This window comes from Heptranchias perlo, chromosome 13 (assembly GCF_035084215.1).
Source record: "Heptranchias perlo isolate sHepPer1 chromosome 13, sHepPer1.hap1, whole genome shotgun sequence".
Taxonomy (NCBI): domain Eukaryota; kingdom Metazoa; phylum Chordata; class Chondrichthyes; order Hexanchiformes; family Hexanchidae; genus Heptranchias; species Heptranchias perlo.
In genome coordinates this window covers 71,206,932-71,278,502 of record NC_090337.1, presented here as the reverse complement: position 1 = coordinate 71,278,502, position 71,571 = coordinate 71,206,932, and positions in this window count along the sequence as shown.

Sequence of the window (71,571 nt, the reverse complement as noted above, 5' to 3'; positions counted from 1 at the left end):
CTAACTCAGTGTGTCGATTATGGGCATCACTAACTCAGTGTGTAGATTATGGGCATCACTAACTCAGTGTGCAGGTTATGGGCATCACTCATTGAGCTTGTAGATTATGGGCATCACAAACTCAGTGTGCAGTTGATGGGCACCAATAACTCAGTGTGCAGATTGTGGGCATCTCTAACTCAGTGTGCAGGTTATGGGCATCACTAACTCAGTGAGTAGGTTATGGGCATCACGAACCCAGCGTGTAGATTATGGGCATCACTAACTCAGTTCGTAGATTATGGGCATCACGAACTCAGTGTGTAGATTATGGGCATCAATAACTCAGTGTGTAGGTTATGAGCATCACTAACTCAGTGTATAGGTTATGGGCATCACTAATTCAGCATGTAGATTATGGGCATCACTAACTCAGTGTGTAGATTATGGGCATCACTAACTCATTGTGCAGGTTATGGGCATCACGAACGCAGTGCATCGGTTATGGGCATCACTAACTCAGTGTGTAGGTTATTGGCATCTCTAACTCAGCGTGTAGGTTATGGGCATCTCGAACTCATTGTGCAGGTTATGGGCATCACTAACACAGTGTGCAGTTGATGGGCATCACGAACGCAGTGCGTAGGTTATGGGCATCACTAACTCAATGTGTAGGTTATGGGGATCACGAACTCAGTGTGTCGGTTATGGGCATCTCGAACTCAGTGTGCAGGTTATGGGGATCACTAACTCAGTGTATAGTTTATGGGCATCACTAACTCAGCGTGCAGATTATGGGCATCACTAACTCAGTGTGTTGGTTATGGGCATCACTAACTCAGTGTATAGTTTATGGGCATCACAAACTCAGTGTGCAGATCATGGGCATCACTAACTCAGTGTGCAGTTTATGGGTATCACTAACTCAGTGTGTGCGTTATGGGCATCACTAACTCAGCGTGTGCGTTATGGGCATCACAACCTCAGTGTGTCGGTTATGGGCATCACTAACTCAGGGTTTGTGTTATGGGCATCACTTACTCAGTGTGTAGGTTATGGGCATCTCAAACTCAGTGTGTAGGTTATGGGCATCACTAACTCAGTGTGTAGATTATGGGCATCACTAACTCAGTGTGTCGGTTATGGGCATCACTAACTCGTATACAGGTTTTTGGCAGCACTAGCTCAGTGTTTCGGTTCTGGGCATCTCGAACTCAGTGTGTCGGTTATGGGGATCACTAACTCATTGTGCAGGTTATGGGCATCACAAACTCAGTGTGTAGATTATGGGCATCACTAACTCAGTGTGCAGGTTATGGGCATCACTAACTCAGTGTTTAACTCAGTCTGTCGGTTATGGGGATCACTAACTCATTGTGCAGGTTATGGGCATCACAAACTCAGTGTGTAGATTATGGGCATCACGAACTCAGTGTGCAGGTTATTGGCATCTCTAACTCAGTGTGTAGGTTATGGGCATCACTAACTCAGTGAGTAGGTTATGGGCATCACTAACTCAGTGTGTCGGTTATGGGCATCACTAACTCAGTGAGTAGGTTATGGGCATCACTAACTCAGTGTGTCGGTTATGGGCATTACTAACTCAGTGTGCAGGTTATGGGCATCACTAACTCAGTGTGCAGGTTATTGGCATCACTTACTCAGCGTGTAGGTTATGGACATCACTAACTCAGCGTGTAGGATATGGACATCACTCACTCAGTGTGTAGGTTATGGGCATCACTAACACAGTGTGCAGGTTACGGGCATCACTAACTCAGCGTGCAGATTATGGGCATCACTAACTCAGCGTGTAGGATATGGACATCACGAACTCAGTGTGTAGGTTATGGGCATCACTAACTCATTACGCAGTTTATGGGCATCACTAACTCAGGGTGTGGGTTATGGGCATCACTAACTCAGTGTGCAGGTTATGGGCATCGTTTACTCAGTGTCTAGGTTTTGGGCATCACCAACTCAGCGTGCAGATTATGGGCATCACGAACTCAGTGTGTAGATTATGGGCATCACTAATTCAGTGAGTAGGTTATGGGCATCACTAACTCAGCGTGTAAATTATGGGCATCACTAACGCAGTGTGCAGGTTATGGGCATCACTAACTCAGCATGTAGATTATGGGCATCACTAACTCAGCGTGCAAATTATGGGCATCACTAACTCTACGTGTAGATTATGGGCATCACGAACTCAGCGTGTAGATTATGGGCATCACTAACTCAGCGTGCAGATTATGGGCATCACGAACTCAGTGTGTAGATTGTGGGCATCACTAACTCAGTGTGTCGATTATGGGCATCACAAACTCAGTGTGTAGATTATGGGCATCACTAACTCAGTGTGTAGGTTATGGGCATCACTAATTCAGCATGTAGATTATGGGCATCACTAACTCATTGTGCAGGTTATGGGCATCACGAACGCAGTGCGTAGGTTATGGGCATCACTAACTCAGTGTGTAGGTTATTGGCATCTCTAACTCAGCGTGTAGGTTATGGGCATCACTAACTCAATGTGTAGGTTATGGGGATCACGAACTCAGTGTGTCGGTTATGGGCATCTCGAACTCAGTGTGCAGGTTTTGGGGATCACTAACTCAGCATGTCGATTATGAGCGTCACGAACTCAGAGTGTAGAATATGGGCATCTCTAACTCAGCGTGTCGGTTATGGGCATCACTAACTCAGTGTGTTGGTTATGGGCATCACTAACTCAGTGTATAGTTTATGGGCATCACTAACTCAGCGTGCAGATTATGGGCATCACTAACTCAGTGTGTTGGTTATGGGCATCACTAACTCAGTGTATAGTTTATGGGCATCACTAACTCAGTGTGCAGATCATGGGCATCACTAACTCAGTGTGCAGTTTATGGGTATCACTAACTCAGTGTGTGCGTTATGGGCATCACTAACTCAGCGTGTGCGTTATGGGCATCACAACCTCAGTGTGTCGGTTATGGGCATCACTAACTCAGGGTTTGTGTTATGGGCATCACTTACTCAGTGTGTAGGTTATGGGCATCTCAAACGCAGTGTGTAGGTTATGGGCATCACTAACTCAGTGTGTAGATTATGGGCATCACTAACTCAGTGTGTCGGTTATGGGCATCACTAACTCGTATACAGGTTTTTGGCAGCACTAGCTCAGTGTTTCGGTTCTGGGCATCACTAACTCAGTGTGTAGGTTATGGGAATCACAAACTCAGTGTGTAGGTTATCGGCATCACTAACTCAGTGTGTCGGTTATGGGCATCACTAACTCAGCGTGCAGTTTTATGCATCATTAACTCAGCGTGCAGGTTATGGACATCACTAACTCATTGTGCAGGTTATGGGCATCACTAACTCAGTGTGCAGTTTATGGGCATCACTAACGCAGTGCGTAGGTTATGGTCATCACTAACTCAGTGTGCAGGTTATGGGCATCACTAACTCAGTGTGTAGGTTATGGGCATCACAAACTCAGTGTGTAGGTTATGGGCATCACTAACTCAGTGTGTCGGTTATGGGCATCACTAATTCAGTGATTAGGTTGTGGGCATCACTAACTCAGTGTGTAGGTTATTTGCATCACCAGCTCAGTGAGTAGGTTATGGGCATCTCTAACTCAGTGTTTAGGTTATGGGCATCACTAACTCAGTGTGTAGATTATGGGCATCACTAACTCAGCTTGTTGATTATGGGCATCACAAATTCAGTGTGTAGATTATGGGCATCAATAACTCATTGTGCAGGTTATGGGCATCACTAACTCAGTGTGTCGGTTATGGGCATCACTAACTCAGTGATTAGGTTGTGGGCATCACTAACTCAGTGTGTAGGTTATTTGCATCACCAGCTCAGTGAGTAGGTTATGGGCATCACTAACACAGCATGTAGATTATGGGCATCACTAACTCAGCTTGTTGATTATGGGCATCACGAATTCAGTGTGTAGATTATGGGCATCAATAACTCATTGTGCAGGTTATGGGCATCACTAACTCAGTGTGTCGGTTATGGGCATCACTAACTCAGTGATTAGGTTGTGGGCATCACTAACTCAGTGTGTAGGTTATTTGCATCACCAGCTCAGTGAGTAGGTTATGGGCATCACTAACACAGCATGTAGATTATGGGCATCACTAACTCAGTGTGCAGGTTATGGGCATCACTAACTCAGTGTTTAGATTGTGGGCATCACTAACTCAGTGTGTAGATTATGGGCATCACCAACTCAGTGTGCAGGTTATGGGCATCACGAACTCAGTGTGCAGTTGATGGGCATCAATAACACAGTGTGCAGATTATGGGCGTCACTAACTCAGTGTGTAGGTTATGGGCATCATTAACTCAGTGTGTAGGTTATGGGCATCATTAACTCAGCGTGTACATCATGGGCATCACGAACTCAGTGTGTAGGTTATGGGCATCACTAACTCAGTGTGTAGGTTATGGGCATCATTAACTCAGTGTGTAGGTTATGGGCATCACAAACTCAGCGTGTAGATTATGTGTATCACTAACTCAGGGTGTGTGTTATGGGCATCACTAACTCAATGTGCAGTTTATGGGCATCGTTTACTCCGTGTGATGGTTATGGGCATCAATACCTCAGCGTGTGTGTTATGGGCATCACTAACTCAGCGTGTGTGTTATGGGCATCACTAACTCAGTGTGCAGGATATGGGCATTACAAACTCAGTGTGTCGGTTATGGGCATCACTAACTCAGTGTGCAGGTTATGGGCATCACTAACTTAGTGTGCAGGTTATGGGCATCACTAACTCAGTGTTTAGGTTATGGGCATCACTAACTCAGTGTGCAGGTTATGGGCATCACTAACTCAGTGTGTCGGTTATTGGCATCTCTAACTCAGTGTGCAGGTTATGGGCATCACTAACTCAGTGTGTCGGTTATGGGCATCACTAACTCAGTGAGTAGGTTATGGGCATTACTAACTCAGTGTGTCGGTTATGGGCATTACTAACTCAGTGTGCAGGTTATGGGCATCACTAACTCAGTGTGCAGGTTATTGGCATCACTTACTCAGCGTGTAGGTTATGGACATCACTCACTCAGTGTGTAGGTTATGGGCATCACTAACTCAGCGTGCAGTTTATGGGCATCTCTAACTCAGTGTGCAGGTTATGGGCATCACTAACTCAGTGTGCAGGTTATGGGCATCACTAACTCAGTATGCAGGTTATGGGCATCACTAACTCAGTGTGTCGGTTATGGGCATCACAAACTCAGTGAGTAGGTTCTGGACATCACTCACTCAGTGTGTAGGTTATGGACATCACTAACTCATTGTGCAGGTTATGGGCATCACTAACTCAGCGTGCAGTTTATGGGCATCTCTAACTCAGTGTGCAGGTTATGGGCATCACTAACTCAGTGTGCAGGTTATGGGCATCACTAACTCAGTGTGCAGGTTATGGGCATCACTAACTCAGTGTGTCGGTTATGGGCATCACTAACTCAGTGAGTCGGTTATGGGCATCACTAACTCAGTGTGCAGGTTATGGGCATCACTAACTCAGTGTGCAGGTTATGGGCATCACTAACTCAGTGTGTCGGTTATGGGCATCACAAACTCAGTGAGTAGGTTCTGGACATCACTCACTCAGTGTGTAGGTTATGGGCATCACTAACTCAGCGTGTAGGATATGGACATCACTAACACAGTGTGTAGGTTATGGGCATCACTATCTCAGTGTGTAGGTTATGGGCATCACCAACTCAGTGTGTAGGTTATTGGCATCACCAGCTCAGTGTGTCGGTTATTGTCATCTCTAACTCAGTGTGTAGGTTATGGGCATCTCGAACTCAGTGTGTAGGTTATGGGGATCACGAACTCATTGTGCAGGTTATGGGCATCACTAACACAGTGTGCAGGTTCTGGGCATCACTAACTCAGTGTGTCGGTTATTGGCATCTCTAACTCAGTGTGTAGGTTATGGGCATCACTAACTCAGTGAGTAGGTTATGGGCATCACTAACTCAGTGTGTCGGTTATGGGCATCACTAACTCAGTGAGTAGGTTATGGGCATCACTAACTCAGTGTGTCGGTTATGGGCATTACTAACTCAGTGTGCAGGTTATGGGCATCACTAACTCAGTATGCAGGTTATTGGCATCACTTACTCAGCGTGTAGGTTATGGACATCACTCACTCAGTGTGTAGGTTATGGGCATCACTAACTCAGTGTGTCGGTTATTGGCATCACCAGCTCAGTGTGTAGGTTATTGGCATCTCTAACTCAGCGTGTAGGTTATGGGCATCACGAACTCAGTGTGTCGGTTATGGGGATCACTAACTCAGTGTGTCGGTTATGGACATCATAAACTCAGTGTGTCGGTTGTGGGGATCACTAACTCAGTGTATAGGTTATGGGCATCATAAACTCAGTGTGTCGATTATGGGGATCACTAACTCAGCGTGCAGATTATGGGCATCACTAACTCTGTGTGCAGATCATGGGCATCACTAACTCAGTGTGCAGTTCATGGGTATCACTAACTCAGCGTGTGCGTTATGGGCATCACAACCTCAGTGTGTCGGTTATGGGCATCACTAACTCAGGGTTTGTGTTATGGGCATCACTTACTCAGTGTGTAGGTTATGGGCATCACTAACTCAGTGTGTAGATTATGGGCATCACTAACTCAGTGTGTCGGTTATGGGCATCACTAACTCCGTGTACAGGTTTTTGGCAGCACTAGCTCAGTGTTTCGGTTCTGGGCATCACAAACTCAATGTGTCGGTTATGGGCATCACAAACTCAGTGTGTAGGTTATGGGCATCACTAACTCAGTGTGTCGGTTATTGGCATCACTAACTCAGTGTGCAGGTTATGGGCATCTCTAACTCAGTGTGTCGGTTATGGGCATCACTAACTCAGCGTGCAGTTTTATGCATCATTAACTCAACGTGCAGGTTATGGACATCAGTAACTCATTGTGCAGTTTATGGGCATCACTAACGCAGTGCGTAGGTTATGGTCATCACTAACTCAGTGTGCAGGTTATGGGCATCACTCACTCATTGTGTAGGTTATGGGCATCACAAACTCAGTGTGTAGGTTATGGGCATCACTAACTCAGTGATTAGGTTGTGGGCATCACTAACTCAGTGTGTAGGTTATTTGCATCACCAGCTCAGTGAGTCGGTTATGGGCATCACGAACTCAGTGTGTCGGTTATGGGCATCACTAACTCAGCTTGTTGATTATGGGCATCACGAACTCAGTGTGCAGATTATGGGCATCACTAACTCATTGTATAGGTTATGGGCATCACTAACTGAGCGTGTAGATTATGGGCATCACTAACTCAGCGTGTGGGTTATGCGCATCACAAACTCAGTGTGTCGGTTCTGGCCATCACTAACTCAGGGTTTGTGTTGTGGGCATCACTAACTCAGTGTGTCGGTTATGGGCATGACTAACTCAGTGTGCAGGTTATGGGCATCACTAACTCAGTGTGTAGGTTATGGGCATCACTAACTCAGTGTGTCGATTATGGGCATCACTAACTTTGTGTGTCGGTTATGGGCATCACGAACTCAGTGAATAGGTTATGGGCATCACTAACTCAGTGTGCAGATTTTAGGCGTCAATAACTCAGTGTGTCGATTATGGGCATCACTAACTCAGTGTGCAGGTTATGGGCATCACTAACTCAGTGTGTAGGTTATTGGCATCACTCACTCAGCGTGTAGATTATGGTCATCACTAACTCAGTGTGCAGGTTATGGGCATCACTAACTCAGTGTGTCGGTTATTGGCATCACTCACTCAGCGTGTAGATTATGGGCATCACTAACTCGGTGTGTAAGTTATGGGCATCACTCACTCAGTGTGCAGTTTATGGGCATCACTACCTCAGCGTGTGGGTTATGGGCGTCACTAACTCAGTGTTAAGGTTATGGGCATCACTAACTCAGGGTGTGTGTTATGGGCATCACTAACTCAGCGTGTGGGTTATGAACATCACTAACTCAGTGTGCAGGTTGTGAGCATCGTTTACTCAGTGTGTAGGTTATGGGCATCACTAACTCAGCGTGTAGATTATGGGCATCACTAACTCAGTATGTAGATTATGGGCATCACTAACTCAGTGTGTAGGTTATGGGCATCACGAACTCAGTGTGCAGTTTATGGGCATCACTAACTCAGGGTGTGGGTTATGGGCATCACAAACTCAGTGTGTCGGTTCTGGGCATCACTAACTCAGTGTGCAGGTTATGGGCATCACTAACTCAGCATGTGGGTTATGGGCGTCACTAACTCAGTGTTAAGGTTATGGGCATCACTAACTCAGCGTGTGGGTTATGGGCATCAGAAACTCAGTGTGTCGGTTATGGGCATCACTAACTCAGTGTGTCGGTTATGGGCATCACTAACTCAGTGTTTCGGATATGGGCATCAGTAACTCAGTGTGTCAGTTATGGGCATCACTAACTCAGTGTGTGGGTTTTGGGCTTCACTAACTCAGTGTGTCGGTTTTGGGCATGACGAACTCAGTGTGTCGGTTATGGACATCTCTAACTCAGTGTGTGGGTTATGGGCATCACTAACTCAGTGTGTCGGTTATGGGCATCACTAACTCAGTGTTTCGGTTATGGGCATCACGAACTCAGTGTGTCAGTTATGGGCATCAGTAACTCAGTGTGTCAGTTATGGGCATCACTAACTCAGTGTGTCAGTTATGGGCATCACTAACTCAGTGTGTGGGTTTTGGGCTTCACTAACTCAGTGTGTCGGTTTTGGGCATGACGAACTCAGTGTGTCGGTTATGGACATCTCTAACTCAGTGTGTGGGTTATGGGCATCACTAACTCAGTGTGTCGGTTATGGGCATCACTAACTCAGTGTTTCGGTTATGGGCATCACTAACTCAGTGTGTCAGTTATGGGCATCACTAACTCAGTGTGTCAGTTATGGGCATCACTAACTCAGTGTGTGGGTTTTGGGCTTCACTAACTCAGTGTGTGGGTTATGGGCATCACTAACTCAGTGTGTGGGTTATGGGCATCACTAACTCAGTGTGTGGGCCATGGGCATCGCTAACTCAGTGTGTCATTTATGGGCATCACTAACTCAGTGTGTCAGTTATGGGCATCACTAACTCAGTGTGTGGGTTTTGGGCATCACTAACTCAGTGTGTGGGTTATGGGCATCACTAACTCAGTGTGTGGGTTATGGGCATCACTAACTCAGTGTGTGGGTTTTGGGCTTCACTAACTCAGTGTGTGGGTTATGGGCATCACTAACTCAGTGTGTCAGTTATGGGCATCACTAACTCAGTGTGTGGGTTTTGGGCTTCACTAACTCAGTGTGTGGGTTATGGGCATCACTTACTCAGTGCGTGGGTTATGGGCATCACTAACTCAGTGTGTGGGTTATGGGCATCACTAACTCAGTGTGTGGGTTATGGGCATTACTAACTCAGTGTGTGGGTTATGGGCATCACTTACTCAGTGCGTGGGTTATGGGCATCACTAACTCAGTGTGTGGGTTATGGGCATCACTTACTCAGTGCGTGGGTTATGGGCATCACTAACTCAGTGTGTGGGTTATGGGCATCACTAACTCAGAGTGTGGGTTATGGGCATCACTAACTCAGTGCAGTGTGTGGGTTATGGGCATCACTAACTCAGTGTGTGGGTTCTGGGCATCACTAACTCAGTGTGTGGGTTCTGGGCATCACTAACTCAGTGTGTGGGTTATGGGCATCACTAACTCAGTGTCTGGGTTCTGGGCATCACTAACTCAGTGTGTGGGTTCTGGGCATCACTAACTCAGTGTGTGGGTTCTGGGCATCACTAACTCAGTGTGTGGGTTCAGGGCATCACTAACTCATTGTGTAGGTTATGGGCATCACTAACTCAGTGTGTGGGTTCTGGGCATCACTAACTCAGTGTGTAGGTTATGGGCATCACTAACTCAGTGTGTGGGTTCTGGGCATCACTAACTCAGTGTGTAGGTTATGGGCATCACTAACTCAGTGTGTGGGTTCTGGGCATCACTAACTCAGTGTGTGGGTTCTGGGCATCACTCACTCAGTGTGTAGGTTATGGGCATCACTAACTCAGTGTGTGGGTTCTGGGCATCACTTACTCAGTGCGTGGGTTATGGGCATCACTAACTCAGTGTGTGGGTTATGGGCATCACTTACTCAGTGCATGGGTTATGGGCATCACTAACTCAGTGTGTGGGTTATGGGCATCAATAACTCAGTGTGTGGGTTATGGGCATCACTAACTCAGTGCAGTGTGTGGGTTATGGGCATCACTAACTCAGTGTGTGGGTTCTGGGCATCACTAACTCAGTGTGTGGGTTCTGGGCATCACTAACTCAGTGTGTGGGTTATGGGCATCACTAACTCAGTGTCTGGGTTATGGGCTTCACTAACTCAGTGTGTGGGTTCTGGGCATCACTAACTCAGTGTGTGGGTTCTGGGCATCACTAACACAGTGTGTGGGTTCTGGGCATCACTAACTCAGTGTGTAGGTTATGGGCATCACTAACTCAGTGTGTGGGTTCTGGGCATCACTAACTCAGTGTGTAGGTTATGGGCATCACTAACTCAGTGTGTGGGTTCTGGGCATCACTAACTCAGTGTGTGGGTTCTGGGCATCACTCACTCAGTGTGTAGGTTATGGGCATCACTAACTCAGTGTGTGGGTTCTGGGCATCACTAACTCAGTGTGTGGGTTCTGGGCATCACTAACTCAGTGTGTAGGTTGTGGGCATCACTAACTCAGTGTGTGGGTTCTGGGCATCACTAACTCAGTGTGTAGGTTATGGGCATCACTAACTCAGTGTGTGGGTTATGGGCATCACTAACTCAGTGTGTGGGTTATGGGCTTCACTAACTCAGTGTGTCGGTTTTGGGCATGACGAACTCAGTGTGTCGGTTATGGACATCTCTAACTCAGTGTGTGGGTTATGGGCATCACTAACTCAGTGTGTCGGTTATGGGCATCACTAACTCAGTGTTTCGGTTATGGGCATCACGAACTCAGTGTGTCAGTTATGGGCATCAGTAACTCAGTCTGTCAGTTATGGGCATCACTAACTCAGTGTGTCAGTTATGGGCATCACTAACTCAGTGTGTGGGTTTTGGGCTTCACTAACTCAGTGTGTCGGTTTTGGGCATGACGAACTCAGTGTGTCGGTTATGGACATCTCTAACTCAGTGTGTGGGTTATGGGCATCACTAACTCAGTGTGTCGGTTATGGGCATCACTAACTCAGTGTTTCGGTTATGGGCATCACTAACTCAGTGTGTCAGTTATGGGCATCACTAACTCAGTGTGTCAGTTATGGGCATCACTAACTCAGTGTGTGGGTTTTGGGCTTCACTAACTCAGTGTGTGGGTTATGGGCATCACTAACTCAGTGTGTGGGTTATGGGCATCACTAACTCAGTGTGTGGGTCATGGGCATCGCTAACTCAGTGTGTCATTTATGGGCATCACTAACTCAGTGTGTCAGTTATGGGCATCACTAACTCAGTGTGTGGGTTATGGGCATCACTAACTCAGTGTGTGGGTTATGGGCATCACTAACTCAGTGTGTGGGTTATGGGCATCACTAACTCAGTGTGTGGGTTATGGGCATCACTAACTCAGTGTGTCAGTTATGGGCATCACTAACTCAGTGTGTGGGTTTTGGGCTTCACTAACTCAGTGTGTGGGTTATGGGCATCACTTACTCAGTGCGTGGGTTATGGGCATCACTAACTCAGTGTGTGGGTTATGGGCATCACTAACTCAGTGTGTGGGTTATGGGCATCACTAACTCAGTGTGTGGGTTTTGGGCATCACTTACTCAGTGCGTGGGTTATGGGCATCACTAACTCAGTGTGTGGGTTATGGGCATCACTTACTCAGTGCGTGGGTTATGGGCATCACTCACTCAGTGTGTAGGTTATGGGCATCACTAACTCAGTGTGTGGGTTCTGGGCATCACTTACTCAGTGCGTGGGTTATGGGCATCACTAACTCAGTGTGTGGGTTATGGGCATCACTTACTCAGTGCATGGGTTATGGGCATCACTAACTCAGTGTGTAGGTTATGGGCATCACTAACTCAGTGTGTGGGTTATGGGCATCACTAACTCAGTGCAGTGTGTGGGTTATGGGCATCACTAACTCAGTGTGTGGGTTCTGGGCATCACTAACTCAGTGTGTGGGTTCTGGGCATCACTAACTCAGTGTGTGGGTTATGGGCATCACTAACTCAGTGTCTGGGTTATGGGCTTCACTAACTCAGTGTGTGGGTTCTGGGCATCACTAACTCAGTGTGTGGGTTCTGGGCATCACTAACTCAGTGTGTGGGTTCTGGGCATCACTAACACAGTGTGTGGGTTCTGGGCATCACTAACTCAGTGTGTAGGTTATGGGCATCACTAACTCAGTGTGTGGGTTCTGGGCATCACTAACTCAGTGTGTAGGTTATGGGCATCACTAACTCAGTGTGTGGGTTCTGGGCATCACTAACTCAGTGTGTGGGTTCTGGGCATCACTCACTCAGTGTGTAGGTTATGGGCATCACTAACTCAGTGTGTGGGTTCTGGGCATCACTAACTCAGTGTGTGGGTTCTGGGCATCACTAACTCAGTGTGTGGGTTATGGGCATCACTAACTCAGTGTGTGGGTTATGGGCATCACTAACTCAGTGTGTGGGTCATGGGCATCGCTAACTCAGTGTGTCATTTATGGGCATCACTAACTCAGTGTGTCAGTTATGGGCATCACTAACTCAGTGTGTGGGTTTTGGGCATCACTAACTCAGTGTGTGGGTTATGGGCATCACTAACTCAGTGTGTGGGTTATGGGCATCACTAACTCAGTGTGTGGGTTATGGGCTTCACTAACTCAGTGTGTGGGTTATGGGCATCACTAACTCAGTGTGTCAGTTATGGGCATCACTAACTCAGTGTGTGGGTTTTGGGCTTCACTAACTCAGTGTGTGGGTTATGGGCATCACTTACTCAGTGCGTGGGTTATGGGCATCACTAACTCAGTGTGTGGGTTATGGGCATCACTAACTCAGTGTGTGGGTTATGGGCATTACTAACTCAGTGTGTGGGTTATGGGCATCACTTACTCAGTGCGTGGGTTATGGGCATCACTAACTCAGTGTGTGGGTTATGGGCATCACTTACTCAGTGCGTGGGTTATGGGCATCACTAACTCAGTGTGTGGGTTATGGGCATCACTAACTCAGAGTGTGGGTTATGGGCATCACTAACTCAGTGCAGTGTGTGGGTTATGGGCATCACTAACTCAGTGTGTGGGTTCTGGGCATCACTAACTCAGTGTGTGGGTTCTGGGCATCACTAACTCAGTGTGTGGGTTTTGGGCTTCACTAACTCAGTGTGTGGGTTATGGGCATCACTTACTCAGTGCGTGGGTTATGGGCATCACTAACTCAGTGTGTGGGTTATGGGCATCACTAACTCAGTGTGTGGGTTATGGGCATCACTAACTCAGTGTGTGGGTTATGGGCATCACTAACTCAGTGTGTGGGTTATGGGCATCACTTACTCAGTGCGTGGGTTATGGGCATCACTAACTCAGTGTGTGGGTTCTGGGCATCACTAACTCAGTGTGTGGGTTCTGGGCATCACTAACTCAGTGTGTAGGTTATGGGCATCACTAACTCAGTGTGTGGGTTATGGGCATCACTTACTCAGTGCGTGGGTTCTGGGCATCACTAACTCAGTGTGTGGGTTCTGGGCATCACTAACTCAGTGTGTGGGTTCTGGGCATCACTAACTCAGTGTGTAGGTTATGGGCATCACTAACTCAGTGTGTAGGTTATGGGCATCACTAACTCAGTGTGTGGGTTATGGGCATCACTAACTCAGTGTGTGGGTTCTGGGCATCACTCACTCAGTGTGTAGGTTATGGGCATCACTAACTCAGTGTGTGGGTTCTGGGCATCACTTACTCAGTGCGTGGGTTATGGGCATCACTAACTCAGTGTGTGGGTTATGGGCATCACTTACTCAGTGCATGGGTTATGGGCATCACTAACTCAGTGTGTGGGTTATGGGCATCACTAACTCAGTGTGTGGGTTATGGGCATCACTAACTCAGTGCAGTGTGTGGGTTATGGGCATCACTAACTCAGTGTGTGGGTTCTGGGCATCACTAACTCAGTGTGTGGGTTCTGGGCATCACTAACTCAGTGTGTGGGTTATGGGCATCAGTAACTCAGTGTCTGGGTTATGGGCTTCACTAACTCAGTGTGTGGGTTCTGGGCATCACTAACTCAGTGTGTGGGTTCTGGGCATCACTAACTCAGTGTGTGGGTTCTGGGCATCACTAACACAGTGTGTGGGTTCTGGGCATCACTAACTCAGTGTGTAGGTTATGGGCATCACTAACTCAGTGTGTGGGTTCTGGGCATCACTAACTCAGTGTGTAGGTTATGGGCATCACTAACTCAGTGTGTGGGTTCTGGGCATCACTCACTCAGTGTGTAGGTTATGGGCATCACTAACTCAGTGTGTGGGTTCTGGGCATCACTAACTCAGTGTGTGGGTTCTGGGCATCACTAACTCAGTGTGTAGGTTATGGGCATCACTAACTCAGTGTGTGGGTTATGGGCATCACTAACTCAGTGTGTGGGTTATGGGCATCACTAACTCAGTGTGTGGGTTCTGGGCATCACTATCTCAGTGTGTGGGTTATGGGCATCACTAACTCAGTGTGTGGGTTCTGGGCATCACTAACTCAGTGTGTGGGTTCTGGGCATCACTAACTCATTGCGTGGGTTATGGGCATCACTTACTCAGTGCGTGGGTTATGGGCATCACTAACTCAGTGTGTGCGTTCTGGGCATCACTAACTCAGTGTGTGGGTTCTGGGCATCACTAACTCAGTGTGTGGGTTCTGGGCATCACTAACTCAGTGTGTGGGTTCTGGGCATCACTAACTCAGTGTGTGGGTTATGGGCATCACTAACTCAGTGTGTGGGTTCTGGGCATCACTAACTCAGTGTTTCGGTTATGGGCATCACTAACTCAGTGTGTGGGTTATGGGCATCACTAACTCAGTGTGTGGGTTATGGGCATCACTAACTCAGTGTGTGGGTTCTGGGCATCACTAACTCAGTGTGTGGGTTCTGGGCATAACTAACGCAGTGTGCAGGTTATGGGCATCACTAACTCAGTGTGTGGGTTATGGGCATCACTAACTCAGTGTGTGGGTTATGGGCATCACTAACTCAGTGCGTGGGTTATGGGCATCACTAACTCAGCGTGTGGGTTATGGGCATCACTAACTCAGTGCGTGGGTTATGGGCATCACTAACTCAGTGTGTGGGTTATGGGCATCACTAACTCAGTGTGTGGGTTATGGGCATCACTAACTCAGTGTGTGGGTTCTGGGCATCACGAACTCAGTGTGTGGGTTCTGGGCATAACTAACGCAGTGTGCAGGTTATGGGCATCACTAACTCAGTGTGTGGGTTATGGGCATCACTAACTCAGTGTGTGGGTTATGGGCATCACTAACTCAGTGCGTGGGTTATGGGCATCACTAACTCAGCGTGTGGGTTATGGGCATCACTAACTCAGTGCGTGGGTTATGGGCATCACTAACTCAGTGTGTCAGTTATGGGCATCACTAACTCAGCTGTGAGAAAGATGTTTCCCAAATGCTTTCAAATTTTTTCCCACATCCCATTTTGTTTTCCTGGAGAGCTGCGGCCCTGCCAATAATCAGAGTATTCCATATTGGTGCAATTATCTCTCGTGCGTCAATCCAATGCTTTCCGCTTTTGTTTCTGAGATGGTGGAAGTGGTTGGATGAAACCCTCCTGAAATACAATGCAGAGTTTGAGGAGGGGAGCAACTTTGTGCAATTATTTTTTTTGTAAAAATTGACCGCCTTGAGATGATTTAATAACTGTCAAACAGATGGCTTGTTATTTCAAAAGTTATTCATTATAAGAACTGTGACGATCCCAGTTCCGTGGATAATGCAAAAACGATTAATTTTTTAAAAATATAATACTTTTTAGCTTTCAAAATCATCAAGTGCAGGTTTGTGTTCTGCAAAACAACAGTTGAATTCGACTGAACACTGTCTTCAGCCATCTGGGCAGCTGCTCTGACATTTGAAACTCTGTGCATAACAATGCAATTTAAAAAATGTCCTGTGCATGGGTTTTTCCTTGAATTCAGGTCTCTTTCTCCCCAGCGCTCATGGGGAGGGGGCCTCTGCTATAATATATCACCCAGACCAACAGGCCCAAAAGCATTGAGGACTGCTCTCTCAGCTGACTGCAAGATGTTGTGTTTTGATGAGGCAAAGAGGGTCTGTGGGTCTGTGAGGTATTACCACACAGGACAAGAAAGTGTTGAGTGCACTTCCTCTGGCTTTTTCTCGGAAAATTACCAAAGCCTTTCATTCCCATTTTCTGTTCATTTTATCCTTCTCCGTCACCTATTGCCATGCAACTAACTCCCATTCTTTAATTTCTTTCATTTTCCCGCAATCGTATGTGCTGCTCGGGACTGAAATATTTTCACCTGGAGTCTGTATCAGGCAGTCTCAGATACTATCCAATACCAGTGAAGCTCCTTCCATGCTCCTTTAATAATGTACTTTGCTTGAGATTGCCAATGTTGCAAAGGTCATCAGACATATGTCTGCTCACCCCATTTCTCACTGGGCCCATCCCCATATCCCGATCCTCCCTCTCCGACAACCCCCCTCCCACACCCAACACCTCCCAGGAGGGCAAAAAAACACAGAGACCTGAGGCCAATTCAGGAAACCTCTGTCAAAGATCCCTCTCTGGTCCTTCAAAGGTAGCCAGGTCCCACAATCCCCTTGGTTACGAGCCAAAATCTGACCATCCTTCTGTCATGACCTGCTCTTTGAATTCCCAGCATTAAGAGTGTTATCTAAACACTGTACTACAAGATTATGCAGGCGTTGTGATTTGATTTGTTCACCTTTGTTCACGATGGGAGGTCATTTTCTCGAGGGGTGCGTTAAACAAGGGTTTATTTTTACTCCATTTCTTTAAAGTGAATCCTGCAAGTCTGAACTACCTTATCCAGCACACAGACTGTGAGGCTGGACATGCCACAACTACAGGACAACAGAGGAGCTAAATCGGAACACACCTGCACTAACGCCACTGTATCACTCGCTATGCTGCTAACAATGCACTTAATGAGGTCGTACTTGCAACAGGCGGCTAATTCTCCTGTACAGAGCACACGGCTGTAGTCACAAGAGCACAAGATTATTGAGGATTGATTCATGTATCCAGAAACACCCTAATGTCCCCCCATTGTACCATCCAGAGAGACCCTAACGTCCCCACATTGTACCATCCAGAGAGACCCTAACGTCCCCCCATTGTACCATCCAGAGAGACCCTAACGTCCCCCCATTGTACCATCCAGAGAGACCCTAACGTCCCCCCATTGTACCATCCAGCGAGACCCTAACGTCCCCCCATTGTACGATCCAGAGAGACCCTAACGTCCCCCCATTGTACGATCCAGAGAGACCCTAACGTCCCCCCATTGTACCATCCAGAGAGACCCTAACGTCCCCCCATTGTACCATCCAGAGAGACCCTAACGTCCCCCCATTGTACCATCCAGAGAGACCCTAACGTCCCCCCATTGTACCATCCAGAGAGACCCTAACGTCCCCCCATTGTACCATCCAGAGAGACCCTAACGTCCCCCCATTGTACCATCCAGAGAGACCCTAACGTCCCCCCATTGTACGATCCAGAGAGACCCTAACGTCCCCCCATTGTACGATCCAGAGAGACCCTAACGTCCCCCCATTGTACGATCCAGAGAGACCCTAACGTCCCCCCATTGTACGATCCTGAGAGACCCTAACGTCCCCCCATTGTACGATCCAGAGAGACCCTAACGTCCCCCCATTGTACGATCCAGAGAGACCCTAACGTCCCCCCATTGTACTTTCCAAATGTTTCTTAAATGATTCCAGGCTTTTTGCTTCCACCACTCTATCCGGGAGTTTATTGCACACAGTGATCACTCTTTGTGTGAAGAAGAATTTCCTGATATATTTCACAAAAGTTCTCTAGTTTGAACCTGTGCCCCTGGTTCTACTCCAGCAATTTAATTTAAAGTATTATCCAACATTAACCTTTTCTATACTCTTAACTATCTGATAAACCTCTGTAAGATCACCTCTCAGATGCCTCCTTTCCAGGCTGATAATCCCAAGTCTCTTCAGTCTTTCCCCATAACTCAAATGCCTGACCCTGGGGATCAGCCTCAAGGCTCCTCTCTGCACTGCATCCAGTGCTTGAATGTCTTCTTGTTTGGGACAGGTGACCAAAAGCTTAGTCAAAGAGGCAGGTTTTAAGGAGCATCTTAAAGGAGGAGAGAGAGGTGGAGAGGCGGAGAGGTTTCGGGAGGGAATTCCAGAGCTCAGGGCCTAGGCACTTGAAGGTACGGCCACCAATAGTGGAGCAATGACAATCGGGGATGCACATGAGGCCAGAATTGGAGGAGTGCAGAGATCTCGGGGGCTGTAGGGCTGGAAGAGTTTACAGAGATAGGGAGGGGCAAGGCTATAGAGGGATTTGAAAACAAGGATGAGAATTTTAAAATTGAGGCGTTCCCAGACCGGGAGCCAATGTAGGTCAGCGAGCACAGGGGTGATGGGAGAACGGAACTTGGTGCAAGTTAGGACACAGACAGCAGAGTTTTGGATGAATTCAAGTTTATGAGGGGTGCAAGATGGGAGGCCGGGCAGGAGAGCATTGGAATAATTAACCAGGTTATTGTTGTACAGATGATCCTCAAGCTTACTACTAATAAGCAATTCCGTTATTTTATGTGGAATGGAAGTAAGCTCCCTTAATCAAGGTGTCTAAAGGATTGGGAAATAAACCGAGGAAGGACTGAGCAGGGGGGTGGATTAAAGGGGGTGAGAATTCAATGTCAAATCTAGTACAGGAAGAGAAATAAAGAAAGGGAAAGAAAGATTGGATTGAAGAGAGAAAAAAAGACAAAGGAAAAGTAAGAAAAACAATTTAAAAATGTAAAATATTTGACATTTTTAAAATCTCCAACAATTCACTACCTGAAGGAATGAGACTCCACAGTTTTAATTGTTCACATTCTGGGCCAGAGAGATTGATGTGAATTATTAATGACTCCAATCATTAAAAGGGTACTTACACTATTAATTACTAGACTTAACTTTCTGTGGTGAGTTTAATGGCCAATTAATGTGCAAATGCAGCAACTTCATGAAACTCACGAGGAGGTTATGGGCAAGATGTCGTTTTCACAAAACTAACGGCAGAGCGGCGCAAATCGTCCAGCAACTTGTGGTGATTTGCGATTCACGGGGTATCTCTTCCTCACCACAAGTTTCAGGCCGATTTGCACATTAATAACGGCGTGCGTCATTCACATTAATAACGGCGTGCCTCATTCACATTAATAACGGCGTGCCTCATTCACATTAATAACGGCGTGCCTCATTCACATGCCGTTATATTTTCAGCCATTGTATTTACTTGGGATACTCTTGTTTAGGGAGGGCACATGCCTCAAGTCTTCCCTTATTAATATTTGGAGGAGTTTGCCATTCAGATTATTTACTTTGCTGCTTATCCTCAGTTTGAAGCCCGTTGTTACACTTCTCACCACTCCTCTGACTGCCCTTTTGTTGTGGGACTGAAATAATTCTTTACTCTTCTGATTAACCTCAGCTCTATGCTTCCCCCACCAGTTCCCCTCCACCCACCCCCCGAGTCTCTCTTTTGCCCCCCTGATCACCTTTTTAACATCTTTCTGCAATTTCTTGTGTTCCTCCCAATGGCCCCTTCTCTTTCCTGGAGCATTCTGATTGGCCATTTTCCCTCTTTATCTCACTATTAATTTGTCTGCTGATCCACTTAGTCCTTTTTATTTTAATTGGCTCAGGTTAAAGGAGACTCTGACCACAATACCAACATTCTCCTCACTCTTACGAGCCTGTAAAGATGTCTTATTGCCAGGTTAAACAGATATACCAGCACCCGCTCGCTCGAGAAGAGTCCCATTATTGTTCAAATGTGGGCGTGGGGAGGGTGCGGGGAGGGAGGGGGAGGGAGGGGGGAGAGTGCAGGGAGGGAGGAGGGAGGGAGGGGGGAGAGTGCAGGGAGGGAGGGGGAGGGAACGAGGAGGGAGGGGGAAGGGAGCGGGGAGGGAGGGGGAAGGGAGCTGGGAGGGTGTGTGGAGGGAGCTGGGAGGGTGTGTGGAGGGAGTGGGGAGGGTGTGGGGAGGGTGTGGGGAGGGAGTGGGGAGGGTGTGGGAAGGAAGTGGGGAGGGAGTGGGGAGGGTGTGGGGAGGGAGAGGGGAGGGTGTGGGGAGGGAGTGGGGAGGGAGTGGGGAGGGAGCGGGGAGGGTGTGGGGAGGGAGTGGGGAGGGTACGGGGAGGGAGTGGGGAGGGTGTGGGGAGGGAGTGGGGAGGGAGTGGGGAGGGTACGGGGAGGGAGTGGGGAGGGTGTGGGGAGGGAGTGGGGAGGGAGTGGGGAGGGTACGGGGAGGGAGTGGGGAGGGAGTGGGGAGGGTGTGGGGAGGGAGAGGGGAGGGTACGGGGAGGGAGTGGGGAGGGAGATGGGAGGTTGTGGGGAGGGAGTGGGGAGGGAGTGGGGAGGGTACGGGGAGGGAGTGGGGAGGGTGTGGGGAGGGTGTGGGGAGGGAGAGGGGAGGGTACGGGGAGGGAGTGGGGAGGGTGTGGGGAGGGTGTGGGGAGGGAGAGGGGAGGGTACGGGGAGGGAGTGGGGAGGGAGATGGGAGGTTGTGGGGAGGGAGTGGGGAGGGAGTGGGGAGGGTGTGGGGAGGGAGTGAGGAGGGAGTGGGGAGGGTACGGGGAGGGAGTGGGGAGGGAGTGGGGAGGGAGCGGGGAGGATGCGGGGAGGGAGTGGGGAGGGTGTGGGGAGGGTGTGGGGAGGGAGAGGGGAGGGTGTGGGGAGGGAGTGGGGAGGGAGCGGGGAGGGAGTGGGGAGGGTACGGGGAGGGAGTGGGGAGGGTGTGGGGAGGGTGTGGGGAGGGAGTGGGGAGGGTGTGGGGAGGGTGTGGGGAGGGTACGGGGAGGGAGTGGGGAGGGAGTGGGGAGGGAGTGGGGAGGGTACGGGGAGGGAGTGGGGAGGGAGTGGGGAGGGAGTGGGGAGGATGCGGGGAGGGAGTGGGGAGGGAGTGGGGAGGGAGTGGGGAGGATGCGGGGAGGGAGTGGGGAGGGAGTGCGGAGGGTGTGGGGAGGGTGTGGGGAGGGAGTGGGGAGGGAGTGGGGAGGATGCGGGGAGGGAGTGGGGAGGGAGTGGGGAGGATGCGGGGAGGGTGTGGGGAGGGAGTGGGGAGGGAGTGGGGAGGATGCGGGGAGGGTGTGGGGAGGGTGTGGGGAGGGTGTGGGGAGGGAGTGGGGAGGGTGTGGGGAGGGAGTGGGGAGGGAGTGGGGAGGGTGTGGGGAGGATGCGGGGAGGGAGTGGGGAGGGAGTGGGGAGGGAGTGGGGAGGGAGTGGGGAGGGAGTGGGGAGGGAGTGGGGAGGGTGCGGGGAGGGAGTGGGGAGGGAGTGGGGAGGGAGTGGGGAGGGTGTGGGGAGGGTGCGGGGAGGGTGCGGGGAGGGAGTGGGGAGGGAGTGGGGAGGGTGTGGGGAGGGAGTGGGGAGGATGCGGGGAGGGAGTGGGGAGGGAGTGGGGAGGGAGCGGGGAGGGTGTGGGGAGGGTGTGGGGAGGGAGTGGGGAGGGAGTGGGGAGGGTACGGGGAGGGAGTGGGGAGGGTGTGGGGAGGGTGTGGGGAGGGAGAGGGGAGGGAGTGGGGAGGATGCGGGGAGGGAGTGGGGAGGGAGTGGGGAGGGAGTGGGGAGGGAGTGGGGAGGATGCGGGGAGGGAGTGGGGAGGGTGTGGGGAGGGAGTGGGGAGGGTACGGGGAGGGAGTGGGGAGGATGTGGGGAGGGTGTGGGGAGGGTGTGGGGAGGGTGTGGGGAGGGAGTGGGGAGGGAGTGGGGAGGGTACGGGGAGGGAGTGGGGAGGGTGTGGGGAGGGTGTGGGGAGGGAGTGGGGAGGGAGTGGGGAGGGTGTGGGGAGGGTGTGGGGAGGGTACGGGGAGGGAGTGGGGAGGGAGCGGTGAGGGAGTGGGGAGGGTACGGGGAGGGAGTGGGGAGGGAGTGGGGAGGGAGTGGGGAGGATGCGGGGAGGGAGTGGGGAGGGTGTGGGGAGGGTGTGGGGAGGGAGAGGGGAGGGTACGGGGAGGGAGTGGGGAGGGTGTGGGGAGGGAGTGGGGAGGGAGTGGGGAGGGTGTGGGGAGGATGCGGGGAGGGAGTGGGGAGGGAGTGGGGAGGGAGTGGGGAGGGAGTGGGGAGGGAGTGGGGAGGGTGTGGGGAGGGAGTGGGGAGGATGCGGGGAGGGAGTGGGGAGGGAGTGGGGAGGGAGTGGGGAGGGAGTGGGGAGGGAGTGGGGAGGATGCGGGGAGGGAGTGGGGAGGGAGTGGGGAGGGAGTGGGGAGGGAGTGGGGAGGATGCGGGGAGGGAGTGGGGAGGGAGTGGGGAGGGTACGGGGAGGGAGTGGGGAGGATGTGGGGAGGGTGTGGGGAGGGTGTGGGGAGGGTGTGGGGAGGGAGTGGGGAGGGAGCGGGGAGGGTGTGGGGAGGGTGTGGGGAGGGAGTGGGGAGGGAGTGGGGAGGGTACGGGGAGGGAGTGGGGAGGGTGTGGGGAGGGTGTGGGGAGGGAGTGGGGAGGGAGTGGGGAGGGTACGGGGAGGGAGTGGGGAGGGTGTGGGGAGGGTGTGGGGAGGGAGAGGGGAGGGAGTGGGGAGGATGCGGGGAGGGAGTGGGGAGGGAGTGGGGAGGGAGTGGGGAGGGAGTGGGGAGGATGCGGGGAGGGAGTGGGGAGGGTACGGGGAGGGAGTGGGGAGGATGTGGGGAGGGTGTGGGGAGGGTGTGGGGAGGGAGTGGGGAGGGAGCGGGGAGGGTGTGGGGAGGGTGTGGGGAGGGAGTGGGGAGGGAGTGGGGAGGGTACGGGGAGGGAGTGGGGAGGGTGTGGGGAGGGTGTGGGGAGGGAGTGGGGAGGGAGTGGGGAGGGTGTGGGGAGGGTGTGGGGAGGGTACGGGGAGGGAGTGGGGAGGGAGCGGTGAGGGAGTGGGGAGGGTACGGGGAGGGAGTGGGGAGGGAGTGGGGAGGGAGTGGGGAGGATGCGGGGAGGGAGTGGGGAGGGTGTGGGGAGGGTGTGGGGAGGGAGAGGGGAGGGTACGGGGAGGGAGTGGGGAGGGAGTGGGGAGGGAGTGGGGAGGGAGTGGGGAGGGTACGGGGAGGGAGTGGGGAGGGAGTGGGGAGGGAGTGGGGAGGGTACGGGGAGGGAGTGGGGAGGGAGTGGGGAGGGAGTGGGGAGGGAGCGGGGAGGGAGTGGGGAGGGAGTGGGGAGGGTGTGGGGAGGGTGTGGGGAGGGTGTGGGGAGGGTACGGGGAGGGAGTGGGGAGGGAGCGGGGAGGGAGCGGGGAGGGAGTGGGGAGGGTGTGGGGAGGGTGTGGGGAGGGAGCGGGGAGGGAGCGGGGAGGGTGTGGGGAGGGTGTGGGGAGGGAGCGGGGAGGGAGCGGGGAGGGTGTGGGGAGGGTGTGGGGAGGGAGCGGGGAGGGAGTGGGGAGGGTGTGGGGAGGGTGTGGGGAGGGAGCGGGGAGGGAGCGGGGAGGGTGTGGGGAGGGTGTGGGGAGGGAGCGGGGAGGGAGTGGGGAGGGTACGGGGAGGGAGTGGGGAGGGAGCGGGGAGGGAGTGGGGAGGGTGTGGGGAGGGTGTGGGGAGGGAGTGGGGAGGGTACGGGGAGGGAGTGGGGAGGGAGTGGGGAGGGAGTGGGGAGGGTGTGGGGAGGGTACGGGGAGGGAGTGGGGAGGGAGCGGGGAGGGAGTGGGGAGGGTGTGGGGAGGGTACGGGGAGGGAGTGGGGAGGGAGTGGGGAGGGAGTGCGGAGGGAGTGCAGAGGGTGTGGGGAGGGAGTGGGGAGGGAGTGCGGAGGGTGTGGGGAGGGTGTGGGGAGGGTCCGGGGAGGGAGTGGGGAGGGAGTGGGGAGGGAGTGCGGAGGGAGTGCAGAGGGTGTGGGGAGGGAGTGGGGAGGGAGTGCGGAGGGTGTGGGGAGGGTGTGGGGAGGGTACGGGGAGGGAGTGGGGAGGGAGTGGGGAGGATGCGGGGAGGGAGTGGGGAGGGAGTGGGGAGGGAGTGGGGAGGATGCGGGGAGGGAGTGGGGAGGGTGTGGGGAGGATGTGGGGAGGGAGTGGGGAGGGTGTGGGGAGGGAGTGGGGAGGGTGTGGGGAGGGAGTGGGGAGGGTGTGGGGAGGGAGTGGGGAGGGTGCGGGGAGGGAGCAGGAGGGTGTGGGGAGGGTGTGGGGAGGGAGTGGGGAGGGTGTGGGGAGGGAGTGGGGAGGGTGTGGGGAGGGTGTGGGGAGGGAGTGGGGAGGGTGTGGGGAGGGAGTGGGGAGGGTGTGGGGAGGGTGTGGGGAGGGAGTGGGGAGGGTGTGGGGAGGGAGTGGGGAGGGAGTGGGGAGGGTGTGGGGAGGGAGTGGGGAGGGTGCGGGGAGGGAGCAGGAGGGTGCGGGGAGGGTGCGGGGAGGGAGTGGGGAGAGAGTGGGGAGGGAGTGGGGAGGGTGTGGGGAGGGAGTGGGGAGGGTGCGGGGAGGGAGCAGGAGGGTGCGGGGAGGGTGTGGGGAGGGAGTGGGGAGGGTGTGGGGAGGGTGTGGGGAGGGAGTGGGGAGGGTGTGGGGAGGGAGTGGGGAGGGAGTGGGGAGGGTGTGGGGAGGGAGTGGGGAGGGTGCGGGGAGGGAGCAGGAGGGTGCGGGGAGGGTGCGGGGAGGGAGTGGGGAGAGAGTGGGGAGGGAGTGGGGAGGGTGTGGGGAGGGAGTGGGGAGGGTGCGGGGAGGGAGCAGGAGGGTGCGGGGAGGGTGCGGGGAGGGAGTGGGGAGGGAGTGGGGAGGGAGTGCGGAGGGAGTGGGGAGGGAGTGGGGAGGGTGTGGGGAGGGAGTGGGGAGGGTGTGGGGAGGGAGTGGGGAGGGAGTGGGGAGGGTGTGGGGAGGGAGTGGGGAGGGTGCGGGGAGGGAGCAGGAGGGTGCGGGGAGGGTGCGGGGAGGGAGTGGGGAGGGAGCGGGGAGGGTGCGGGGAGGGAGTGGGGAGGGAGTGGGGAGGGAGTGGGGAGGATGCGGGGAGGGAGTGGGGAGGGAGTGGGGAGGATGCGGGGAGGATGCGGGGAGGGAGTGGGGAGGGAGTGGGGAGGGAGTGCGGAGGGTGTGGGGAGGGTACGGGGAGGGAGTGGGGAGGGAGTGGGGAGGGAGTGGGGAGGATGCGGGGAGGGAGTGGGGAGGGAGTGGGGAGGATGCGGGGAGGGAGTGGGGAGGGAGAGGGGAGGGTACGGGGAGGGAGTGGGGAGAGTGTGGGGAGGGTGTGGGGAGGGTACGGGGAGGGAGTGGGGAGGGAGTGGGGAGTGTGTGGGGAGGGAGTGGGGAGGGTGTGGGGAGGGAGTGGGGAGGGAGCGGGGAGGGTGCGGGGAGGGAGTGGGGAGGGAGTGGGGAGGGAGTGGGGAGGGAGAGGGGAGGGTACGGGGAGGGAGTGGGGAGAGTGTGGGGAGGGTGTGGGGAGGGTACGGGGAGGGAGTGGGGAGGGAGTGGGGAGTGTGTGGGGAGGGAGTGGGGAGGGTGTGGGGAGGGAGTGGGGAGGGAGCGGGGAGGGTGCGGGGAGGGAGTGGGGAGGGAGTGGGGAGGGAGTGGGGAGGATGCGGGGAGGGAGTGGGGAGGGAGTGGGGAGGATGCGGGGAGGATGCGGGGAGGGAGTGGGGAGGGAGTGGGGAGGGAGTGCGGAGGGTGTGGGGAGGGTACGGGGAGGGAGTGGGGAGGGAGTGGGGAGGGAGTGGGGAGGATGCGGGGAGGGAGTGGGGAGGGAGTGGGGAGGATGCGGGGAGGGAGTGGGGAGAGTGTGGGGAGGGTGTGGGGAGGGAGAGGGGAGGGTACGGGGAGGGAGTGGGGAGAGTGTGGGGAGGGTGTGGGGAGGGTACGGGGAGGGAGTGGGGAGGGAGTGGGGAGTGTGTGGGGAGGGAGTGGGGAGGGTGTGGGGAGGGAGTGGGGAGGGAGCGGGGAGGGTGCGGGGAGGGAGTGGGGAGGGAGTGGGGAGGGAGTGGGGAGGGAGTGGGGAGGGAGTGTGGAGGGAGCGGGGAGGGTGCGGGGAGGGAGTGGGGAGGGAGTGGGGAGGGAGTGGGGAGGGAGTGTGGAGGGAGCGGGGAGGGTGCGGGGAGGGAGTGGGGAGGGAGTGGGGAGGGAGTGGGGAGGGAGTGGGGAGGGTGTGGGGAGGGAGTGGGGAGGGTACGGGGAGGGTACGGGGAGGGAGTGGGGAGGGTGTGGGGAGGGTGTGGGGAGGGAGTGGGGAGGGTGTGGGGAGGGTACGGGGAGGGAGCGGGGAGGGAGTGGGGAGGGTGTGGGGAGGGTACGGGGAGGGTACGGGGAGGGAGTGGGGAGGGTGTGGAGAGGGTGTGGGGAGGGAGTGGGGAGGGAGCGGGGAGGGTGTGGGGAGGGAGTGGGGAGGGAGTGGGGAGGGAGTGGGGAGGGTACGGGGAGGGAGTGGGGAGGGAGCGGGGAGGGAGTGGGGAGGGTACGGGGAGGGTACGGGGAGGGAGTGGGGAGGGAGCGGGGAGGGAGTGGGGAGGGTACGGGGAGGGAGTGGGGAGGGTGTGGGGAGGGAGCGGGGAGGGAGTGGGGAGGGTGTGGAGAGGGTACGGGGAGGGTACGGGGAGGGAGTGGGGAGGGAGTGGGGAGGGTACGGGGAGGGTACGGGGAGGGAGTGGGGAGGGAGTGGGGAGGGTGTGGGGAGGGTGTGGGGAGGGAGTGGGGAGGGTGCGGGGTGGGTACGGGGAGGGAGTGGGGAGGGAGTGGGGAGGGAGCGGGGAGGGAGTGGGGAGGGTGTGGAGAGGGTACGGGGAGGGTACGGGGAGGGAGTGGGGAGGGTGTGGGGAGGGTGTGGGGAGGGAGTGGGGAGGGAGTGGGGAGGGAGCGGGGAGGGAGTGGGGAGGGTGTGGAGAGGGTACGGGGAGGGTACGGGGAGGGAGTGGGGAGGGTGTGGGGAGGGAGTGGGGAGGGAGAGGGGAGGGTACGGGGAGGGAGTGGGGAGGGAGTGGGGAGGGTGTGGGGAGGGTGTGGGGAGGGAGTGGGGAGGGAGTGGGGAGGGTACGGGGAGGGTACGGGGAGGGAGTGGGGAGGGTGTGGGGAGGGTACGGGGAGGGAGTGGGGAGGGTGTGGGGAGGGTACGGGGAGGGTACGGGGAGGGAGTGGGGAGGGTGTGGGGAGGGAGTGGGGAGGGAGAGGGGAGGGTACGGGGAGGGAGTGGGGAGGGTGTGGGGAGGGAGTGGGGAGGGAGAGGGGAGGGTACGGGGAGGGAGTGGGGAGGGAGCGGGGAGGCTGTGGGGAGGGAGTGGGGAGGGTGTGGGGAGGGTGTGGGGAGGGTACGGGGAGGGTACGGGGAGGGAGTGGGGAGGGTGTGGGGAGGGTACGGGGAGGGTACGGGGAGGGAGTGGGGAGGGTGTGGGGAGGGTACGGGGAGGGTACGGGGAGGGAGTGGGGAGGGTGTGGGGAGGGTACGGGGAGGGTACGGGGAGGGAGTGGGGAGGGTGTGGGGAGGGAGTGGGGAGGGAGAGGGGAGGGTACGGGGAGGGAGTGGGGAGGGAGCCGGGAGGGTGTGGGGAGGGAGTGGGGAGGGTGTGGGGAGGGAGTGGGGAGGGAGTGGGGAGGGTACGGGGAGGGAGTGGGGAGGGAGTGGGGAGGATGCGGGGAGGGAGTGGGGAGGGTGTGGGGAGGGTGTGGGGAGGGAGAGGGGAGGGTACGGGGAGGGAGTGGGGAGGGAGCGGGGAGGGAGCGGGGAGGGAGTGGGGAGGGTGTGGGGAGGGTGTGGGGAGGGTACGGGGAGGGAGTGGGGAGGGAGTGGGGAGGGTGTGGGGAGGGAGTGGGGAGGGTACGGGGATGGAGTGGGGAGGGAGTGGGGAGGGAGTGGGGAGGGTACGGGGAGGGAGTGGGGAGGGAGTGGGGAGGGAGTGGGGAGGATGCGGGGAGGGAGTGGGGAGGGAGTGGGGAGGATCCGGGGAGGGAGTGGGGAGGGAGTGGGGAGGGTGTGGGGAGGGAGTGGGGAGGGTGTGGGGAGGGAGTGGGGAGGGAGTGGGGAGGGAGTGGGGAGGGTACGGGGAGGGAGTGGGGAGGGAGTGGGGAGGATGCGGGGAGGGAGTGGGGAGGGAATGGGGAGGATGCGGGGAGGGAGTGGGGAGGGAGTGGGGAGGGTACGGGGAGGGAGCGGGGAGGGAGTGGGGAGGGTGTGGGGAGGGAGTGGGGAGGGTGCGGGGAGGGAGTGGGGAGGGTGTGGGGAGGGTGTGGGGAGGGTACGGGGAGGGAGTGGGGAGGGAGTGGGGAGGGAGTGGGGAGGATGCGGGGAGGGAGTGGGGAGGGAGCGGGGAGGGAGTGGGGAGGGAGTGGGGAGGATGCATGGAGGGAGTGGGGAGGGTACGGGGAGGGAGTGGGGAGGGAGTGGGGAGGGAGTGCGGAGGGTGTGGGGAGGGAGTGGGGAGGGTACGGGGAGGGAGTGGGGAGGGAGTGGGGAGGGAGTGGGGAGGGTACGGGGAGGGAGTGCGGAGGGTGTGGGGAGGGAGTGGGGAGGGTACGGGGAGGGAGTGGGGAGGATGCGGGGAGGGAGTGGGGAGGGAGTGGGGAGGGAGTGGGGAGGGAGTGCGGAGGGTGTGGGGAGGGTACGGGGAGGGAGTGGGGAGGGAGTGGGGAGGGAGTGCGGAGGGAGTGCAGAGGGTGTGGGGAGGGAGTGGGGAGGGTACGGGGAGGGTACGGGGAGGGAGTGGGGAGGGTGTGGGGAGGGTACGGGGAGGGAGTGGGGTGGGTGTGGAGAGGGTACGGGGAGGGTACGGGGAGGGAGTGGGGAGGGTGTGGGGAGGGAGTGGGGAGGGAGAGGGGAGGGTACGGGGAGGGAGTGGGGAGGGAGCGGGGAGGCTGTGGGGAGGGAGTGGGGAGGGTGTGGGGAGGGTGTGGGGAGGGTACGGGGAGGGTACGGGGAGGGAGTGGGGAGGGTGTGGGGAGGGTACGGGGAGGGTACGGGGAGGGAGTGGGGAGGGTGTGGGGAGGGTACGGGGAGGGTACGGGGAGGGAGTGGGGAGGGTGTGGGGAGGGAGTGGGGAGGGAGAGGGGAGGGTACGGGGAGGGAGTGGGGAGGGAGCGGGGAGGGTGTGGGGAGGGAGTGGGGAGGGTGTGGGGAGGGTGTGGGGAGGGAGTGGGGAGGGAGTGGGGAGGGTACGGGGAGGGTACGGGGAGGGAGTGGGGAGGGTGTGGGGAGGGTACGGGGAGGGTACGGGGAGGGAGTGGGGAGGGTGTGGGGAGGGAGTGGGGAGGGAGAGGGGAGGGTACGGGGAGGGAGTGGGGAGGGAGCCGGGAGGGTGTGGGGAGGGAGTGGGGAGGGTACGGGGAGGGAGTGGGGAGGGAGTGGGGAGGATGCGGGGAGGGAGTGGGGAGGGTGTGGGGAGGGTGTGGGGAGGGAGAGGGGAGGGTACGGGGAGGGAGTGGGGAGGGAGCGGGGAGGGAGCGGGGAGGGAGTGGGGAGGGTGTGGGGAGGGTGTGGGGAGGGTACGGGGAGGGAGTGGGGAGGGAGTGGGGAGGGTGTGGGGAGGGAGTGGGGAGGGTACGGGGATGGAGTGGGGAGGGAGTGGGGAGGGAGTGGGGAGGGAGTGGGGAGGGTACGGGGAGGGAGTGGGGAGGGAGTGGGGAGGGAGTGGGGAGGATGCGGGGAGGGAGTGGGGAGGGAGTGGGGAGGATCCGGGGAGGGAGTGGGGAGGGAGTGGGGAGGGTGTGGGGAGGGAGTGGGGAGGGTGTGGGGAGGGAGTGGGGAGGGAGTGGGGAGGGAGTGGGGAGGGTACGGGGAGGGAGTGGGGAGGGAGTGGGGAGGATGCGGGGAGGGAGTGGGGAGGGAGTGGGGAGGATGCGGGGAGGGAGTGGGGAGGGAGTGGGGAGGGTACGGGGAGGGAGCGGGGAGGGAGTGGGGAGGGTGTGGGGAGGGAGTGGGGAGGGTGCGGGGAGGGAGTGGGGAGGGTGTGGGGAGGGTGTGGGGAGGGTACGGGGAGGGAGTGGGGAGGGAGTGGGGAGGGAGTGGGGAGGATGCGGGGAGGGAGTGGGGAGGGAGCGGGGAGGGAGTGGGGAGGGAGTGGGGAGGATGCGGGGAGGGAGTGGGGAGGGTACGGGGAGGGAGTGGGGAGGGAGTGGGGAGGGAGTGGGGAGGGAGTGGGGAGGGAGTGCGGAGGGTGTGGGGAAGGAGTGGGGAGGGTACGGGGAGGGAGTGGGGAGGGAGTGGGGAGGGTGTGGGGAGGGAGTGGGGAGGGTACGGGGAGGGAGTGGGGAGGGAGTGGGGAGGGAGTGGGGAGGGTACGGGGAGGGAGTGCGGAGGGTGTGGGGAGGGAGTGGGGAGGGTACGGGGAGGGAGTGGGGAGGGAGTGGGGAGGGAGTGGGGAGGATGCGGGGAAGGAGTGGGGAGGGAGTGGGGAGGATGCGGGGAGGGAGTGGGGAGGGAGTGGGGAGGATGCGGGGAGGGAGTGGGGAGGGTACGGGGAGGGAGTGGGGAGGGAGTGGGGAGGGAGTGGGGAGGGAGTGCGGAGGGTGTGGGGAGGGAGTGGGGAGGGTACGGGGAGGGAGTGGGGAGGGAGTGGGGAGGGTGTGGGGAGGGAGTGGGGAGGGTACGGGGAGGGAGTAGGGAGGGAGTGGGGAGGGAGTGGGGAGGGAGTGCGGAGGGTGTGGGGAGGGAGTGGGGAGGGTACGGTGAGGGAGTGGGGAGGGAGTGGGGAGGGAGTGGGGAGGGTGTGGGGAGGGAGTGGGGAGGGTACGGGGAGGGAGCGGGGAGGGAGTGGGGAGGGTGTGGGGAGGGAGTGGGGAGGGTGTGGGGAGGGAGTGGGGAGGGAGCGGGGAGGGTGCGGGGAGGGAGCAGGGAGGGAGTGGGGAGGGTGTGGGGAGGGAGTGGGGAGGGAGCGGGGAGGGAGTGGGGAGGGTGTGGGGAGGGTGCGGGGAGGGAGTGGGGAGGGAGTGGGGAGGGTGTGGGGAGGGTGTGGGGAGGGTACGGGGAGGGAGTGGGGAGGGAGTGGGGAGGGAGTGGGGAGGATGCGGGGAGGGAGTGGGGAGGGAGTGGGGAGGATGCGGGGAGGGAGTGGGGAGGGAGTGGGGAGGGAGTGGGGAGGGAGTGGGGAGGATGCGGGGAGGGAGTGGGGAGGGAGTGCGGAGGGTGTGGGGAGGGTGTGGGGAGGGAGTGGGGAGGGAGTGGGGAGGGAGTGGGGAGGATGCGGGGAGGGAGTGGGGAGGGAGTGGGGAGGGAGTGGGGAGGATGCGGGGAGGGTGCGGGGAGGGAGTGGGGAGGGAGTGGGGAGGGAGTGGGGAGGGAGCGGGAGGGCGTGGGGAGGGAGTGGGGAGGGAGTGGGGAGGATGCGGGGAGGGAGCAGGAGGGTGCGGGGAGGGTGCGGGGAGGGAGTGGGGAGGGAGTGGGGAGGGAGTGGGGAGGGTACGGGGAGGGAGTGGGGAGGGAGTGGGGAGGGAGTGGGGAGGGAGTGGGGAGGGAGCGGGGAGGGAGCAGGAGGGTGCGGGGAGGGTGCGGGGAGGGAGTGGGGAGGGAGTGGGGAGGGAGTGGGGAGGGTACGGGGAGGGAGTGGGGAGGGAGTGGGGAGGGAGTGGGGAGGATGCGGGGAGGGAGTGGGGAGGGAGTGGGGAGGATGCGGGGAGGGTGTGGGGAGGGAGTGGGGAGGGAGCGGGGAGGGAGCAGGAGGGTGCGGGGAGGGTGCGGGGAGGGAGTGGGGAGGGAGTGGGGAGGGAGTGGGGAGGATGCGGGGAGGGAGTGGGGTGGGAGTGGGGAGGATGCGGGGAGGGAGTGGGGAGGGAGTGGGGAGGATGCGGGGAGGGAGTGGGGAGGGAGTGGGGAGGGAGTGGGGAGGGAGTGGGGAGGATGCGGGGAGGGTGCGGGGAGTGAGTGGGGAGGGAGTGGGGAGGGAGCGGGAGGGCGTGGGGAGGAAGGGGGAGGGAGCGGGGAGGGTGCGGGGAGGAAGGGGGAGGGAGCGGGGAGGGTGTGGGGAGGGAGCGGGAGGGAGCGGGGAGGGTGTGGGGAGGGAGCGGGGAGGGAGTGGGGAGGGAGCGGGGAGGGTGTGGGGAGGGTGTGGGGAGGGAGTGGGGAGGGAGCGGGGAGGGAGCGGGGAGGGTGTGGGGAGGGAGCGGGGAGGGTGTGGGGAGGGAGTGGGGAGGGAGTGGGGAGGGAGTGGGGAGGGTGTGGGGAGGGAGCGGGAGGGCGTGGGGAGGGTGTGGGGAGGGAGTGGGGAGGGAGTGGGGAGGGAGTGGGGAGGGAGCAGGAGGGTGCGGGGAGGGTGCGGGGAGGGAGTGGGGAGGGAGTGGGGAGGGAGTGGGGAGGATGCGGGGAGGGAGTGGGGAGGGAGTGGGGAGGATGCGGGGAGGTTGTGGGGAGGGAGTGGGGAGGGAGCGGGGAGGGTACGGGGAGGGAGTGGGGAGGGAGTGGGGAGGGAGTGGGGAGGGTACGGGGAGGGAGTGGGGAGGGAGTGGGGAGGGAGTGGGGAGGATGCGGGGAGGGAGTGGGGAGGGAGTGGGGAGGATGCGGGGAGGGTGTGGGGAGGGAGTGGGGAGGGAGCGGGGAGGGTACGGGGAGGGTGCGGGGAGGGAGCAGGAGGGTGCGGGGAGGGTGCGGGGAGGGAGTGGGGAGGGAGTGGGGAGGGAGTGGGGAGGGTACGGGGAGGGAGTGGGGAGGGAGTGGGGAGGGAGTGGGGAGGATGCGGGGAGGGAGCAGGAGGGTGCGGGGAGGGTGCGGGGAGGGAGTGGGGAGGGAGTGGGGAGGGAGTGGGGAGGGTACGGGGAGGGAGTGGGGAGGGAGTGGGGAGGGAGTGGGGAGGATGCGGGGAGGGAGTGGGGAGGGAGTGGGGAGGATGCGGGGAGGGAGTGGGGAGGGAGTGGGGAGGATGCGGGGAGGGAGTGGGGAGGGAGTGGGGAGGGAGTGGGGAGGGAGTGGGGAGGATGCGGGGAGGGTGCGGGGAGTGAGTGGGGAGGGAGTGGGGAGGGAGTGGGGAGGGAGCGGGAGGGCGTGGGAGGAAGGGGGAGGGAGCGGGGAGGGTGCGGGGAGGAAGGGGGAGGGAGCGGGGAGGGTGTGGGGAGGGAGCGGGAGGGAGCGGGGAGGGTGTGGGGAGGGAGCGGGGAGGGAGTGGGGAGGGAGCGGGAAGGGTGTGGGGAGGGTGTGGGGAGGGAGTGGGGAGGGAGCGGGGAGGGAGCGGGGAGGGTGTGGGGAGGGAGCGGGGAGGGTGTGGGGAGGGAGTGGGGAGGGTGTGGGGAGGGAGCGGGAGGGCGTGGGGAGGGTGTGGGGAGGGAGTGGGGAGGGAGTGGGGAGGGAGTGGGGAGGGTGCGGGGAGGGAGTGGGGAGGGAGTGGGGAGGATGCGGGGAGGGTGTGGGGAGGGAGTGGGGAGGGAGTGGGGAGGGAGTGGGGAGGGTGCGGGGAGGGAGTGGGGAGGGAGTGGGGAGGATGCGGGGAGGGTGTGGGGAGGGAGTGGGGAGGGAGTGGGGAGGATGCGGGGAGGGTGTGGGGAGGGTGTGGGGAGGGTGTGGGGAGGGAGTGGGGAGGGAGTGGGGAGGGAGTGGGGAGGATGCGGGGAGGGTGTGGGGAGGGAGTGGGGAGGGAGTGGGGAGGATGCGGGGAGGGTGTGGGGAGGGTGTGGGGAGGGTGTGGGGAGGGAGTGGGGAGGGAGTGGGGAGGGAGTGGGGAGGGTACGGGGAGGGAGTGGGGAGGGAGTGGGGAGGGAGTGGGGAGGGAGTGGGGAGGGAGCGGGGAGGGAGCAGGAGGGTGCGGGGAGGGTGCGGGGAGGGAGTGGGGAGGGAGTGGGGAGGGAGTGGGGAGGGTACGGGGAGGGAGTGGGGAGGGAGTGGGGAGGGAGTGGGGAGGATGCGGGGAGGGAGTGGGGAGGGAGTGGGGAGGATGCGGGGAGGGTGTGGGGAGGGAGTGGGGAGGGAGCGGGGAGGGAGCAGGAGGGTGCGGGGAGGGTGCGGGGAGGGAGTGGGGAGGGAGTGGGGAGGGAGTGGGGAGGATGCGGGGAGGGAGTGGGGTGGGAGTGGGGAGGATGCGGGGAGGGAGTGGGGAGGGAGTGGGGAGGATGCGGGGAGGGAGTGGGGAGGGAGTGGGGAGGGAGTGGGGAGGGAGTGGGGAGGATGCGGGGAGGGTGCGGGGAGTGAGTGGGGAGGGAGTGGGGAGGGAGCGGGAGGGCGTGGGGAGGAAGGGGGAGGGAGCGGGGAGGGTGCGGGGAGGAAGGGGGAGGGAGCGGGGAGGGTGTGGGGAGGGAGCGGGGAGGGTGTGGGGAGGGAGCGGGGAGGGAGTGGGGAGGGAGCGGGGAGGGTGTGGGGAGGGTGTGGGGAGGGAGTGGGGAGGGAGCGGGGAGGGAGCGGGGAGGGTGTGGGGAGGGAGCGGGGAGGGTGTGGGGAGGGAGTGGGGAGGGAGTGGGGAGGGAGTGGGGAGGGTGTGGGGAGGGAGCGGGAGGGCGTGGGGAGGGTGTGGGGAGGGAGTGGGGAGGGAGTGGGGAGGGAGTGGGGAGGGAGCAGGAGGGTGCGGGGAGGGTGCGGGGAGGGAGTGGGGAGGGAGTGGGGAGGGAGTGGGGAGGATGCGGGGAGGGAGTGGGGAGGGAGTGGGGAGGATGCGGGGAGGTTGTGGGGAGGGAGTGGGGAGGGAGCGGGGAGGGTACGGGGAGGGAGTGGGGAGGGAGTGGGGAGGGAGTGGGGAGGGTACGGGGAGGGAGTGGGGAGGGAGTGGGGAGGGAGTGGGGAGGATGCGGGGAGGGAGTGGGGAGGGAGTGGGGAGGGAGCAGGAGGGTGCGGGGAGGGTGCGGGGAGGGAGTGGGGAGGGAGTGGGGAGGGAGTGGGGAGGGTACGGGGAGGGAGTGGGGAGGGAGTGGGGAGGGAGTGGGGAGGATGCGGGGAGGGTACGGGGAGGGTGCGGGGAGGGAGCAGGAGGGTGCGGGGAGGGTGCGGGGAGGGAGTGGGGAGGGAGTGGGGAGGGAGTGGGGAGGGTACGGGGAGGGAGTGGGGAGGGAGTGGGGAGGGAGTGGGGAGGATGCGGGGAGGGAGCAGGAGGGTGCGGGGAGGGTGCGGGGAGGGAGTGGGGAGGGAGTGGGGAGGGAGTGGGGAGGGTACGGGGAGGGAGTGGGGAGGGAGTGGGGAGGGAGTGGGGAGGATGCGGGGAGGGAGTGGGGAGGGAGTGGGGAGGATGCGGGGAGGGAGTGGGGAGGGAGTGGGGAGGATGCGGGGAGGGAGTGGGGAGGGAGTGGGGAGGGAGTGGGGAGGGAGTGGGGAGGATGCGGGGAGGGTGCGGGGAGTGAGTGGGGAGGGAGTGGGGAGGGAGTGGGGAGGGAGCGGGAGGGCGTGGGGAGGAAGGGGGAGGGAGCGGGGAGGGTGCGGGGAGGAAGGGGGAGGGAGCGGGGAGGGTGTGGGGAGGGAGCGGGAGGGAGCGGGGAGGGTGTGGGGAGGGAGCGGGGAGGGAGTGGGGAGGGAGCGGGGAGGGTGTGGGGAGGGTGTGGGGAGGGAGTGGGGAGGGAGCGGGGAGGGAGCGGGGAGGGTGTGGGGAGGGAGCGGGGAGGGTGTGGGGAGGGAGTGGGGAGGGTGTGGGGAGGGAGCGGGAGGGTGTGGGGAGGGAGTGGGGAGGGAGTGGGGAGGGAGTGGGGAGGGTGCGGGGAGGGAGTGGGGAGGGAGTGGGGAGGGAGTGGGGAGGGTGTGGGGAGGGAGTGGGGAGGGAGTGGGGAGGGAGTGGGGAGGGTGTGGGGAGGGTGTGGGGAGGGAGCGGGAGGGTGTGGGGAGGGAGTGGGGAGGGAGTGGGGAGGGAGCGGGGAGGGTGTGGGGAGGGAGTGGGGAGGGTGTGGGGAGGGAGTGGGGAGGGTGTGGGGAGGGAGTGGGGAGGGAGTGGGGAGGGAGTGGGGAGGGTGCGGGGAGGGAGTGGGGAGGGAGTGGGGAGGATGCGGGGAGGGTGTGGGGAGGGAGTGGGGAGGGTGCGGGGAGGGAGTGGGGAGGGAGTGGGGAGGATGCGGGGAGGGTGTGGGGAGGGAGTGGGGAGGGAGTGGGGAGGATGCGGGGAGGGTGTGGGGAGGGTGTGGGGAGGGTGTGGGGAGGGAGTGGGGAGGGAGTGGGGAGGGAGTGGGGAGGATGCGGGGAGGGTGTGGGGAGGGAGTGGGGAGGGAGTGGGGAGGATGCGGGGAGGGTGTGGGGAGGGTGTGGGGAGGGTGTGGGGAGGGAGCACTAGAGTAAAGAATAGTTCAGAAATAGGAGGGATCAGACAGGGGGAAAATGCGAGGCAGTCGAAGATGAGATTGGAGTGTGTGTACGTAAATGCATGAAGTGTGGTAAATAAGGTTGGTGAGCTGCAGGCTCAAGTCGCCACATGGGACTTTGATATAGTGACAATAACAGAGACCTGGCTCAAAGAAGGGGAGGATTGGGTACTTAATATTCCTGGCTACAAGGTATTCAGGAAAGATAGGGAAGGAAAGAAAGGAGGGGGGCAGTGTTGGTCAAATAAATTATTATAGCCATGGAAAGGGATGATGTTCTTGAGGAGTCAAAGACAGAACCTATTTGGTGAGAATTAAGGAACAGTAGAGGAGCTATTGCACTATTGGGTGTATAATACAGGCCACCGGATAGTGGGAAGGAGAAAGAGGAGAACATTTGCAGGCAAATTACAGAAAGATGCAAGAACTATAGAGTAGTGATAATGGGAGACTTCAATTATCCCAATATAAGCTGAGACAGTAACAGTGTAAAGGGCAAAGAGGGGAGGAATTCCTGACATGTGTTCAAGAGAACTTTCTGGATCAGTGTGTTTCCAGCCCAACCAGGAAGGAAAGTGCTGGATCTAGTTCTGGGGAATGAAGTGGGGCAAATGGAGCATGTTTCAGTGGGGGAGCATTTGGTGAACAGTGATCATAATATCATTAGGTTCAGAAAAATTATGGAAAAAGGCAAGGAACAATCAAATGCGAAAATACTTAACTGAAGGAGGGTTAATTTAATTGCGTTAAAATGGATCTTGCCCTGGTGGATTGGAATCAATAATTGTTAAGCAAAACAGTACCTGAAAAATGGGAGGCCTTCAGGGAGGAGATGGTTCGGGTACAGAGTAAACACAGTCCCACGAGGGGGAAAGGAAGAGCATCCAAAACTAGAGCTCCCTGGATGACTAAAGATATAGAGATTAAAATAAAACGCGAAAAGGAGGTTTATGACAAATGTAAGGTTCATAATACAGTAGAGAACAGGGCTGAATACAGAAAGTACAGAGGAGATCAAAAAAGGGAATCAGAGGGGCAAAGAGAGAGAATGAGAATAGATTAGCGGCTAACATAAAAGAGAATCCAGAAGTCTTTTATAAACATATAAATAGTAAAAAGTTAGTCAAAGGAAGGGTGGGACCGATTAGGGACAAAAAAGGAGATCTTCTTGTGGAGACAGAGGGAATGGCTGAGGTAATAAATGAATACTTCACATCGGTCTTCACTAGAGAAGAGGATGCTGCCAGTGTAGCAGTGAAGGAGGAGGCAGTAGTGATATTGGATAGGATAAAAATAGATAAAGTGGAGGTACTTAAAAGATTGGCAATACTCAAAGTTAAAAAGTCACCCGGTCCGGAGTATGAAAAGAAACTCGCAAGGGATATCAAAATTTTTCTTTAAGGGGAACAGATAGGGTGGATAGAGAGAAACTATTTCCGCTGGTTGGGGATTCTAGGAGTAGGGGGCACAGTCTAAAAATTAGAGCCAGACCTTTGAGGAGCGAGATTAGAAAACATTTCTACACACAAAGGGTGGTAGAAGTTTGAAACTCTCTTCCGCAAACGGCAATTGATACTAGCTCAATTGCTAAATTTAAATCTGAGATAGATAGCTTTTTGGCAACCAAAGGTATTAAGGGATATGGGCCAAAGGCAGGTATATGGAGTTAGATCACAGATCAGCCATGATCTTATCAAATGGCGGAGCAGGCACGAGGGGCTGAATGGCCTACTCCTGCTATGTTCCTATGTTCCTATGGATGTATCCTGGGTTACTGAGGGAAGTAAGGGTGGAAATTGCAGAGGCTCTGGCCACAATCTTCCAATCCTCCTTAGATACAGGGGTGGTGCCAGAGGACTGGAGGATTGCAAATGTTACATCCCTGTTCAAAAAAGGGGAGAGGGATAAACCCGACAATTACAGGCCAGTCAGCCTAACGATGGTGGTGGGGAAACTTTTAGAGACAATAATCTGGGACAAAATTCATTGGCACTTGGAAAAGTCTGGGCTAAAAAATGAGAGTCAGCACGGATTTGTTAAAGGAAAATTGTGTTTGACTAATTTGATTGAGATCTTTGATGAAGTAACGGAGAGGGTTGATGAGGGTAGTGCGGTTGATGTTGTGTATATGGACTTTCAAAAGGCGTTTGATAAAGTACCACATAATAGACTTATTAGCAAAATTAAAGCCCATGGGATTAAAGGGACAGTGGCAGTGTGGATACAAAATTGGCTAAGGGACAGAAAGCAGAGAGTAGTGGTGAACGGTTGTTTTTCAGACTGGAGGGAAGTATACAGTGGTGTTCCCCAGGGGTCAGTATTAGGACCACTGCTCTTTTTGATTTATATTAATGACCTGGACTTGGGTATAGAGGGTATAATTTCAAAGTTGGAAGATGAAACGAAACTCGGAAATGTAGTAAACAATGTGAAGGATAGTAACAGACTTCAGGAGGACATAAACAGACTGGTGAAATGGGCAGACGCAGGGCAGATGGAAATTTAACACAGAGAAGTGTGAAGTGATACATTTTGAGAGGAAGAACGAGGAGAGGCAATAAAAACTAAATGGTACAATTTTAAAGGGAGTCCACGAACAGAGAGACCTGGGGGTTTACATGCACAAATCTTTGAAGGTGGCTGGATAAGTTGAGAAGGCTGTTAAAAAAGCATATGGGATCCTGGGCTTTATCGATAGAGGCACAGAGTACAAAAGCAAGAAAGTTATGCTAAACCTTTATAAAATACTGGTTGGGTCTCAGCTGGAGTATTGTCTCCAATTCTGGGCACCAGACTTTAGGAAGGATGTCAAGGCCTTAGAGAGAGTGCAGAGGAGATTTACGAGAATGGTACCAGGGATGAGGGACTTCAGTTATGTGGAGAGACTGGAGAAGCTGGGGTTGTTCTCCTTAGACCAGAGAAGGTTTAGGGGAGATTTGATCGAGGTGTTCAAAATCATGAATGGTTTTGATAAAGTAAATAAGGAGAAACTGTTTCCAGTGGCAGGAGGGTCAGTAACCAGAGGACACAGATTTAAGGTGATCGGCAAAAGAACCAGAGGCGACATGAGGAAACATTTTTTTACACAGCGAGTTGTTATGATCTGGAATGCGCTGCCTGAAAGGACGATGGAAGCAGATTCAATAATAACTTTCAAAAGGGAAATGGATAAATACTTGAAGGGAAAAAATGTACAGGGCTATGGGGAAAGAGCAGGGGAGTGGGACTCATTGGATAGGCCTTTCAAAGAGCCAGTACAGGCACAATGGGCTGAATGGCCTCCTCCTGTGCTGTACCTACTGTGATTCTATGATATAAATTTTGAACACCTCGATTTAATCTGCCCTTTACCTTCTGTGCTCCAAGGAGAACAACCCCAGCTTCTCCTGGAGATATTTGTAATGTGTGTGTTGAGAAGGAGAAGGGTGGGAAGGTGTTCATCATAGAAAGTGAGTGGCTGGACTGTGAAGTGAGAAAGATGTCATCAGGGGAGTGTGATGATTGGCATTTGCCACCCGGTGAGAACAGAACGGTGTTATAGGGCGGTGTGAAGGAAAGAGGAGGAGAGGGGGTGCAGTGTCCCCTTGTGATTGGTGCAGAAGCATTGTGGTGTAGGGGAGAGGAGCGTTCAGAGACCTGGGGGAGGAGAGAGGGTATGTTGGGAGGGGTGGGGAATGCTGGGGGAGGGGCGAATTCTGGGGGAGGGGAGGGGGAGTGCTGGGGGAGGTGGAGTGCTGGTGGAAGGGGGTGGGTATGTTGGGGGAGGGGTGGGAAATGCCGGGGGAGGGGCAAATGCTGGGGGAGGGGAGGGGGAGTGCTGGTGGAGGTGGGGAGTGATGGGGGAGGGGGAGTGCTGGGGGAGGGAGGGAGTGATGGGGGAATGGGGGGAGTGATGGGAGAGGGGAGGAGTGATGGGGAGAGGGGAATGTTGGGGGAGTGGGGGGAGTGATGGCGGAGTGGGGTTGATGGGCGGGGGGAGTGCTGGGGGAGTTGGGGAGTGCTGGGGGAGTGGGGGAGTGATGGGGGATTGGGGGGGAGTGATGGGTGAGTGGGGTTGATGGGGAGGGGGAGTGCTGGGGGAGGTGGGGAGTGCTGGGGGAGTGATGGGGAGGGAGAAGTTCTGGGGCAGGTGGGGAGTGCTGGGGGAGTGCTGGGGGGGGAGTGCTGGGGGAGGGGGGAGTGATGGGGAGGGGCAAGTGCTGGGGAGGGGAGGGGGTTGATGGGGAGGGGGAGTGCTGGGGGAGTGGGGGAGTGCTGGGGGAGTGGGGTGAGTGCTAGGGGAGTGGGGTGAGTGCTGGGGGAGGGGGGAGTGGGTGGAGTGGGGGGAGTGATGGGGGAGTGATGGGGAGGGGGGAGTGCTGGGGGAGTGGGGTGAGTGCTGGGGGAGGGGGGAGTGATGGGGGAGTGATGGGGGAGTGGGGGGAGTGATGGGGGAGGGGGGAGTGATGGGGGAGTGGGGGGAGTGATGGGGGAGGGGGGAGTGCTGTTGCCAGGTGTGATGTGGTGAAATGGTGATGCTCCACCTTGCTGCCTTGGTCAGATCATTGAAGAGCTTCCTGCTCCGAATCCAGGTCCTGGGGTTCACTACATGCTCTGAGAGTTCACCATCTCTGCCACATCTCTCCGTCCACGACACCACACAACCCTGCCACGGCAACCTCTGCAAGACATGCCAGATCATCGACACGGATACCACCATTAAACGAGAGGACACCACCCACCAGGCACATGGTTCATACTCCTGTGACTCGGCCAACGTTGTCTACCTCATACGTTGCAGGAAAGGATGCCCCGGAGCATGGTACATTGGCGAGACCATGCAGACACTGCGACAACGGATGAACGGACACCGCGCAACAATTGCCAGACAGGAGGGTTCCCTCCCAGTCGGGGAACACTTCAGCAGTCAAGGACATTCAGCCACCGATCTTCGGGTAAGCGTTCTCCAAGGCGGCCTTCGAGACACACGACAACGCAAAATTGTCGAGCAGAAATTGATAGCCAAGTTCCGCACCCATGAGGACGGCCTCAACTGGGATCTTGGGTTCATGTCGCACTACACGTAACCCCACCAGCGAATAAAAGTTATCTGTTTTTAATTCAACGGGTTATTTTCAGTCTTTCTCTTCCTTTCGGATGTTTCTCCCTCTCTCTCTCTGTTTTGTGTTCTGGCCGTTTGTATATTCGGTGGTCCTGTAGGTAACATCTCTCTGTCTGAACACTTTGATTGCCTTGACAACGGGCAGTTGGAAAGATTATCTGTAATCACCAGGTATTGTTCTCTGAATATAAATGCGAAACGTTCAAGGATTTCCTGACATTCACCTGACGAAGGAGGAAGCCTCCGAAAGCTTGTGATTTTCAAATAAAATTGATGGACTATAACCTGGTGTTGTAAGATTGTTTACACTTCTCTCCAGGTTCGAGTTAGTTTTTGGCAGCTTTTTTCCATCAGATTGAAACAGGATGTCCTTCTGTGCCCTCACCTGCTGACCCAGGACCCCCACAGAGGAGCCTGAGAACCTGGGGGCTTACTCTGGACTCATCTTCAACATTGAGCTGTTTCCAGGGAAGCCAGAGACAAATCTCAGCGATGTGAATGTAAGAGCCCTTGAAGAAAGAAAGACTTGCATTTCTATAGAGCTTTTCACAACCTCAGGACAATCCAAAGCGTTTTACAGCCAATGAAGTCTCTGGAGTGAGACCTAAACCCACAACCTTCTGACTCAGAAGTGAGAGGGCCACCCACTGAGTCATGTGTTTTCATACTTTAACTCACTATCGGGAGGCCTGCGCAGCCTTCCAATCAAATGCTAAAGAGGCCCGGTCGTTAAAAGTGTCCTGGCCTCACACCGATAATGATGATAATCCCACATCCTCTGCCCGAAAAGCGCTGCCAGTTATAATCCCCCCTTTTTGTTACAATTGCATCGAGTTACATCAAAGCTACAGATCAGAAACAGGACATTCGGCCCGACTGGTCTATGCTGGTATTTATGCTCCTCACGAAACTCCTCCCTCCTTACTTCATCTAACTCTATCAGCATACCCTTCTATTCCTTTCTCCCTCTTGTGTTTATTTAGCTTCCCCTTAAATGCATCGATGCTATTTGCCTCGACTACTCCATGTGGTAGCAAATTCTACATTCTCACCACTCTCTGGGTAAAGAAGTTTCTCCTGAATTCCCTATTGGATTTATTAGCGATTATTTTATATTTATGACCTCTAGTTTTGGACTTCCCACAAGTGGAAACATTTTCTCTCCATCTCCCCTATCAAACCCTGTCATTATCTTAAAGACCTCTATCAGGTCACTCCTTAGCCTTCTCTTTTCTAGAGAAAAGAGTCTCAGCCTGTTAAACCTTTCCTGATGAGTATATCCTCTCAGTTCTGGTATCATCCTTGTAAATTTTTTTGCACCTTCTCCGATGCCTCTATATCCTTTCTAATAATATGGAGACCAGAACTGTTCACAGTACTCCAAGTGTGGTCTAACCAGGGTTTGATATAATTTTAACATAACCTCTCTGCTTTTCAATTCTACCCTCTAGAAATGAACCCCAGTGCTTGGTTTGCCTTTTTTTATGGCCTTATTAACCTGTGTCGCTTTTAGTGATTAGTGTATCTGTACCACTAGATCCTTTTGCTCCTCTGCCCCATTTAGGCTCTTCGGGGCCGATTTTCAGATGGCGGAGTGGGTGCGTTGGGGGCGGAGGGACTCCTAAAATCATAGGAATCCGGAGCGGGTTCGGAGCCCGGCTCCAACCAGCTGACATCCAGGTACCCCAGTGGGTGGGCGCGCGCCTCCCGAATGCAGGACTCCCACCGGCAATTAAAGCCGGCGGGATGATCATTTCCATAGTTTGTCCGATAGTTGAAGTACTTGAGATACCTGATTGAGTAGACATTTTGGCAGGGGTGTGATTTTGAAGGATCCTCAGCGTGTTTCCCGTGCTGTGGGAAACACTCCCTGTTACAACAGACGTGTTTCAGCCAGCAGCCAGTGGGAGATTCAAATGATTATTTGACAGGTGGGGAGAAAAGGTCATTTATTGCAGCAGGGCACTCTCTCACTTCAGACAAAGTTTTGGCTGCAAGACCTTTGTGTTTCCACTCAAAATTCTTACTATCGACCCAAAACTCTGCAGTTCAAACACATTTACCTACTTTGCGGACCCCCTCAAACTCACACCGTCAGGATGGGGGCACCATAGCTGCATTCATCACTTCATCCGAGGAAGAGCACCATCACCAGACTCACCAGGCACGGTGTCCACCTCCGCCACGTGGAGCTCCACAACACAGTGCTGCACCACAGGCACCTGCACAAGAGCACAGAGGGCAACAACAGAGAGAGATGCGTCGCAGGAGGCACTACCCTCGCCACAGGGTCTACAGGCCGAGGCTCAGCTTCCTGGACCTCTCTGAGGAGCAGTGCACACGGAGGCTCAGAGTCAGTCGCCAGGTAGTCGCAGACATCTGCGGCCTCCTTCATGCTGAGCTGCTCCCGGCTGGCCCGAGCAGCATCTCCTTACCTGTCGCTGTCAAAGTCACCACTGCCCTCAACCATTCCAGGGTGCCACCGAGGACATTGCCGGGGTCTCTCAGTCATCTGCACACAAGTTCATAAGGCAGGTCACCGAGGGCTTGTTTCGCAGGGCCTCGCACTACGACAACTTCCCCATGGATGACCTCAGCCAGTGGGATTCCACGCTGTGGCTGGCTTCCCACGGGTGCAGGGTGTAATCGATTGCACCCATATAGCAATACGAGCACCGCCACACGAGCCAGGACTGATCATCAACAGGAAGGGCTATCACTCCATCAACACTCATCTCGTTTGTGACCACCGCAAGAGATTCCTTCACGTGTGCGCCAGATACCCTGGCAGCTGCCATGATTCCTTCATCCTCCGGGAGTCCAACATCCCGCCCCTCTTCCACGCACCAAACACCCACAAGGACTGGCTCCTCGGGGACAAGGGATACTCCCTGCACACGTGGTTCATGACACCCCTGAGCAACAGCGTCGATATGACGACAGCCACATCGCCACCAGGTCTACAATTGAGCATGTTGTAGGGCTGCTCAAGATACACTTCAGGTGCCTTGATCGTTCTGGGGGAGCACTTCAATACGCACCAGACAGAGTGGGACACATTATAGTCGTGTGTTGTGACCTGCACCAGATGGCACAACAGAGAGGGGCGCCGCTGGAGGAGACCCATCCACATCTGCCACCCACATTGAGGAGGAGGAGGAGCGGGAGGAGGAGGAGGCAGAGGAGGAGGAGGAGAAGGAGGAGGAGGAGCAACCCATGGGCAGAACAGCGGCTCACCTGGCTGCTTGTGAGGCCAGGGAGTCACTGATATGTGAACGGTTCTCCTAACATCAGACAGTGTGAAGAGTCCAGTCCTCACCACCTGGACAGAGCAGCGGTCACACTGGCCCCTCCCCCAACCCTGCACAAAACAGTCCTGCAACTACACACACACCCACTGTAGAGTGACCCAATGGGTGGCATCAAGTGTGGGCGTTCATGGTGAACCTCATGAAAGGGCCTTATTACAGAAGCCAGTCAAGAATGGCCAAGACTGGCAGTAGTGGTGACAATAATAATATTTAATGTGCGTTTAACAAAGCGCAAATATAAATAAAAAACATGACCAACCGTCAAACACCCTTGTGCATCCCCTTTGTGCTCACAAAACCTTCGCCTTTCACTTCCGACTACTCCTACGTGGTGCATCCCCTGTGCCTGCAGCAGAGGTAGTGGCAGGTTGCTCTTGTTCATGCCCTGACCGATTAGATGCTTTGGGCCTACGCCCTCTGGGTTTCGGTGCCCGTGACGGCCCCTCCAAAGACTGCTCCACCTGCACCTGCGCAGGGACAGACTCGGCCACCTGGAGAGGAGGCAGCATTGTGGGTACTGATTGAGAGGGGGGCAACGGGTGAGACGTGGGGGCACTTTGAGTGGCGTCCCCACCTCCATGCCCCCTTTCGCCATCATCCCTCCCCGGACCAGGTCCACATCACTCCTACCACTCTGCTGGACGACAGTTTGGAGGACATGTGTGAAGCCTTGTAAGGCCAGTGCTAGTATATCTGTCTGCCTCTTCAGAGTCCGAATAGCCATTGTCAGGGCCTGAATGGACTCATTTGTGAGCTGTGCTTGAAGCTCGATGGAGGCTAGCCTTCCCTCCATCGCAGACATTCCCGCACTTACCCACGACACTATCTCAGAGATCCCCTCACGTCCCTGTGACAGTATCTCAGAGGTTCCCTCCTGTACCTGTGCCACCATTCCACTCATGCAGGAGTTGGACTCCTCCATCCTCTGTGCGATTGTGGAGAGTCCGTGTGGCACCTGTTCCTGCACCTCGCAAATGTGCTGCTGCCCCTCGATCATTCTCCTTTTAAAGGATGGCCCCCAGGGTTCAGTATCTCCATCCAGCTGAGCAGAGCCTGGAGAGGAGTGCTACCACCGACACGGACTCTCCACAGCTGCCCCTGCCACCAGTGTCTGCTCGTGCTCACATGTGTGGTAACTCACCATGTGCGACCCCAACTAACTGCAGACTGGGACCCACCGAGGCGTGTGTATCTGCGCTGGTGGATGGCTCGCTCAGATGTGACGGTGCCCCCTCAGAGGCCGGCAGGTCCTCTGAGGAATCGCCCTCCGCCATCACAGCAGTCGATGAAGGCCCTGTAAGAGAACAGAAGGCAATATTAAGCATGAGGACAGATGTTGAGGTGCTGAAGATGGCAAGGCATGTTAACATCAATTCATATTGTGTGTGCTGAATGTTAAAGTTCTGTCACCAGATGTTTGGTAAGGGGAGAAAGTACAGATGTGTGAGTGAGTGATGGTGAAGTGGCCAACCAATGAATTCATTGGTTTGGTTGAGGCTGACAGTGAAAGAGATTCATCAGAGGGTGAGTATGAGACAGAGCCATGACATTGTCTGAGGATTGGGTTGAGTGGTCGTGGTGGGGTGAGTAATGGGGAGGTGAGGAAGTGCAGGTAAGTTGAGGATGAGCTTTGAGTGGGTGTGAGGAGTGATGTGATAGAGTAGTGTTGGCAGTGCAGAATGAGTTGGGGGGTGGGGGCGGTGATGTGGAAGACGGAGTGTAGGGGAATGAGTAAGTGTACTCACTTTGACTGACCTAGTTAGGTCATTGAAGCGCTTCCTGCACTGGATCCAGGTGTGGGAGAGGTTGCTGCCGCTGGTGACCTCCTCTGCCACCTCGAGCCAGGCCTTCTTGATGGCAGAGGCAGGTCACTTCCTCCCGTCCGTCGAGTAATAGAAACCCCTCCTCTTCCTCACCCCATCCAGTAGCACCTGGAATGAGGCATCAATGAATCTCAGAGCAGCCTTTCCCCTCGGCTGCTCCATTGTGCTGTTTGGGGGTTTTTGCTCCAGGAGCAGCTATTGAAGGACTGCCCCTTTAAATCGAGCTCCTCCAGCTGACAGCCTGTGATGCGGGTGCGCAGTCCGCCCGCTGCGCAGGTTTTGGATGGCAAACCCAGAAGCCACGGTAAGGGCCGCCAATTGACCTGCGAATGCGAGGGGAATGGACAGATTTTATTGGGCGGGTTACCCATGCACCCAATCGCCCCCCCCCGCTGCCATCCCATCTCCCCACTAATATCGGGGCCATATTATCCAAGTATTATGTGTAAATTGTAAAATACTGTGTGCAGGAGCCTGAAACTGATAGGCATATTCCAAGTCAAAAAGTTCCTTGATCAAACAACTATTAAACTCTCATGGCCTGCTGCTCTGTTTACTTAACATTAAAGTTTACCGTCTTCACAGGGCACTGTTCCAGCTTAGCAGCAGAATAATACACTGTGCGTTGCATGTTATAACACTCCTGTCCTGACCTCAGCTGCTTCCTCCCAAGTCAATCCTCCCCCAGTCCTACTCCCCCATCTCTCTGTCATTTCTCTCCACCCTCCCCAAATTCATCTCACTGTCACAGTGATGGTGGTAACGTGACAGCAGGTCATTGCCCACCGTGTTTGGCCACTTTACTGCCCCTTTCCCCGTGGGAGGGCTGAGAACTCAGCCCAGTAACTCTCCCCCATTGGATCATCTGTGAGTGTGGGGTTGGGGAGGGAGGAGGGGAGGGTCCATGGAGGCCTGGTTGAAGTAGTGACTCAGGGCAAAGACCAACTCTTCTCAGTTGAAGTGTCAGGACATTTGTTTTTCAGAATGCAAACATTTTCAGCTTTTATTTTGTCCTCCACCAGCCCATCGGCCATGCTCCTTCTCCCAGGTCTCGGTCAATTCAACCCAGAGCCAACTAATCAACTATATCTCAGCTGCTTTACCCCACAACCGCCCCCCTCACCTACAGGAAGGATTCTAATGATCACCATGCAATTTCTAACTAGTGGTGTTACAGTTCTGTGAAACATTCCACAGCATCGTGAACCCATCAAGACAGTTCAGATGTAGGAAATATTTCAAAGTCTTAGGTTATTCCCTGGGAGCCAATTCTGATAATTTCTTTACTCAAATTCTACTGTGTAATATGTCAAACATATATATATATATATATATATATACAAGAGTGCCAAAGAATTTATGTAAGAATTTCAGTGATTCAGTCCCAAGACTTGTGTAACGTTTTAATCAAATAAACTCAAGGAGAGATTACTGTGCTGGATTTAGGCAAACCATCCAGAAAATACGAAAGGGACAGGACAGGAAGTGGCCAAACAACAATGAGTCTGACCGTCAGACACCCCTGGGCTATCGTAACTCACAGGCCTCATTTAAACTCGCCGCCGACTTCACATCCGTTCCTGGCGGGAAGCGGTGAGGAACTGTGCGGAGGCTGCCCACTGACAGCAGGTAGGTGGGGGGATCGGCTGCAGGGGGTGGGCTGTCTCGTGATTGGGAAGTGGGGGTGAGTCTGTGGTAGGGGAGGTCTCAGCTTTCCTTGTGGGCCTGGAATGAACACCCCTGCTCCTCCTGGCCCTACAGGGAAGGTAAGAAAGATGTGTCTATTTGGGCCTCTTCTGGCCCCGCTGGCGGGAAAACCACAGCGGCTTCTCACTCAGGCCTGAGTTAAAATTGCAGTCGGGCCCCGAGGACATCATGAGGACTCAACATGTACATGTTAAAAAGGACCCTGCTGGTTTGGGATGGGTGTTGTTGCCGCCTGCTCAGCAGAGCAGGTTAAAATCGGGAACTGTCAATCTCCCGACAGCTCCAGGGTGGGTGAATAACCTGGGCAATTTTAACTGCCAGTCTTCACCAGGCGATTAGAGTTAAAATCGCCCCCATGAGTGGATTTTAACTGGGAGCAGGTTTCCAGCAGGAATTTGCTCTGGAAAGTTGATTTCCCACCTGGCTGAAGCAGTAAGAGCCTACGATGATGTTATCGACCTGGCCTCATTCAGATGCTGTCACTAAAGTCCCTTTGCCTATTGACACTGATTAGAGGGAAACAATAGCAACAATTTTCCAACATCTGATCCTGTTCAACAATTCAATTCAGAGGAGTAACCAATGTATAATAACCAAATTGGCTATTTCTAACTATACTGGTTGAATAGTTTCTGTGTAATGAACAATTCCACATTTACCATGGGCTAAAAAGACCATTTGAAAACAAGAGCCCTTGAGTAGAAGAGAGAAGGGAGGAAATAGATAATTCCTTGAAAGTGCGAGTACAGCGAAATAAATCCATGAAGAAGGTCAGTAGCAATTTGGGTTTTAGAAAAATGGGAATTGATTACAAGAGTAAAGAAGTAATCATAAATTTGCACAAGGCATTGGTGAGGCATCGTTAGAGTACAGTGTGCAGTTTTGGGTGCCCAGTAATAGAAAGGACATTAAAGCCAGAGAGGACGTACAGTGTCGATTCACCAGGATGATGCCAGGGTAGGAAACTACAGTTCTGAGGAGAGACTTGAGATACTGGAAACATTTCCATTGAAGCAGAGAAGGCCAAGAGGAGATTTAATTGAGATTTTTAAAATGGGGAGTTAGTGAAAGTTGTCAGTGAGAGAGTGAGGCAAGAGGTTATGAGCGCTTTCTTTGTGTAGAGAGTTATTGAAGGACGGAATCACAAGGAGTACTTGAGGCTGGAACACATCAAACAGGTGATATTGGTGCCCACTATGATGCATTTCATCCATTCCTGTTGTCCTTAGTTGAACCGCCCAAGAACAGAGGGTGAGAGCAATGGCCATATCGTGATGAACAAATCAAGGTCCCGTTTTCAGTGTCAGCTTGAGACTGAGAAACTTCAACTGATAAAGAGTGATCACAGATGTGTTTGAGAATCTGGCTCCCACTTTTTTGTTTGTCTAGAATTACACATTGCAATTTGAAACCAGCTTCGCAAAAAATAAAATTCAGCTGCTAACTTTTGCATTTAATTGTCATCTTCTTTGACTAATTTGGTATAAATACCCTTAATATTATGACTAGCCTGAGGTTTCCAAGAAGCTGCCTGTGGTTAGCTGTCTATAGTTCTATTTAATCCACCAAGAACAATCTTTCATTGTAACTGGTAATTTGCAGCTCATTTTCTCTCAAGATGTCATATATCGGAATACTTCCTGACTTGACTGGTCGTCATTTCTGCCTTGCAAAACAGGGAATTATTTCTCCAATTGACATCAGCTTCTCTTCATGACACAAACATCCTGTGAGCTCGATGCTATTCGACAAGTAATCATCATCAAAAGCTTCTATTTTTCACAACTATGAAGGCAGATGAAAGCCTGTCTGCTCTGAGACCTCTCTTGCATGAAATATTCCCCAAAATGCCTTGTTCTGAAACCAACTCAAAATGATGAAATAAATGCTGGAGAGGCTCAGCAAGTGAGGCAGCGTCTGTGGAGAAAGAAACAGAGGTAATGTTTCAGGTCAAAGACCTTTCATCAGAACTGGAAGATGTTAAAGAGTTAAAGTTTTTGAGCAAATACAGAGCGAGGGAGGGGAGGGGGAGGAGGGAGGGGAGGAAAGAACAAAAGGGAAGGTGTGTGATCGGGTGGAGGGCAGGAGTGATTAAATGACAGAAGGGATGATGGTGCAAGGCAAGGAGGGTGGGAATGGGACAGGTAAAGAAACAAAAGATGGGTCTAGAGGAGCTGTAAATGGCAACAGCAGAACCATTACCAGCACCTGCTGTCTGAGAAAATGGGAGCAGTGGTTGTGATCTGAAGTTATTGAAATCAATGTTGAGTCTGGAAGGTTGTAAAATGCCTAAACAAAAGATGAGGTGCTGTTCCTCGAGCTTATGTTGAGCTCCATTGGAACAGTGTAAGAGGCCGAGGACAGAGAGTCAGAGTGGGAGTGGGACGGGGAATTAAAATGGCAAACGACCGGCAGGTCAGGGTCACACCTGCGGACAGAGCGGAGGTGTTCAGCAAAGCGATCACCCAGTCTGCGTTTGGTCTCCCCAGTGTAGAGGAGACCGCATTGTGAGCAGCGAATACAGTATAATAAATTGAAAGAAGTACAAGTAAATCACTGTTTCACCTGGAAAGAGTGTTCGGGGTCCTGGACAGTGGGAAGGGAGGAGGTGAAAGGACAGGTGTTGCATCTCCTGCACTCGCACGGGAAGGTGCCGTGGGGAGGAGAGTGGGTGTAGGGGGTGATGGAAGACTGGACCAGGGTATCGCGGAGGGAGCGGTCCCTTCGGAATGCTGAAAGGGGAGGGGAAGATGTATTTGGTGGTGGGATCGTGCTGGAGATGGCGGAAATGGCGGAGGATGATAGGTTGAATGTGGAGGTTGGTGGGGTGGAAGGTGAGGACAAGGGGGACCCTATCATGGTTCTGGGAGGAAGGGAAGGGGTGAGGGCAGAAGTGCAGGAAATAGGACAGACACGGTCGAGGGCCCTGTCAACTATAGTGGAGGGGAATCCTCGATTGAGGAAAAAGGAAGACATATCGGAAGCACTGGTGTAGAAGGTGGTATCATCAGAACAGATGTGATGGAGACAGAGAAACTGGGAGAAGGGAATAGAGTCCTTACAGGAAGTGGGGTGGGAGGAAGTGTAATCAAGGTAACTGTGGGAGTTGGTGGGCTTATAATAGATACTGGTTGACAACCTTTCCCCAGAAATGGAGATAGAGAGGCCGAGGAAGGGAAGGGAAGAATCAGAGATGGACCATGTGAAGGTGAGGGAAGGGTGGAAATTGGAAGGAAAGTTGATGAAATATTCCAGTTCGGGGCAAGAGCAGGAAATGGCACTGATACAGTCATCAATGTACCGGAAAAAGAGGTGAGGGAGGGGACCTGAGTAAAAATGATGAACTGTGCAATCTATGCACACTGGAAGCTCAGTACGACAAACCTGAATGGCATCTTCCATGCCTCACTCAGAAGCCCTTTTTGCCATAAACAGATCTTTGAACCTTTCATTTTAAATCTACCCACTTTAAACCCACTAGTTGTCTCTATCTGCAAGTTGTTAAGTGAGGGGGCAAAACTGTGGCAAATGGAGTTCAATGTGGGCAAGTGTGAGGACATCCACTTTGGACCTAAGAAAGATAGATCAGAGTATTTTCTAAATGGTGAGAAGCTCGGAACTGTGGAGGAGCAGAGAGATTATGGAGTCGATGTACAGAAATCACTAAAAGCCAGGTTCAAAAAGCAATCAAAAAGGTTAATGGCCTTTATCTCAAAGGGGCTGGAATACAAAGGGGAGGAAGTTTTGCTCCAGTTATATAAAGCTCTGGTCAGACCCCCTCTGGAGACTGCGATCAGTTCTGGGCACCGCACCTCAGGAAGGATATATTGGCCTTGGATGGGGTGCAGTGCAGATTCACCAGAATACCAGGACTTAGAGGGTTAAATTATGAGGACAGGTTGCATAAACTTGGCTTGAATTCCCTTGAGAATAGATGATTAAGACATGATCTTATCAAGGTGTTTAAAATATTAAAAGGATTCGATAGGGTAGATACAAAGAAACTATTTCCGTTGATGGGGGAATCAAGAACAAGGGGACATAATCTTAAAACCAGAGCTAGGCCGATTGGCAGGGGATCTAGGAGGCACTTTGTCACACAGAGGGTAGTGAAAATGTGGAACAATTGCCCGCAAAAGGCTGTTGATGCTGGGGGACAATTGAAATATTCAAGACTGAGATCGATAGATTTTTGTTGGTAAGGGCACCGAGGGACATGGAGGAAAGGCGGGAAAATGGAGTTGAGGTACAGATCAGCCATGATCGAATTGAATGGCGGAATAGGCTCAAAGGGCTGAATGGCCTTCTCCTGTTCCTATGTTTCTATTCTGTCCATACCCTTGATCTCCACCTGTTGTTCTACCCGCCTCCTCTTTGCTTTAATCGGCCCTATAAAGAGGCTTTTACTGCTGATCATATCTACTCTGATGAAGGGTTTCACCTGAAATGATAGTCTCTCTTTCAGAAGCTTGCTGTGTATTTCCTTCCTTTTCTGTGTCTGTTTCAGGTGGTGATGTAATTTGGATGGTAGTGTGATATAGTGTGGAACTTGGGATCTGTTACTGAGCCCTATGATATTGTTACAATTTTTGGGTTTACACTCCAGGTTGTGCTTGGGTTTAGCCTCATTGGCCATTCCCACAAATGGAGCTTACGTTCCCTATAATTTGCAGTGTACCTGTTTCTGTTCAATATCGAGATAAATTAAAGTGAGACCCAGAGGTTGAGCAAAGACCTGGTCGGTAACCAGGGGAGATTTAAGGTGATCGGAAAAAGAACCAGAGGCGATAGGAGGAAACATTTTTTTACACAGCGAGTTGTTCTGATCTGGAATGCGCTGCCTGAAAGGGCGATGGAAGCAGATTCAATAATAACTTTCAAAAGGGAATTGGATAAATATTTGAAGGGGAAAAATTTGCAGGGCGATGGGGAAAGAGCAGGGATTGGGACTAATTGGACAGCTCTTTCAAAGAGCCGGCACAGGCACGATGGGTTGAAATGGCCTCCTCCGGTGCCACATCATTCTATGATTCTCTACACCTGCTACCGGAATCTACCGTGTGGGGATCGGTGATTATCGTAATCTTTGGTGAGCGGACTGAATACTGAGGCTCAGGCTATCAACTCTGACAACTTATTTAATACGTAACAGGGAAATGAATAGTCCTCAATACAAAACACTGCATTAAAAACATTACTGTCCTTCTCAGTATATTGAGAATGTGGGCCTTCTCCCTGAGTTTACCTCTCGATGTACATGGAACCTTCTGATAATGATGAACCACTGTCACAGAGCACAGACCCCCAGCTCACTGGAGACTGGAGATTGATTTCTGAGGGACATTTACCTGTAGATTTACCATTCATGTTCCTTTGAATGTGCATTGGATGAACTCCATTCACAAAGAACTGCATTTCTACAGAACCATTGAGGTTTACAGCTCACAAAGAGGCCATTCGGCCCACTGTGCCTGTGTTGGCTCTTTCCTAGAGGAATCCAAAACTAATCCCACTGCCCCACTCTCTCCCCACAGCCCCGCATCTTCCTCTGTTTCAAACATTTATCCAATATTACCTTAAAAGGTGGCGTGATCGCTGCCTCAACCACTTCCTGTGGTAAAGTAGTCCGTTCTGCAACAGCCCTCTGTGTGAGGCAGGCAGGTGCCTTGGCGGCCTTAAAGGAGGCCCCAGTTAAGATGGCGGAGGGTGGTAATCAAGTGGGAAATGGGTAGTAAGTCTTTGCCGAACTATTTTAATTGGGCACCCACCCCATTTGAGGTGGGCAGGGTGGGTTAAAATCGCCCCTAATGTCTCTGTATTCAATTGACATTAACATATCAAAACCACATTTTCTTTGCCAGAAACCAGTCAGAGATTTCCTGATACAGATGTAATAACCTCACTGATTCCCTTCCACACAATCTATCTGGATTCCACACTGAATGCGTATTAAACGGGCAGGCTATTTTCTCTTTAAACCCAGGTTAGTAACCCCTCATGTGCTAGCACTGGTAATAAGAATTTCAAATTAATAATCTACTGCAAACATTTTTGCCACATTAAAAAATCTGAGAGGTGGTGTGTTGTCTGACTGACTCAGCTAAAGAAACTATTTTCAGTGAAATTCCAGCCATTAGAAGTGACCCTTTATTTAAACCAACCATACTTCCCAACTTGGCGCTGACATCTTATTCCTGTAATCGCGAGATGGCAACAGAAGCCTCAGCAGAGATGGCCCAGTTATGATTGGATGGTAGTTCCATTGCTATCAGCCCATTGCCAGATTAAGTCAGTCGATCAGACACAGTGTGGTGCCCGAGAGATGTATCCACCGTTAGCAGTAAGAGAGAGGGAGGGAAGTCTATCCAAACAGCGAGAGACAACAAGTGAATTCTCTTTCTTTCAAACCCCTGCCCAAATTGCAGTTTTGACACCACTAGGTTACTGCCCTGTGGAAGGTTGGTGTCTGAGAGGAGACTAGAGGCTCAGTTTTTGGTCGGGATTTGGAGGTCCATCAAATTTGTCCAGTCCTTGCTGGAAACGCCCTCATTGCTGTGCTCCAGTGGGGCTGCTTGCCTGCTTTTGGAGCCCTGTTGGATGTCCCGAGCTTCGGGCGGAAGTATCGCCCAGAGTTGCATCCACCCATTCAGAACGGGCGCTAAAGGAAACTGTCCAAGGGGGTTGGGCCTTTTTAGTTAGTTAGGTTTCTTCTGTATGGATTTGGCCCAGTTTTTCAGATCAGAACATGGGGGAAAATGTAATGCTGGTATGTTAGATACTGAATCATAGAGAAACTGACTGTATAGAAAATCTTTCCAAGAGTTCAACACAATAGGAAGATCCTGAAAGGAGCAGGGGACCTGTACAGTGCCCCCTATATTCTATCTAACTGGAAGCTACAGACCTAATAGAGGGATATGGGGGTGGGGGGGGAACAGTTAATTAAAGTGGAAGGAGGCTCGGGTGGAGCATACAAACTGGCATAGACCAGTTGGGCCGAATGGCCTGTTTCTGTGCTGTCATTTCTATGTAATTCTGGGGCTATCTGGCAAGTCAATGTTAACTTCATGTTGGATGTTGCTTTGAAATCTTCTCAAACACTGAATTTCATGCTTTACGTTGTCTAAGATGAAGGAAAGTATTTACTGGCACCTTAATCTGCACCAGTAGAAGAAAACTCCATGAATAACATGGTAATACGTTCAACCCAATTTATTCTGCTCCAAGAGTTCAGTTCACGTGGGCTTGGTGTGTTTGTCCCTGGGACTCCCCTTGTTGATGGTGTATGATTTTTGTCTTCCAATCTTGTGCTCTTTCCAGATGTTCCCCATTGGTAGGGGTAAGTTCGGGGGTGGGGGGGCGGTGGTGGCTACTATGCATCAATGGGAGTCTCTTGGAATTCAGGTGGACCTCTGGCTCCCTGTTTGGGTTCATGAGATGGCCCTTCAGCTGCTGGCACCACACCCAAAGGTTGGCCACTTCCTCTGTCATTTAAAGGGGAGAGGGGCTAGATCTGGTGTTACCCTGAAAGGCAGCAGGAGTATCCATGACTAACCCGAGCCATGCCCCTCAAGATGGGCACTGCAATGAGGTGTTGTAAAAAAATTGGGTGCAGAAATAAAAAGTTAGCAAATCTGCGGCCGATCAGTCCCTGATTAGCCCAGTCTGGTTCCAGTGATGAAGCATTAACACGCACGGGAATATGGATTGATCTGGTGGTCACTGTGACTGCTGGATAAATCATGTTAATTGGGAGGTGAATTTACTCCCAAGGAGAAACTCAAAGCTTAAATTTTCCAAATAAGGCACCGCAAAGTACGTGTTAATTTCCTGGTCTCTCTGCACAAGTAAATCCATGGACATTGTCCAGATATTCCAGGACACAGCACTCCACCTCTGACCTGAGGAGCGTTCCCTTCCTGGACCAGTCAGTTCTCATTTTGGATCTTCACAGGTGAAAAAGAAATTCTGTTTGCAAGAAAATGCCTAAATATGGCCAGTGGTACAAACACTGGGATTGATTCCCAACTGTGCACCCTCTATCAGTGGGACATAAACTGATCCCAATGTTGGGAATAAGAGTTCAGATCTGTTGTGCTCCCTTTCCCTGTTTCAGAGTAGGCTTGAATCAGTTTTGATAATTACTCCTTCACATTTGTGTTTAAGTAATTTTGTTACTTAGAATCATAGAATCATAGAAGTTTACAACATGGAAACAGGCCCTTCGGCCCAACATGTCCATGTCGCCCAGTTTATACCACTAAGCTAGTCCCAATTGCCTGCACTTGGCCCATATCCCTCGATACCCATCTTACCCATGTAACTGTCCAAATGCTTTTTAAAAGACAAAATTGTACCCGCCTCTATTACTGCCTCTGGCAGCTCGTTCCAGACACTCACCACCCTTTGAGTGAAAAAATTGCCCCTCTGGACCCTTTTGTATCTCTTGTAGTCCAGTCTTGTATGGTAATGGTGCACAGTTATCTAGAAACAGGCAACTAGATAAAATCCTCTGTCAGTTAACTATGATAAGCTCATCGGAGTGTTGCATCTAAAGTGGATGGTAACATTTTACAGCTTGCTGGTTTACTTATCAGGAGCTGACACCGGTTTATTCAGATAAGTTACCTGCCTAACCTTTCATTTGTTCCTTCGTGGTTACAGCGATATTTTATTTCTCACCATTTTATTTTCTACATTTATTTAGCCTCCATTTGGAAAGGTGTTCTGATTGACACAGACACAAATCACCCATGCACAGTTGAGAGTCAGAGACAGTGAGTGTGTCACAGAATGTGGCACAGTGGGGAGGTACATAAGCCCAGGCAGATTGGTTGTTTCCATCAGCTTGGCTCAGTGGGTAGCACTCTCACCTTCAAGTCACAAAAGTTGGGGGTTCTCGCCCCACTCCAGGGCCTGAGCACATAATCTGACATTTCAGTGTACTAGTGCTGCATTGTTAAAGGTAACATCTTTTAGATGAGATGTTAAAACAAAGCCCCATCTGCCAATTCAGGTGAATATAATGGTACTATTCGAAGAAAAGCAGGGAGTTCTCCTGGTGTCCTGGCCAATATTCCTCTCTCAACCAACACCACCAAAAAATAAACCAACTGGTCATTTATCTTATTGCTGTTTGTGGGATCTTGCTGTGCGCAAATTGGTTGCTGAGTTTTCATACAAAAGAGACTACGTTTCAAAGTGAAGCACTTTGGAAAGTCCCAAGGAGGTGAAAGATGTAAGTTCTTTCTCTGTCTATCCTCACTTGACCATGTCCCATAAAGGGCCAAGAAGAGAGAAACCAAATGGCTGGGCCGAGCCCCTGCTCTGAGATGGAGGTCCCAGAGGTCCAGTAGTGTAGTGGTGTGTCACTAGAGTGAGGTCTCCTGCTAGCTCGAAGAAAGCAATAATCACAGATTGGGACAAAATCTCTTCATGGAGAAGATATTACAAAAATTGGCTGTGAAAGTAATTTAGCGAGAAAAGAAAAACAAATGAAAAACTGGCAAAGATGGAAAACCTTCGGCACATTCCATTTATGGAACTCCTCCAGCTGGATTTCTGCAGAACTAATATTTAAAATATAATTTTCCTGGAAAAGCCTGAATAGTACCAAACACAGAAACATTCCAGTTCCTGCCATAATTGCCGTCTGACGACACTGTGGAATCCTAAAGAATTAGCTTTGCAGTTCAACTAAGATTGTAAAATAAACCATCGCCAGCTTGCTTAAAGGAGTCGTTCTTCCAGCAGTTATTGGAAAGAAGTGAGGTTGAGATTTGTTAGTTGGGGAGTAGAATAGCTCATGTGAATGGTGAACATACTCTGCAAATTTCACAACGATCATTTTATTCTCTGACATAGAATTAAAGAATCATATAATCATAGAATGATGTGGCACAGATTGAGACCATTCGGCCCATTGTGCCTGTGCCGGCTCTTTGAAAGAGCTATCCAATTAGTCCCAATCCCTGCTCTTTCCCCAGAGCCCTGCAAATTTTCTTCCCTTCAAGTATTTATCCAATTCCCTTTTGAAAGTTATTATTGAACCTGCTTCCACCGCCCTTTCAGGCAGCGCATTCCAGATCATAACAACTCGCTGTGTAAAATAATGTTTCCTCATGTCGCCTCTGGTTCTTTTGCCAATCACCTTAAATCCGTGTCCTCTGGTTACCGACCCTTCTGCCACTGGAAACAGTTTCTCCTTATTCTTCTTATCATTCATGATTTTGAATACCTCTCCTTAAAATTCTCTGTTCTAAGGAGAACAACCCCAGCTTCTCCAGTCTCTCCACATAACCAAAGTCCCTCATCCCGAGTACCATTCCAGTAAATCTCTATAATCTACTGGAGAGTAATACAGTCATACTGTACTGTACTGGAGAGTAATACAGTCACTCTGTATTGCGCTGGAGAGTAATACAGTTACACTGAACTGTACTGGAGAGTAATACAGTCACTCTATTGTGCTGGAGAGTAATACAGTCACACTGTACTGTACTGGAGAGTAATACAGTCACACTGTACTGTACTGGAGAGTAATACAGTTACACTGAACTGTACTGGAGAGTAATACAGTTACACTGAACTGTACTGGAGAGTAATACAGTCACACTGTACTGTACTGGAGAGTAATACAGTCACACTGTACTGTACTGGAGAGTAATACAGTTACACTGAACTGTACTGGAGAGTAATACAGTTACACTGAACTGTACTGGAGAGTAATACAGTCACACTGCATTGTGCTGGAGAGTAATACAGTCACACTGTACTGTACTGGAGAGTAATACAGTCACACTGTACTGTACTGGAGAGTAATACAGTCACTCTATTGTGCTGGAGAGTAATACAGTCACATTGTACTGTACTGGAGAGTAATACAGTCACACTGTACTGTACTGGAGAGTAATACAATCACTCTATTGTGCTGGAGAGTAATACAGTCACACTGTACTGTACTGGAGAGTAATACAGTCACTTTGCAATGCAATGTGTAGTAATAGTCACTCTACTGTACTGGAGAGTAATACAGTCACTCTGTGCTGTACTGGAGAGTAATACAGTTGCACTGTACTGGAGAGTAATACAGTCGCACTGTACTGTACTAGAGAGTAATACAGTCACTTTATACTGTACTGGCGAGTAATACAGTCACTCTGTACTGAAGAATAATACAGTCACTCTGCACTGGAGAATAATACAGTCACACTGTACTGGACTGGAGAGTAATACAGTCGCACTGTACTGTACTGGAGAGTAATACAGTCACACTGTGCTGGACTGGAGAGTAATACAGTCACACTGTACTGTACTGGAGAGTAATACAGTCACACTGTGCTGGACTGGAGAGTAATACAGTCACACTGTGCTGGACTGGAGAGTAATATAGTCACACTGTGCTGGACTGGAGAGTAATACAGTCACACTGTGCTGGACTGGAGAGTAATACAGTCACACTGTGCTGGACTGGAGAGTAATACAGTCACACTGTACTGTACTGGAGAGTAATACAGTCACACTGTGCTGGACTGGAGAGTAATACAGTCACACTGTGCTGGACTGGAGAGTAATACAGTCACACTGTGCTGGACTGGAGAGTAATACAGTCACACTGTGCTGGACTGGAGAGTAATACAGTCACACTGTACTGTACTGGAGAGTAATACAGTCACACTGTGCTGGACTGGAGAGTAATACAGTCACACTGTACTGTACTGGAGAGTAATACAGTCACACTGTGCTGGACTGGAGAGTAATACAGTCACACTGTGCTGGACTGGAGAGTAATACAGTCACACTGTGCTGGACTGGAGAGTAATACAGTCACACTGTGCTGGACTGGAGAGTAATACAGTCACACTGTGCTGGACTGGAGAGTAATACAGTCATACTGTACTGTACTGGAGAGTAATACAGCCACTCTGTACTGTACTGGAGAGTAATACAGCCACTCTGTGCTACACTGGATAGTAATACAGTCACACTGTGCTACGCTGGAGAGTAATACAGTCACACAGTGCTACACTGGATAGTAATACAGCTATTCTGTGCTACACTGAATAGTAATACAGTCACACTGTGCTACACTGGAGAGTAATACAGTCATTATACTACACTGGAGAGGGATACACTGTTGCTCTGGTGTGTAATACAGTCACCCTGTGCTATACTGGATAGTCATACAGTCACTTTGTGCTATACTGGAGAGTAATGCAGAAACTCTGTACTGCACTGAAGAGTAATGCACCCACTATGTACTACACTGGTGAGTAATACAGCCACCATACTGTACTGGACAGTAATGCAAGCATTCTGTCTTAGACTGGAGAGAACTACAGCCACTATTTCCTGTACTGTAGAGTAATACAGTCACTGCGTACTGTGCTAGAGAGTAATACAGTCACTGCATGCTGTGCTAGAGAGTAATACGGTCACTGCGTACTGTGCTAGAGAGTAATACGGTCACTGTGTACTGTGCTAGAGAGTAATACGGTCACTGCGTACTGTGCTAGAGAGTAATACGGTCACTGCGTACTCTGCTAGAGAGTAATACAGTCACTGTGTACTGTGCTAGAGAGTAATACGGTCACTGTGTACTGCGCTAGAGAGTAATACGGTCACTGTGTACTGTGCTAGAGAGTAATACAGTCACTGTGTACTGTGCTAGAGAGTAATACGGTCACTGTGTACTGTGCTAGAGAGTAATACAGTCACTGTGTACTGTGCTAGAGAGTAATACAGTCACTGTGTACTGTGCTAGAGAGTAATACGGTCACTGTGTACTGTGCTAGAGTAATACAGTCACTGTGTACTGTGCTAGAGAGTAATACAGTCACTGTGTACTGTGCTAGAGAGTAATACAGTCACTGTGTACTGTGCTAGAGAGTAATACAGTCACTGTGTACTGCGCTAGAGAGTAATACAGTCACTGTGTACTGTGCTAGAGAGTAATACAGTCACTGTGTACTGTGCTAGAGAGTAATACAGTCACTGCGCACTGTGCTAGAGAGTAGTACAGTCACTCTGTATGGTACTAGAGAGTAATATTGTCATTCTGTATGGTAGTAAAGAGTAATATAGTCACTGTGTACTGTGCTAGAGAGTAGTACAGTCACTCTGTATGATACTAGAGGGTAATATTGTCACTGTATGGTACTAGAGAGTAATATTTTCACTCTGTATGGTACTAGAGAGTAATATCATCACTCTGTATGGTACTAGAGAGTAATACAGTCACTCTGTGCTATGCTAGAGAGTAGTACAGTTACTCTGTATGGTACTTGAGAGTAATATAGTCACTCTCTCCTCTATTAGAGAGTTATACAGTCACTCTGTACCTCTCAATTTCTCATTTCATCTTGATGGCAGTGCTGCCTATCGCTCCCTCAAATGCAAAGATCGCAATTTCCAGAGCTCCCCATGCACTGGGAACCCATTTTCCCAGGCAGCAGGTGCGCTGTTATCAGATTCCCTCTCCCTGTGCAGTGCCCCTAAATACTTACAACTGGCTGCTTGTGCCTGAACCTGTCAAAAACCTTTTTGGGGTTCACTGCTTCAGCCTTCAACAGCCTTACAGAGAGCTGATCAATGAAATTGACACACAGAGGTCGTCATCAGAGACTGGCCATCAAGAGTAAAAAGGGACATTGATTTCAATCAATTGCATTAATTTATTGCCAGAGCAAAGGGAGGAGGGGCTGATCACCATTCTAATTTGACAAAGTAACACTTGATCCTACTTCTGGTTTGATCAAATTAGATTTGACCTTGTTTGATAGTAATTATTGAGTGATTGATTTTCTCTGATGTGTTTGTTCGTTGTGGGCTTCACTTTGCGAGGCTGACCATTTTGGAACGTGGAGACTGATTCCATTTAACTTCTATGGATGGACGAATTGACAGAGCATCAAACTGTGCTCGGATTTTGAAATGAATCATTTCTGACATTCCAAATAAAATTAATAGCCATATTGCAGAAAGTAATAAAGGAAAACCTGAAGATTTATGTCAGTGTTTAATTTCTACACCTATTGTTTTTTCTGAGGCGAGTGTAAAGAAGTGAGTGCAGGCCGAGGCCTCGTGATGCTCATATCCAACCTCACCTGACCAGCAAACTCAACTCTCACCAGACCATGGCCACACCTCGAGGCCGCCAGATCTCAGAGAGAATTAAATGGGAAGTGGAACCCAGAAGAAGAAAAATGAAAATGTTGTAGAGGTTATTTTATGAGCTGTGGAAAGGAAATACTTTACTTTAGAAAACAATCAACACCAGGATAGGAGTATCTGAAGAAGGACGGCAGAAAAACTTAAAGTTAAGTAGAATTGCTGGAAGAGTAATGAAAGCTCCTTCAGTGAATCAGTGATAAAGTGTGGTGTAGTCTCGACCGGGGCAATCCCAGATTAGATAGCTGGGCCTCGAGGCAGTAACAGAGCGGGGGAGGGGGACAAACACGCAACATGGTGGGGCGGGTGGGAACGTCCGATTTCAACGAGGATACCTCATTATCATTTTACTTCTGTATTTCACACCTTCACTGTGTGTGAGCAGGCAGATCTCACCTCAACTATTCAAACACCCCGTTCACAGATGCGATCGAAGAGGAGGCTTGGAGTTTTGTGTATTGTCTTGAGTTAAGTAGAAGCAGAGTAACGGAAGGAAGGAGGGCAAAGATTGTGCCCAGGTTCAATGAGGTGTCTCTGGATGTCCCGCTGGGTGCAGTAAGGGTAAGCATGGAGATCCTGTTTCCCAGCAATAGGAAAAAAAAACCTGCTGCCACGGCTAAGAAGAGGTGACTGAAGATGGTGAGCCAACGGCTCACTCAATGACACATCTGGTGGTCAACGGCTCACTCAATGACACATCTGGTGGTCATCGGCTCGCTCAATGACACATCCGGTGGTCAACGGCTTGCTCAATGACACATCTGGTGGTCAACGGCTCACTCAATGACACATCTGGTGGTCACATGGCTCAGGGTGTAGCGCTGCTGGTGTTCATGGGTGGGATTCCTCACAGGTTTTATCAGCCAGGTTTGAAGGGGGTTTCCTTTGTCGTCCAGCAGCCAGCCCTTAAGTCTGGTTCCAGGTACGAACAGGTCGGAGGTGTTGGACTCCTGATGAAAGCATCATGGGAGCTCCCTGGGAATCTGGCGCAGATCCACAGGAACCTTTCCTTGTTTTGCTCACCAGCTGAACATTGATGGAATGGAATCCCTCGCAGTTGACGAATGCTCCTGGTTGGTCTGGTGGTCCTCGGATTGCCCCGTGTGTGCAGTCGATGGCACCCTGTACTCGGGGGAAGCCAGTCAGAGACGCAAATCCCAGTGCCTGCTCCTTCTGGCTATTGTCATCACAGGAAGTTTACAAACCCCCCAGCCCCAGCAAACTGTCACCTACTTTATGCCTTTATGTGCAGCCCACTGCGAGACCCTCGATTTGTCTCTGGTGGCGCCCTGGAAGGAAACAGAGGGAAGGATATTGAGGGCAGTGGTGAGTTTCACAGTGACCGGCAATGCGTGGCCACCAGGTCCAGCAGGGAGCAGGTCTTTCTCTAGGAGGCTGCAGATGTCTGTGATCACCTGACGGGTCAGTCTGAGCCTCTGGAAGTCCTGCTCTTCAGAGAGGTCAAGGAAGCTGAGCCTCTGTCTGTAAACCCTGTTAGGTGGGTAATGCATCCTGCGACCTCGGCCCCTCTGGTGCTCTCCCCTCTGGTGCTGTCCTCTCTGGTGCTCTCCTCCCTGTTGCTCTCCCCTCTTTTTCTCTCCCATCTGTGGCTCTCCCCCTGTTGCTCTCCCCCTTGTTGCTCTCCCCCTGTTGCTCTCCCCCTTGTTGCTCTCCTCTCTGTTGCTCTCCCCTCTGTTACTCTCTCCTCTGTTGCTCTACTCTCTGTTGCTCACCTGCTGCTCTTCCTCGCAGCATCAGCAAGGGCGTGTTGTGGAAGGAACCCTCATCCTGATGTTCTCAGTGTGAACATCTCCAAACTATGAATAAGTTTCTCACAAGAACCCTCACTGAACTGTTTCCCAGAGGGAACTGAGAAAGTCGCTGTGGGCACTGCTCCTTTATTCATAGCGTGACACCTGACCTTTGACCATCCCCATAAAGTGTCGCTGAATCTCACCTCTGTTTTACTGAATCCCGGGAAATCCACACACCAGGCGTTAATTCCAAATCAGGCTCCCAATCGCATTATAGGAGTCCAATTTAAATATATTAATGACCGTCCACAGTGGGATACTCAGACACCCCGATATCCACTGCTGTAAAAGAGGCACTGGGCGGGTTAGGGTTGTGTTTCACGTATTTGATGGTTCAAACACCCATCCCCACACTCTCCCCCACATCTTGCGGGGGTTAAGATTGAGCCCCTGGTCTCTGCAGAGTTAGATGATTTCACCCAAGGTTTCAGCATCCCTAGGCTCTGAAAAGGGGAAATCATCCAAACTTTCCACTCCTGACTGCAGTCGTGTGTCCCCTGTCCCAGGTAACACTGCAGAATCGCCATGGGAAGATTAAAGAGGTATGGTTCAGGCCAATAAGAGGATGAGGGACACCAATTACATCAGGAAGAAACAGTTAGCTTTACTGGGACTGTGGTCAAAAAAACCAGGGCATGAGGACAAAATGACCAGAGCTCGAGCAAAGCAAAGGCTGTTCACCCCACTGACTGATGGTCAGGCAGAGCAGCCCTGCTCCTGGACAACACACTCAATGTGTGTGTCAATTCATTCTTTAAATAAGAGCAAAGTAAACGAGGAGAAGGAGAGACACAGCTGGCCAAATCATCCATCCAACATGATGGTTCCTGCACTGTTGGGACAAAATATGAATCATCTTTGGAATCCCAATATCGGGAGCAAAATTTCAAAGTTTGTGACTGACACAAAACTTGGAAGTGTAGTAAACAATGTGAGGATAGGAACAGATTTCAGGAGGACCATAGACAGGCTGGTGAAATGGGCAGGCAGATGAGAGCGAAGTGATACATTTTGGTAGGAAGAATGAGGAGAGGCAAAATAAACTGAATGGTACAATTTTAAAGGGGATGCAGGAACAGAGACCTTTGAAGGTGGCAGGACAAGTTGAGAAGGCTGTTAAAAAAGCAGATGGAATCCTGGGCTTTATTAATAGAAGCACTGAGTACAAAAGCAAGGAAGTGATGCTAGACCCTTATAAAACACTGGTTAGGTATCAGCTGGAGTAGTGGGGGTGATTTTAAGAGGTAATTGTGGGTGTGTGCGGGCGGGGGGGCTCCGAAAACCCGTTCGGGTTCGGAAGCCGCTCCAACCCGCCAACTTCCGAGTTTCCCAGGGACCCACCTGTGTGCAATTAAAGCCGGCGGGATGACAGTGAAAGAGCCAAATGTACCTCATTGCGGTACTTAAGGCATTTTACCTGGGACAGATTAAGTAATTGTGTGTGTGGAAACCATGAATACAGTCAGTGTGTGAGGAAATACTGAATACAGTCGGTGTGTGGGAAACACTGAGTACAGTCGGTGTGTGGGAAACACTGAGTACAGTCGGTGTGTGGGAAACACTGAGTACAGTCGGTGTGTGGGAAACACTGAGTACAGTCGATGTGTGGGAAACACTGAGTACAGTCGATGTGTGGGAAACACTGAATACAGTCGGTGTGTGGGAAACACTGAGTACAGTCGGTGTGTGGGAAACACTGAGTACAGTCGATGTGTGGGAAACACTGAATACAGTCGGTGTGTGGGAAACACTGAATACAGTCGGTGTGTGGGAAACACTGAATACAGTCGGTGTGTGGGAAACACTGAATACAGTCGGTGTGTGAGGAAATACTGAGTACAGTCGGTGTGTGGGAAACACAGAGTACAGTCGGTGTGTGGGAAACACTGAATACAGTCGGTGTGTGGGAAACACTGAATACAGTCAGTGTGTGGGAAACACTGAGTACAGTCGATGTGTGGGAAACACTGAGTACAGTCGATGTGTGAGGAAACACTGAGTACAGTCGGTGTGTGGGAAACACTGAATACAGTCAGTGTGTGGGGAAACACTGAATACAGTCGGTGTGTGGGAAACACTGAGTACAGTCGGTGTGTGGGAAGCACAGAGTACAGTCGGTGTGTGGGAAACACTGAGTACAGTCGGTGTGTGGGAAGCACAGAGTACAGTCGGTGTGTGGGAAACACTGAGTACAGTCAGTGTGTGGGAAGCACAGAGTACAGTCGGTGTGTGGGAAACACTGAGTACAGTCGGTGTGTGGGAAGCACAGAGTACAGTCGGTGTGTGGGAAACACTGAGTACAGTCGGTGTGTGGGAAACACTGAATACAGTCAGTGTGTGGGGAAACACTGAATACAGTCGGTGTGTGGGGAAACACTGAATACAGTCGGTGTGTGGGAAACACTGAGTACAGTCGGTGTGTGGGAAACACTGAGTACAGTCGGTGTGTGGGAAGCACAGAGTACAGTCGGTGTGTGGGAAACACTGAGTACAGTCGGTGTGTGGGAAACACTGAATACAGTCAGTGTGTGGGAAGCACAGAGTACAGTCGGTGTGTGGGAAACACTGAATACAGTCCGTGTGTGGGAAGCACAGAGTACAGTCGGTGTGTGGGAAACACTGAGTACAGTCGGTGTGTGGGAAGCACAGAGTACAGTCGGTGTGTGGGAAGCACAGAGTACAGTCGGTCTGTGGGGGAACACAGAGAACAGTCGGTGTGTGGGGAAACACGGAGTACAGTCGGTGTGTGGGGAAACACGGAGTACAGTCGGTGTGTGGGGAAACACTGAGTACAGTCGGTGTGTGGGAAGCACAGAGTACAGTTGGTCTGTGGGGGAACACAGAGTACAGTCGGTGTGTGGGGAAACACAGAATAGAGTCCGTGTGTGTTCAAACACAGAGAACAGTCCATGTGTGTTGAAACACAGAGAACAGTTCGTGTGTGTTCAAACACAGAGAACAGTCCATGTGTGTTGAAACACAGAGAACAGTCAGTGTGTGGGAAGCACAGAGTACAGTCGGTCTGTGGGGAAACACTGAGTACAGTCAATGTGTGGGGAAAGTCTGAGTACAGTCGGTCTGTGGGGGAACACAGAGAACAGTCCGTGTGTGTTCAAACACAGAATAGAGTCCGTGTGTGTTCAAACACAGCGAACAGTCCGTATGTGTTGAAGCACAGAATAGAGTCCATGTGCGATCAATCACTGAGTACAGTCGGTGAGTGGGGAAACACTGAGTACAGTCGATGTGTGGGGCAACACTGAATACAGTCGATGTGTGGGGAAACACTGAGTACAGTCGATGTGTGGGGCAACACTGAATACAGTCGATGTGTGGGGAAACACTGAGTACAGTCGATGTGTGGGGCAACACTGAATACAGTCGATGTGTGGGGAAACACTGAGTACAGTCGATGTGTGGGGCAACACTGAATACAGTCGATGTGTGGGGAAACACTGAGTACAGTCGATGTGTGGGGCAACACTGAATACAGTCGATGTGTGGGGAAACACTGAGTACAGTCGATGTGTGGGGCAACACTGAATACAGTCGATGTGTGGGGAAACACTGAGTACAGTCGATGTGTGGGGCAACACTGAATACAGTCGATGTGTGGGGCAACACTGAATACAGTCGGTGTGTGGGAAACACTGAGTACAGTCGGTATGCAGGGTGGAACACTGTACAGTCGGTGTGTGGGGAAACACTGAGTACAGCCCGAGTTTTTTTTTATTCGTTCACGGGATGTGGGTGTCGCTGGCGAGGCCGGCATTTATTGCCCATCCCTAATTGCCCTTGAGAAGGTGGTGGTGAGCCGCCTCCTTGAACCGCTGCAGTCCGTGTGGTGAAGGTTCTCCCACAGTGCTGTTAGGTAGGGAGTTCCAGGATTTTGACCCAGCGACAATGAAGGAACGGCGATATATTTCCAAGTCGGGATGGTGTGTGACTTGGAGGGGAACATGCAGGTGGTGGTGTTCCCATGCGCCTGCTGCCCTTGTCCTTCTGGGTGGTAGAGGTCGCGGGTTTGGGAGGTGCTGTCGGAGAAGCCTTGGCGAGTTGCTGCAGTGCATCCTGTGGATGGTACACACTGCAGCCAATGTGCGCCGGTGGTGAAGGGAGTGAATGTTTAGGGTGGTGGAAGGGGTGCAATCAAGCGGGCTGCTTTATCTTGGATGGTGTCGAGCTTCTTGAGTGTTGTTGGAGCTGCACTCATCCAGGCAAGTGGAGAGTATTCCATCACACTCCTGACTTGTGCCTTGTAGATGGTGGAAAGGCTTTGGGGAGTCAGGAGGTGAGTCACTCACCGCAGAATACCCAGCCTCTGACCTGCTCTCGTAGCCACAGTATTTATATGGCTGGTCCAGTTAAGTTTCTGGTCAATGGTGACCCCCAGGATGTTGATGGTGGGGGATTCGGCGATGGTAATGCCGTTGAATGTCAAGGGGAGGTGGTTAGACTCTCTCTTGTTGGAGATGGTCATTGCCTGGCACTTGTCTGGCACGAATGTTACTTGCCACTTATGAGCCCAAGCCTGGATGTTGTCCAGTCTTGCTGCATGCGGGCTCGGACTGCTTCATTAATTGAGGGGTTGCGAATGGAACTGAACACTGTGCAGTCATCAGCGAACATCCCCATTTCTGACCTTATGATGGAGGGAAGGTCATTGATGAAGCAGCTGACGATGGTTGGGCCTAGGACACTGCCCTGAGGAACTCCTGCAGCAGTGTCCTGGGGCTGAGATGATTGACCTCCAACAACCACTACCATCTTGCTTTGTGCTAGGTATGACTCCAGCCACTGGAGAGTTTTCCCCCTGATTCCCATTGACTTCAATTTTACTAGGGTTCCTTGGTGCCACACTCGGTCAAATGCTGCCTTGATGTCAAGGGCAGTCACTCTCACCTCACCTCTGGAATTCAGCTCTTTTGTCCATGTTTGGACCAAGGCTGTAATGAGGTCTGGAGCCGAGTGGTCCTGGCGGAACCCAAACTGAGCATCGGTGAGCAGGTTATTGGTGAGTAAGTGCCGCTTAATAGCGCTGTCGACGACACCTTCCATCACTTTGCTGATGATTGAGAGTAGACTGATGGGGCGGTAATTGGCCGGATTGGATTTGTCCTGCTTTTTGTGGACAGGACATACCTGGGCAATTTTCCACATTGTCGGGTAGACGCCAGTGTTGTAGCTGTACTGGAACAGCTTGGCTAGAGGCTCAGCTAGTTCTGGAGCACAAGTCTTCAGCACTACAGCCAGGATGTTGTCAGGGCCCATAGCCTTTGCTGTATCCAGTGTACTCAGCCGTTTCTTGATATCACGTGGAGTGAATTGAATTGGCGGAAGACTGGCTTCCGTGATGGTGGGGATATCGGGAGGAGGCCGAGATGGATTCTCCACTCGGCACTTCTGGCTGAAGATGTTTGCAAACGCTGTGGGGAAACACTGAGTACAGCCCGAGTGTGGGGAAACACTGAATACAGTCGGTGTGTGGGGAAACACTGAGTACAGTCGGTGTGTGGGGAAACACTGAATACAGTCGGTGTGTGGGGTAACACTGAAAACAGTCGGTGTGTGGGGAAACACTGAGTACAGTCGGTGTGTGAGGAAACACAGGGCACAGTCGGTCTGTGGGGGAACACAGAGTACAGTCGGTGTGTGGGGAAACACTGAGTCCAGTCGGTGTGTTGGGGAAACACTGGGCACAGATGGTGTGTGGGGAAACACAGAGTACAGTCGGTTTGTGGGGAAATACAGGGCACAGTCAGTGTGTGGGGAAACACAGACTTCAGTCCGTGTGTGGGGAAACACAGAGTACAGTCAGTGAGAGGGGAAACACTGAGTACAGTCGATGTGTGGGGAAACACTGAATACAGTCGGTCTGTGGGGTAACACTGGGCACACATGGTGTGTGGGGAAACACAGAGTACAGTCGGTGTTTTGGAAACACAGAGTACAGTCGGTGTGTGGGGAAACACTGAGTCCAGTCGGTGTGTTGGGGAAACACTGAATACAGTCGGTGTGTGGGGTAACACTGGGCACAGATGGTGTGTGGGGAAACACAGAGTACAGTCGGTTTGTGGGGAAATACAGGGCACAGTCAGTGTGTGGGGAAACACAGACTTCAGTCCGTGTGTGGGGAAACACTGAATACAGTCAGTGAGAGGGGAAACACTGAGTACAGTCGATGTGTGGGGAAACACTGAGTACAGTCGGTGAGTGGGGAAACACTGAATACAGTCGATGTGTGGGGAAACACTGAGTCCAGTCGGTGTGTGGGGAAATACTGAATACAGTCGGTGTGTGGGGAAACACTGAATACAGTCGGTGTGTGGGGTAACACTGGGCACAGATGGTGTGTGGGGAAACACTGAGTACAGTCAGTGAGTGGGGAAACACTGAGTACAGTCGGTGTGTGGGGAAACACTGAGTACAGTCGGTGTGTGGGGAAACACAGAGTACAGTCGATGTGTGGGGAAACACAGTCTTCAGTCCCTGAGTGGGGAAACATGGAGTACAGTCGGTGTGTGGGGAAACACTGAGTACAGTCGGTGTGTGGGGAAACACTGAGTACATTCAGTGTGTGGGGAAACACAGAGTACAGTCGATGTGTGGGGAAACACTGAGTACAGTCGATGTGTGGGGAAATACAGAGTACAGTCAGTGAGTGGGGAAACACTGAGTACAGTCGGTGTGTGGGGAAACACTGAGTACAGTCGGTGTGTGGGGAAACACAGAGTACAGTCAATGTGTGGGGAAACACAGTCTTCAGTCCCTGAGTGGGGAAACATGGAGTACAGTCGGTGTGTGGGGAAACACTGAGTACAGTCGGTGTGTGGGGAAACACTGAGTACATTCAGTGTGTGGGGAAACACAGAGTACAGTCGATGTGTGGGGAAACACTGAGTACAGTCGATGTGTGGGGAAATACAGAGTACAGTCAGTGAGTGGGGAAACACTGAGTAAAGTTGATGTCTGGGGAAACACTGAGTCCAGTCGGTGCGTGGGGAAACACTGGGCACAGATGGTGTGTGGGGAAACACAGAGTACAGTCGGTTTGTGGGGAAATACAGGGCACAGTCAGTGTGTGTTCAAACACAGACTTCAGTCGGTGTGTGGGGAAACACAGAGTACAGTCGGTGTGTGGGGAAACACTGAGTACAGTCGGTGTGTGCGGAAACACTGAATATATTCGGTGTGTTGGAAGCACTGAGTACAGTCGGTGTGTTGGAAACACAGAGTACAGTCGGTGTGTGGGGAAACACTGAGTCCATTCGGTGTGTTGGGGAAACACTGAGTACAGTCGGTGT